This window comes from Dermacentor andersoni, chromosome 1 (assembly GCF_023375885.2).
Source record: "Dermacentor andersoni chromosome 1, qqDerAnde1_hic_scaffold, whole genome shotgun sequence".
In the NCBI taxonomy this organism is placed as follows: Eukaryota; Metazoa; Arthropoda; class Arachnida; order Ixodida; family Ixodidae; genus Dermacentor; species Dermacentor andersoni.
This window is the reverse complement of record NC_092814.1, coordinates 399,610,733-399,682,821: the sequence shown is the minus strand read 5'-3', so window position 1 is coordinate 399,682,821 and position 72,089 is coordinate 399,610,733. Positions and strand designations below refer to the sequence as shown.

The 72,089-nt window shown below is 45.8% G+C and overlaps 1 protein-coding gene and 1 long non-coding RNA gene across 2 annotated transcripts; both read right to left on the bottom strand.

Moving 5' to 3' along the window:
• Nucleotides 1-8,988: 8,988 nt before the first annotated feature.
• On the bottom strand, nucleotides 8,989-15,297 carry LOC126518657 (uncharacterized). The gene is made up of 2 exons (XM_072284194.1): nucleotides 14,928-15,297; nucleotides 8,989-9,836 (listed from the first exon to the last, which is right to left on the bottom strand). Exons 1-2 carry the CDS (start codon nucleotides 15,295-15,297, stop codon nucleotides 8,989-8,991), a joined length of 1,218 nt encoding a protein of 405 aa, XP_072140295.1.
• A 26,262-nt stretch (nucleotides 15,298-41,559) lies between these two features.
• On the bottom strand, nucleotides 41,560-45,524 carry LOC140215425 (uncharacterized). Its single transcript, XR_011892375.1, has 3 exons — nucleotides 45,329-45,524; nucleotides 43,174-43,250; nucleotides 41,560-41,843 (listed from the first exon to the last, which is right to left on the bottom strand). It is a non-coding gene; the product is annotated as an uncharacterized lncRNA (long non-coding RNA).
• Nucleotides 45,525-72,089: the final 26,565 nt, after the last annotated feature.

Sequence of the window (72,089 nt, the reverse complement as noted above, 5' to 3'; positions counted from 1 at the left end):
GTTATTAGCACTGGCGTGTTCATAAAGCTTGATACAGTCGTCGACATCCTGTCCCTCCAGGACAGAGAACACACCTGGGTCACGATGTGGGGCAACCGTGACGATTGGAGCAGTCGGACAAGCCGAAGCCGTTGCAGAGGCGGGCTCGTCACCGGGAGGCATGGTGACAAGCTCGGTGTGCCGACCACTTCGGAGTTCTGTGGTGAGGACGGGGATCGCTCACCTCCACCAGAGATGTTACGTGGGGAAGGACACAGACGAAAGATGCTGTTTACACGCTATTTACACTGGAGCCAGGCAGCCAGGCTGACACTCGCTCGTGCGAACGGCACCGACCAACTTCTTCGTTGTTCTCGCGGCGGCTCGTCTCTTGAGCATCGCTCGATGATATCGTAATAATATCTACACAAGGCTACTAACTAATGATAGGTTTGCAGCCCTCTCTTTTACATGGAGGGGATGGATTGCTATCATGTCATAGTTGTCGCTGGTCTCACTGCACCTGCTTCAGCAGGTGTATGACTATTCTGGAGGCCCAGCGATATCTTCCAGCCTTGCATAGACACCAACTCAGACTATGACAATGACAATGACAATGATGTTTATTTGCATCAGTACATGGCGCGACGGGCATGCAGAAAAAGCTGCCACATGGACAGCTTGACGAAGCCGCAGGCCCCTTCATTGGCGTTTGCGCGGCGTTAGCAAAGACAAAGGCAGTACATCATTGTTTACAAATGCCATTCACACTAAATTGAGCATCGCGAACCATGCGAAGCAAACTGAAGGAAAAAAGGATGTGCTCTAATAGGGCATAGTAAAAGACATCTCTAACCAATAAGGATAAAAAAGCAATAATAGGCACGACGGTATCGCAACTGTTCAAAAAACACGAGGGTGAAAAAGATATAATCAAAACACAAGCTGGAACAGTAACATTTGTCATACAAACTAAAGAAACTAAAAACGAAGAATATAAGCTATACAATGGGACTAGGTAGTTTCGATAAGGAAAAATCTGCGAAAGCCGGGGAAACAATCTAGTGGAGGCAGAAATAACTATACAGAGCTTTGAAAAAGGTCTTTTCTAATCCATTGGTTTCGTTGTGTAATTTATTCAGTAACCTTGGCAGGTTGTTACGAATAGTTTGTTGTCCGTATGTCGTTCTAACGGTTTCTACTTTCCAAAACTCTCTGGTCCTTGTCGTATATGTTGTAATGTTGCTTTTTAAATCCGCTAGTGTTCTTAGAAAGCTGGCTCCATTTTTTATTTCTTGTTTGTATGCTCTAAAGAGTCGATAATCGTACATACTGGCAATTGGCATTATATTTTACTTTATGAAAAATTCACGTGTATGAACATATTTTGGAACATTTTCTACGACTCGTAAGAATTTTTTTTTGCAGTACATAAAGTTTTTCCAAATTTCCCTGTGTGGTAGTAGCCCAAACTAAGTGACAGTAGTTTAGACTAGAAAAAAACAGTGTGTTGAAAATCACCATCATTATTTTTGTTGGCAGTATATGACGGTTACGGTAAACAAGCCCGATTGTTTGAGATAATTTTGTCGCCTTGGAATTTACATACATATCCCAAGATACGTTTTCTTGAAAGATAACACCTAAAGTTATAAAGTACGGAACTCTATCGATAGGCGTTAAATTGAGCAATATAGGCGGTTTAATTAATACGTTTTTATTTGTGCTTCGAAAAATTATTGGTTTTGTTTTGTTTGTGTTTATTTAAAGACTATTTTTAGTGTCGATTCATGCAATCTTTTAAGGATTAGGTTAACTTCCTGAATTCATCCGCCGACTTTCTTATCAGGAATATGCTAGTATCATCGGCGTAAATTATATAGTTTGCCTTGATACTGATACTAATGATACAATTTATGTATAAATTAAAGAGGAAACGGCCCAGAATACTGCCTTGTGGCGCGCCACAAAAAACGGGCAGTGGACTAGAGAGTGCATTAATACCGACCCTGTGCTTGCGGTGTTCTAGATAATGTGGTGACGGATGCAGCCTTCCGGCGGTAGCCATAACGTAGGAGTTTCCTAATAAGAAGTGAATGATTAACACAATCCAGTGCTTTTGTAAAATCTACAAACAAGCCCAGAACCAGCTTTCCCTCATCAATTGCCCTTGAAATTAACTCTTTCTGAGCAAGTAAGGCACACTCCGTGCTGAGGCCCTTGCGAAAGCCAAATTGGCATTCATTTAGAAGTCTGTTTTTGTTCAGAATCCATAAACCAATTTAAAATTATTTTTTCGAGTACCTTCGAGAACATAGGGAGGATTGATATTGGATGATAGTTGCTCATGTCAGTTTTGTCACCTTTTTTATATAGGACACTAATTCGTGCTTCTTGCATTTTACTGGGAAAAATAGCTTGACTGAGACAAAGGTTGACAATATATGCAATGCATGGAGCCAGAATATCAACAACGTATTTTAAAGGTTTTGTCTGTAGCCCGTCAATATCTTTCGCACTGCTGGTGTTTAGATTTTTAATTATGTGGCTTACTTCGCTTTCATCCACAGGTTTAAGGAAAATAGTGTTGCTATTAACAGGAATATTACTAAGATCATTTGGTAGCATAGGCGTATTACCTGCACTTGCGAAATATGTATTGAATGTATCTGCAAGCCGCTTCCTAGATAATTCTGTGCCATTATTATCTAATTTAAGAACTTTACTGATAGACGGATTATGCCTTAATACAGAGTTGAGCCTTTTCCACATAATCTCAGAGCATCCAACAGCAGTTGCAAGGAAATTAGCATAATATTCCCACGTAGCTTTTTTTATATCTTGATCTCGGCGATTACGGCACACTTTAATTTGGCGAAATAATTCGATATCTTTAGTTGAAATAAACTTGCCACAGCGAACATTTTTATGCGCGAGTCGTTTGAGAAGCTCAGAGTTAATCCGTGGTTTCCGAATTTTTTTGATTAGCTTAACGCGCACTGAGGGAAAGCTAGATTCATATATCGATTTGACAATGTGAAGAAATTTTTCATAGGCCCCATTTGCTTCGTTGGACTTACATACATCTTCCCAACAGGCATTTTCTATTTGTTCCCGAAATATAGACAAATTGCGCGGGGTTATTTTTTGCATCTGGTGCATTGGCTGCGTAACCTTTTCCCGTACGTGCCCTTTGGCGCAAATAAATATAGGCAAGTGGTCACTGAGGTCATTTCATTTTCATTTTATTACCTTAAAAGCCCCATAGGGGCATTACATAAGGGGTGGGCATACATATATTTATTATACATCATTTTAAGAATAACAGGGCATAAGTTAGAATAGCATAAGTTACAACACACGTGAAAATTAAGTACATAATTCCATCTAGTACACACATAGATAGCATATCCCGTTCATTTTTTTATTCTAATAAAATGGTCTGTCAGTCTTTGCATGAATGTAGGTGCACAGGTTATGGCGGCAATTTGGTGGGGCAGGTTGTTCCAATCTGTTGCTGCGCGAAAGAAGAATGAGCCTGAAAAAGTGGTAGTATGAGTGCGAGGGCGGCCAACTTGGTACACGTGCCGAGTGCGATGTGATACACGGGCAGCGGGAATAATGTATGGTGGTTGATTAAGTGAAGTATGATAAAACTTATGAAAAAGAGAGAGAGTTGAGATGCGACGGCGATCAGCGAGTGTAACCAGTCCGGATTCTTTTTTCAGTGATGACACGCTGACATCATATGAATACGTTGAATGGATGAACCTTATGGCACGGTTTTGCACCGATTCAAGTGCGTTAATTAAATTTGCTTGATGAGGGCTCCATACGGCACATGCATATTCGAGTTTGGGTCTGATTATGCTCTTGTAGGCTAGTAATTTCACATGCTTGAGTGCTTGCTTTAAGTTTCGTTTTAAGAAACCAAGAGATTTATTAGCAGATGAGATGACGTTAGTAATATGTGTGCTCCAAGTCAAGTCATTAGTAAGGGTAACACAAAGGTATTTGTAGGACTGCGCAGTTTCTACGTCTACGTTATTTATTGTGTATGGGTAAGCTAGTGGGTTACGTCGGCGGGAGAATGCCGCTACTTTACATTTATTTGGGTTAAGTGTCATTCACCAGCAATCGCACCATTGTTGCAAGCGGTTAATATCCTCCTGAAAGGAGATTTGGTCAGACATGTTAGTAATTGTTTGGTAAACGACGCAGTCATCTGCAAACATGCGAATATTGCAGGATACATGCAGAGGTAAGTCGTTAATATATATTAAAAAGAGGAGAGGCCCGAGGACAGATCCTTGTGGAACCCCAGAAGTTGCCGGTAGGGAAACAGATGGGCTGTTGTTAATAAGAACAAACTGTGAGCGGTCACTGAGGAAAGCTTCAATCCATCGCAATATATCGGGGTGCACGTTCACGAGAGATAGCTTTAGTAATAGTCGCTGATCGAATGCTTTCGCGAAGTCTAGGAATACTGCGTCTGTCTGCTGGTTAGTATCTTGATTAGTGTGAAGATCATGAAGGAAAAGTGCCGATTGCGTCTCGCAGGAAAATCCCTTGCGAAATCCGTGAAGTGAAGAATGAAAAAAGTTTCCTGCGTCTAAAAATTTTATAATTTCTGTATAAATTACATGTTCCATGATTTTGCAAGGTATGCTTGTCAGTGAGATGGGGCGATAGTTAAGTGCAGAGTTCTTGTCACCTGATTTGTAGATGGGAACAACCCTCCCCCCCCTTCCAGTCATGTGGTATGATGCCAGGTGAGAGTCAATGCGAGAACAACAAGCACAAATAAGCAGCACATATGTCTTTAGTATTTTTTAATACTTTTGAGTTTACGTTATTCACTCCGGCTGAGGATGTTAGTTTAAGATTGTCAATTAGAGACAAAATACCATCGGCAAAGAAGGTTACTGATGGCATGACACTAGTTGAGTTGTTAACTGTAGAGGGAAATGACAAGCTAGGTTCATGGGAGAAGACTGACACAAAAGCTGTATTAAAAAGATTAGCACATTCAACATCATCGACTGTTTCACCGTTCTCGTTGACTAACGCAATACTGCTTATTTCCCGAGGATTGATCACCTGCCAGAACTTTCTTGGATTAGTGACCAGCATGTTTGGTAGATCTTCGTGAAAGAAAGACTGTTTTGGCTCCCGAATAGCTGATAAGTATGCACGTTCCGCTGCGTAGTATTTATCCCATGCGCATGTGTTTGTCCTGCCGTTTGCTGCGCGGTACAAACGTTCTTTTTTATTATCAAGTCTCTTCAAAGAATTGGTGAACCAAGCTTCTGAAGTTGCGTTTGAAACGTTATCGTTGGAATGAACCTGTCAGCTAGATCATTTATTTTTTCTTTGAACCTTTGCCAGTTGGTATGGATATCGTGTTTGTTAAAGGATGCCTCGAATGAAATAAAGAAGTCGTACAGATTATCGCGTATAGCCTCGTAGTTGCCTTCGTTATAAAGATGTATTGTCTTTTGAAGTTTCTGGCGTGGAATTGGCGCAAAGTGAAAAGAAACGTGAATAACCTTATAGTCGCTAATTTCCTTCAGATATGTAATTGACGATAAACTGTCTGGTCGACTTGTTAGTATTAGGTCTAATACGTTAGCTGTGTCTGCTGTGACGCGAGTTGGTTCAGATACAAGTTGAGCGAGGTTAAAATTAAAACAAACATCAAGGAAATTTCTTGCTTCTGTCTGATTTACGAGAGACGGAGCTATATTGTGCCAATCGATATCTGGAAAGTTAAAGTCTCCGAAGAGCAGGAGGTCAGCTTTGGGGTACTGAAAAGTTAGTTTGCAGAGTACACTGCTAAGTTGGCAGGCAAAATCTGGGCTACTGCGAGGGGGTCTATATATAAAAATATAAATTATGGGGTTTTACGTGCCAAAACCACTTTCTGATTATGAGGCATGCCGTAGTGGAGGACTCCGGAAATTTCGACCACCTGGGGTTTTTTAGCGTGCACTTAAATCTAAGTACAGGGGTGTTTTCGCATTTCGCCCCCATCGAAATGCGGCCGCCGTGGCCGGGATTCGATCCCGCGACCTTGTGCTCAGCAGCCTAACACCATAGCCACTGAGCAACCACGGCGGGTGAGGGGGTCTATAGCAAACGCCCAAAATAACTGATTGTGGAGCGGTGTGACAATGAATGAAAAGGATTTCTAAGTTGGATGTGACGCTAACAACAGAACACGATAATTGTTGACTGACAGCTATAAGGACGCCTCCTCCTCGTGTTTTCGTGCGATCTTTCCGAAACACGTTAAAATTCGGCAAATCAGCCAGCACTTCCGAGTCTGGAATATGGTCACTAAGCCAGGTTTCCGTGAGTACCAGCACGTTGCTTTTAGACGTTAGTACAAGGTTAGACACGTGTTCGCGTTTTGCAATGAAGCTTCGTATGTTAGTAAAGATTACTGAAATAGAAGTGCGTGGTATATCTGCTATTCGGGGGCGTCGATTTATTTTTTGATTACGAAGTGGTTACTATACTTCTTTAATCGTCTGCGAAGCTTCATCATAGATGTAGCGCTTGGAACCTATGAATAGTGTTTTAAAATGTAGGGAAAACGGCACAGACTTAGCTTTTGCGAAGGCGACAAGGTGTTTACGAGCATTCCTAACAGCCGGCGAAAAATCTTCGGCAACGCTGAAGTCAGTGCCTTTAAGATTACGGCCATTAGAAAGGACAGCTTCCTTTGTGTTAAAGAATACAAATTTAGCTATAATTGGGCGCTTGCGATCAGGGGAATACCGACCAATTCGATGCGCTCGCTCTATTTCCTTAGGCTCAAGCGGCACTTTCAGATGATCCGAGCAGAGGCGCAAGATAATTTTTTTCTGATTCGTTTGATGGCTCTGATGCTAAATAAAAAATATTGTGGGGTTTTACGTGCGAAAACCACTTTCTGATTATGAGGCACGCCGTAGTGGGAGACTCCGGAAATTTCGACCACCTGGGGTTCTTTAACGTGCACCTAAATCTAAGTACACGGGTGTTTTCGCATTTCGCCCCCATCGAAATGCGGCCGCCGTGGCCGGGATTCGATCCCGCGACCTCGTGCTCAGCAGCCCAACACCATAGCCACTGAGCAACCACGGCGGGTAGGCTCTGATGCTGATGGATCGGGAAGGCCATAAAAAAAAAATCAAATTATTTCGCCTTGACCGGTTCTCAGCATCATCTACACGGGCATCCAGTTTATGAACCAGCTGCGTCGTTCGTTCACTGTCTGCCCGTATGGATTGCATATTGGCTTGCATGGATGAAACACTTCGGTAATTGCCCTCCAGGTGCGTCAGCCTCTCGCTTACAGCCTCTAGAGATGCAGTCGTAGCCATGTGTTTGTTTTGAGATCTTGCATCTCAGCGATAATCGTATCTTGGCCAGCGGATACCTTCTTCATTTCGGCAAGTAATGCGGCGTAATCCGGACCGGGATTACTTTCAATGTCCCCAGAGAGTAACACAAGGTATTTGATAACACATAAGCACTCAGAGACAACACACAAGCAGCACTGCGGGCTCCGTAGCTGCACAAGAGAATAATTATTGGTTTTCTTAGCGTAAAGAGAGTTTGGTTCACAGACCTGCATGAAGAACAGCAGCGGGTTAGTGGATCGCATCGTGGCAATGCCACCGAGCCCACAGTGCGGCAGGGGTAGTCGCTCCCCTTTTATAGGCAGCTGGATTGTTGTTGACGATGGTAGTAGGGTCAGCGGCTATTCGTCGAGCATCAATTCTTTCACTGGCGGCGTGTCCAGATGGGTTGAATCCACGTTGGTTCTGATGTCCCATGTTAATACGTCATCGGAGCACGGGTGCGATCGTCCCAAAGTGACGCTCGTTGATTTCACAAGAAGAAGCAGCAGCATTCGCATGATAACTGACGTCAAAACCTGCATGAAGAACAGCAGCGGGTTAGTGGATCGCATCGTGGCAATGCCACCGAGCCCACAGTGCGGCAGGGGTAGTCGCTCCCCTTTTATAGGCAGCTGGATTGTTGTTGACGATGGTAGTAGGGCCAGCGGCTTTTCGTCGAGCATCCATTATTTCACTGGCGGCGTGTCCAGATGGGTTGAATCCACGTTGGTTCTGATGTCCCATGTTAATACGTCATCGGAGCACGGGTGCGATCGTCCCAAAGTGACGCTCGTTGATTTCACAAGAAGCAGCAGCATTCGCATGGTAACTGACGTCAAAACCTGCATGAAGAACAGCAGCGGGTTAGTGGATCGCATCGTGGCAATGCCACCGAGCCCACCTAGGCAAATACACCCGCCTTAATACACATAGGCAAATACACCCGCCTTAACTTTTTCAGGGATGAGATTTGTGAAAAAAATATCAATTAAAGATAACGAATTTTCCGTAACTTTAGTCGGCAAGTTCATTACGTTCACTAAACCACTCATTTTCAGGACAAGATCTAACTGTAAAGTTTGGGAATTGCTTTTCATCATATTAATATTGATGTCTCCGCCGTAAATTAAATCAAACCGATTTTTATTAACAAACTCAAAGATTTCTTCTAATTTATCAAAAAATTGCTAACGCTGCCATTGGGAGGGCGATAACACACTATAATAATGGTGTTATGCATTTTTATTGCTAGAATTTCATAGCCAGTTGTTGCGGTAAGTTCGGGCAGTAAGTCACACTGGAATACTTCCTTTACCAGGATGCATACTCCACCTCCGCGAGAGTATGGCCGATTTAAGCAGAAGGTACTGCAATTTGGGACACGGAAAATATCCGCATCGTTCATTGACCATGTTTCTGTTAACAGTATCGTATCAAATGATTGGCCTATCTGTTCAAAAAACAAGCAGAGGTCGTTTTTCGTATTTGAAACTGACCGGATGTTTAGATGAAAGGGTTTAAAGGATTGCAGAAATTTTTTACCTATATGCTGACTGAATACTTGTGGAAGTATGTAAGTCTCCCCACTTGCACAAGTCGTCGTTATCAAGAACTGTTTTTAAGCGAGCTTATCAAGATCCCTGTCGGTAGAAACAGCTACTGCGCGTTCACCATCGGCTTTTCGGACAAGAACGTGGCCGTTGCTGGGCCACACATATCTGTAGTTTGCTCGCTTCGCCCATATCTTTGTCATAAAGAGCGAATCACGGGTCCTTTTTGTCACATTTTCAAGCAGGAATACGTCGTATTTCGATTCACGCAACTTCTTTCTGCTTTGCCACCAGCGGTCCCTATCGGCTTGTTTCGCGAAGCAACAGATTATACCCGGTATCTTTTCTTTCTTTGACGGCAGCCGGTGCACTGAAACAACGTCGTTTTCTGAGAGCCGTGGAACTACGAGCTGCACGGCTACTTCGTTTAGCTTTTCGAGCAGGCTTTCTTTTTCAGAGTGTTGAATCCCATGAAAGTCCAGGTTTAAGCGGTAGCTCCTCCATTCAAGTTGGTCGATTTCAGCGTGAAGCTGATTGACGTCACTCTCGTTTCTGTCAAGTCTTTCGGTTCTGCGTTTTACATCTTTGATCTCATTTCGCTCCGTTCGTTGTCGCAGTTCATCGTACTGTTCGCTCAGAAATTGTAAAGTGTCTTCAATGCCTTCAACTACCTCTCGGAGTGGCAACAGCTGGTCAAGCGTTCCTTTAATTGTCATTAACAACTGCCGCCCGTCTTGCGCGTCAAAATCATCACTAGATTTGTTAGGTTGCACACGTAATTTCTGCCGTCTACAAGACGTGCAGCGCCTAGCCAGGCGGTATGCATCTCCTTTTGACCTAATTGTCATGTCCGAGATTCCTGAGCATTTCCCGGTGTGAAATTTATAAGTAGAGTCACTACATTCAATGATAGAGTCTGAAACAGTAAGCGTTAGCTCACAAGTGGCGCATACCACATTGCAGAACATGGTCACAATTTGCCAGCAGCAGCAGCAGCATCAGCAATGATGGAAAAAGAAAGTATGGTATGATGAACTTTATTTAATGTCCTGAAGATCAACCCTTAGGTTGACGCAGGCGGCTCCCACGTCGGGACAGTAAGGTTTAACCTTACCGCCGTATCATGGGCCTTCTGGACGGCCTGTACTTGATCGAAAAGACCTCCACTGTGTAGGACTCGCTGCCACCAGTCTCTCTCCTTGTCACAGTCTGTGAAAGTCACAGGACACTGCCAAAGCATGTGATCCAGAGTAATGATGCCATTACACTTCTCGCAATTGATTGGTATCTCTCTTTCAGGATATATCTTGTTAATAAAGTTTGGACTTGGATAAGTTCTTGTTTGCAACAATCTCAGAGTCACCGCTTGAGCTCTATTGAGCTTAGCGTGTGGCATTGGGAATTCCCTTCTGTTCATGTAATAATGCCTCGTGATTTCATTATATGTTAGTAATTGGTCCCTGTTCTCCTGTATATTATTAAGGTCCTGGTCGCGTAGTGCACGGATAGTAAGTCCTCGTGCAGCTGCGTTAGCCATCTCGTTTAAATTCTTCCGAGATGGATCGACAGACCCCATGTGCGCAGGAAACCAGCGGATTTCGATCTCTTGGCTGTCCAACTCACCGATCAGCTGGGCAGCCCTTTTGGTTACAAAGCCATTGGTAAAGTGTCTAATAGCCATCTTAGAGTCACTGTAAATCTTCGTCCACTTATTATTCCTTAAAGCCAATGCTATCGCTACTTGCTCCGCGACTGTCGTGTCTTTAGTCATGATTGTAATAGCATCCCGAGTGATACCATCTGCATCTACTACTACTGCCGTAAAGGCTTTCTTTCCTCTGACCCATGCAGCATCTACAAATGCCGCATGTTCTCTGTCGTGTTCTATCTCTTGTAGGAGAGCTTTGGCCCTTGCCTTTCGTCTTTCCAGGTTGTGCACCGGGTGCATATTTCTGGGGAAAGGAGTCGTCTTGATTACCTTTCTTATGCTATCTTTTAGTTCTACTGTGCCTTCACCTGAAATTTTGGATTCGGTTGGGCACCATCCTACCTGTTCTAGTATTGCTCTACCTGGCCTTGTTCCAGAGAGCCTCTCTCTGTGGGCAATTTGCTGAGCTTCAATTATCTCGGCTATTGTGTTGTGGAGCCCGAGTTTCATTAATTTGTTATCCGGAGTGTTAATCGGTAACCCCACTGTTGTTTTGACTAGCCTTTTAATTAATCTGTTCAACTTGTTTATCTCTGTCTGTGTCCAAGTGAGCATCCCAGCTACATATGAGAAGTGACACAAGGCGAAAGCGTGGACCAGTCTCATGGCGCTCTCCTCTCCCAGCCCTCTGTGTCTGTTAGTGATTCTCCTTAGCAGTCTTATTACCTCCACAGTCTTGCTTGTGATGTGTCGTATTGTTCTTCCATTTGCCCCGTTTGCCTCCAGGAATAACCCTAAGACTCTAATGGATTCTACTTGCTTAATAGATTCGCCTGCCTTCGTGGTCAGTACTAACCTGGGTTCTTCCTCGGGAACGTATCCCCTCGGTTTTCTACCCCTTCTTCTGTTCTTAAGTACAAGGAGTTCAGACTTATTAGCAGAGCATTTGAGTCCCATGCCTTCTAAAATAGACTCTACCTCATAAATGCTCTTCTGAAGTCTGCTTTCCGCATGTCCCATACTTCCTTCAGCGGTCCATATAGTCACATCGTCTGCATAAATGGTAAAGTGAATGCCCTCTGTCCCTTTTAGTCCCTTTGCCACTTTTGACATGGCCAGGTTGAAAAGCATAGGTGACAAGACCGACCCTTGTGGCGTCCCTCTGTCACCGAGATCCATCTTCTTTGATTTAATATCCCCGAATCTAAGGTGAGCTGAACGATTGCCAAGAAAGGTTTTGACCACTTCATAGAGTTTTCTCCCCAATCCCAGTTCGGAAATCACTTCAAGTATTGCTCTATGCTTAATTCTGTCAAAAGCTTTTTCGACATCCAACCCCAAGAGAGCTCGAGTGTTTTTTGGTTTAGCTAATAGCAGTTGATGTTTGATTAACAACATGGCATCTTGTGTGGACAAGCCTGATCTGAAACCAATCAGATTGTACGGTAGGATGTCATTGTCCTCCACATATTTCGTTAACCTGTTCAATATGACATGCTCCATTGTCTTCCCTAGACATGATGTTAACGAAATTGGCCTCAGATTATCCAAGTTGAGTTGCTTGCCCGGCTTTGGTATTAAGATAGTACTGGCCGTCCTCCATTCTTCTGGATATACCCCATTTTTCCATAGGCCATTAATGTATGTGGTCAGATATTTTATTGAATCGTCGTCCAAATTCTTAAGCAATCTGTTAGAGATGCCATCCGGGCCAGCTGCTGACCTACTATTCAGATCATACAGTGCCGTGCGTACCTCACTTTCGGTGAATTCCTGATCCATATATTTGCATTCTACCCCTAAGTAATCGGGATAACTCACATCCTGATCTTCTTTCCTGAGAGGCAAGTATTTAGTAGCCAATCGCTCCATTATGCTCTCTGCGCTTGCAGTCTGACTCTCCTGGTGTACCAGTTTCGCCACTGCCGTACGTCTATTCGATTTAGTGCCTTTTTCGTTGAGCAGATGCCTGAGCAGACTCCAATTGCCTCCACGTTTTATCCTTCCGTCTAGACATTTACACACCTCATCCCATTTTTGTTTCTGCAAATATCGTGCGTGTTCCTCTATATTCTTATTGAGCTGAGCAATTCGTTTTCTAAGTCTCCTGTTTAGGCGTTGTGATTTCCATCTTTGTAAAATCGATTGCTTGGCTTCGATCAAATGCGCCAATCTACTATCAATTTGTTCAACCTCTTCCTCAGTCTCTATAGCCTTAGTTGCTGCATTCAAGTCGTCCCTAAGCTGAGCCACCCACTCTTGTAGTGGGATGCGCCCCTTTCTATCTGTGTCTGCTCTGTCTTTTCTGATTTTCCTAAAGTGCTCCCAGTCTATGTAAGTGAAATGCTTTACCTCCCCCCCTGTCGTTTCCACCATTATGTGTAGTATGTAATGGTCGCTTCCTAGGTCCGTACCAGAGTTGATCCAGTCTGCCCTGGGTAAGTTATAAGTGAAGGATAAGTCCGGGGTAGTGTCCCTACACGTGGAACTGCCACACCTGGTAGGAAAGGCTGGGTCCGTGATAAGAGAAAGGCCTAAATCTGTGGCGAGATGCCAGATTCCTTCCCCTTTTTTACTACTCCAGCGGTAACCCCAAGATTGGTGTGGGGCGTTGAAGTCCCCTCCTATTATGAGTGGCGCAGTTTTGGCTACCCTCATGGCCTTATTAAAAATTGCTCTGAAGCTCTGTCTCATCTCTCTGGGACTGCTATATATGTTGAGGCAGAACAAGCTTTGCGCTTTACCTCTGTGCCTTTTTAGGACCATTTCTATCAATATGTATTCAATTTTACTCGCCCCTAATTTTAGATCGTGCTCTATGTAGGGAATTTTCTTGTCAATTAGGGTGGCAATTCCTCTGCCTGGTTCTTTGCCTTTGCAGACCGAGTTGAAGCCGGACAGCCCGATCTCCTCCGCTAGAGTTTCCTGCAACATTATTAATTTCGGCCTATTTTCAACCGTTTTGATTATCTGTGCTAGTGACGCTCTTTTTTGCTGAAATCCTCTGCAGTTCCACTGCCACACACTAAGTCTATTTCTATTATCCATTATTATTGTCGCTGCCCCCTGACTTGCTACCCCCTGTCACTGTTCGCTTGACTGTACCACCTACCGCTCCTGGGGGTATTCTAGCGCTTTCTGCTTCCAAGGGCATATATTCTTCATCCTCTCCTTGGGCCTCTAGCCTTTTCAACCTTTTCTCGGCTATTAACTTCCACTTCCATGTTTTATCCACCTTAAGGTTAACGCTGTCTACCGTGTCCTTTAGGTCCCTAATCGCATTCCTAATCTCTTCCAGAACGGAGCACATCGATTCTGCCTCCGGAACTACAGCTCTCTTTTTGGGCGCCGGTGTGTCTTCTTCCTGGCTGTTACTTCTACACACCGGCTTAGCTATTGCCACACTGCCGCTTTCTGTCCTCAACCCTTTTTTCATTTCCTGAATCTGCTGCTTAAGTTCTTCATTTGCTTTCTTTAGTGATATAACCTCTCTGATCAGCTGTTCTACTCTGGCATCATTACTTTGTTCCTGCGAGGCTAGCGCATCTGTGACTTTCACAGTACCTTTGACTTTCTCGGCCCAAGTCGCTCCTGGCTCCTTTTTCTTGTTTGTCTTCAGCTCCTGCTCCTCGAAGCGCACCTGCGCCTCCCGAGACCTGGAACGGTTTCTTCCCCTCGATGTTGAGCGCTGTCTTGATCTTGATGTGCTTCTGGAGCGTGAGCGCCTTCCGGCGCCTGGAGGGGTTGCCTTTGTCGGTTGGGCCGATTCCATCTCGGTCTCCACTTTGGAGCGTTGTCTTCTTCTTATTCTTACTACATATGGTATTTGGTACCGCTGCTTGCAAGCCCTGTCACCTGTGGGGTGATCTTCACCGCAGAACTTGCATTTGGGAGAGCAGATATGAGCCTCACCTGGGTCTTGCATACCACATCCCCTGCACTGCACAACATCAGGTGTTGGACAAACGTCTGATCTGTGTCCGATTCTTCCACATGCGTAACATACGTCAAATTGCTTCCTGTACAGATAGCACCTCACGAGGGTTGACCCATATTTGATGAAGTTGGGCACCCTGAATCCGTCGAAAAGCACAATAACCGATCCCGTAGCTTTAATACGTTGTGCAGCCAACGCCGTTGGGTTGTATTCATGCACAATCTTTTTCGTGATCACACTCTGACTGTCATTGAGGTTCACTCTTCTAATAACCCCCTTGCACGTAGAGTGGGGGGCTGTTTCATAAGCACTCACTTCATATTCTGCCTCCATGATCGTAATGGACTTGATTCTCACATACCTTTCAGCACGAGAGGAGTCCGGTGTACTAACCACCACAATATTCTGTGTGAAGTTGGGGCAGACGATGTCTTCCTTCGCTTGGTCTGCTGTAAGCCCGGCTGCCTCGACGACCGCTTCTCCAATAGCTGTGCTGACCTTGTTCAGGTTGAGGCCTCCTCGAGGCCTAACGATGATTTTCCTGTGCTCCTCCGGCAGTTGCGGCATTCTTGACGCCTTCACAATCCGGCGTTTGAGCTTGTCGGCCCCGGCAGCACCTTTGTTGGCGATCTCCTTTCCTTGTGATTCTTGGATCAAATTGGCGGCTCCACCAGCTCCCCAGGTCTTTTTCGCAGATCGCGATCTTCGGTTGGTGACCACCTGCCAACCCATTCTTTCCTCGCCATCTTCCGTCTCCGAGGAGAGTTCGTCGTCCATGCGTATATCGGCCATGCCGGCTTGGCGGGCTCGCTAGACCTACGTGGCGTTAGGCCCAGCGTGGCGCCCACTTGCGATGCACAGAAAAGAGGCTATAGAAGTCCAAAAAATGCTGGCCCACCTTGTCCAAAGGTATCCACCGATTCGGGTTAACCTCACGAATCCGATGATGAGCTTCAATGCGTGGTCCTGCCAAAAGTGCCGGCAGAATCATTCAAAAAGACGGAGCCGATGCGGGGCACGTCCGCTTTCTTCAGCTTCTTCTTCTTCCTCCCCGGAAAAAGAAAGTACTAAGTATAGAAACACTAACCTGTGAAAAGGCAGGTTGTTACTTGGACGATGCTTCTTCGATGCTGCCGCTGCCGCCAATGTGAAAGCAGGCCTCGATTTCCACCACTTTATAGCTTGCTCTGTCGATGGTGGCGTATAACCATTCACAGGCACTGTTCTCATCTCGTTTATCTCCGAATATTGTCAACTCTTAAACATTTAACGTTTCAATGTGTACATGCCCATAATTTTATTGCATAGTTTTTAGACATATTGTGGTAATTTTAGGCCCATTTACCGCCATGCTACATAAACCACCTCACACAGCACCATCTCACAGCATTAATAGCACTGTTCTGGCGCTCTTTGGCCACAATTGGACCTTGCGTCATTAAACGCCACACATCATCATATTTCACATTTCACGTAAATTGCTTACGTCGAACGACAAGCCCCGTAGTCGTTTCCGGCAGAGTGGCTGCCGCTGTGACGGTGAAGCTGCCAGTGAGCAAAGGGCGTTGGCCCCGTTGGTATCACACCACCGCACTACGTAACGTTCCGATTGCGGCCTGATGCGAATCGAAGTGGGGCAAATTTATCCAGACAATAAACAACTTAAGAAAAAGTGTCCCTGGCCTCAAAGTTCATGAGGCCAGAAAGCACTTCGAGCGCTTCTTCACTACCTGAAGGGAACAGACTTGAGTGCCCGACTATAGACATCCTGCACCTAACTTAGTCCATGGGAAAGTGCGATAGACTCATGTTTTCTCTCTCTCTTTCACTCCCCATGTCCCTACACCACGTGTAGAGTAGCAAACTGGACTCAGTCTGGTTAACCTCCCTGCCTTTTCCTTCCTCCGTTCTCTCCCTCACTTTAAAGAAAAGTGAGGGAATCCGCACAACGTTTGGTATTCTAGCTTTAAATCCCGTCAAAATAAAATTTATTTATTTATTTATTTAGGATACTTTCAAGGCCAGAAGGCATTACAGAAAGGAGTGGGTGAACATAACAAAAAAATTGTGCAAGATACAAAGACATATTCAACGTGGCGTTTCATGAATGCTGATTTTGAAGGTGTCGGTATCTAGGATGGCTGCAACGGTGGCGGGAAGGTGGTTCCAATCTCTGCTTGTGCTAGGGATGAATGCATTACTACAAAGTTTAGTACGTGAAGAAGGCACACCAACTTTGAAACTGTGGTCAGGGCGAGATGATACGTATGACGGTTAGGTGAGAAGCTGTTCTTTCGACAAAGGGTTGTGGTGGAAAATTTTATGGAATAGCGAAAGGCAGAAGTATCTCCGACGAAAAGAAAGTTCTGGCAAGTTAAGTGTTGTTTTCATTGACGTAACGCTAGCATGTCGGGAGTAGTTTGATAAGATGAAACGCGCTGCACGATTTTGAATGGCTTCTATGCTGTTCATGAGTGTAATGTTAGGCGGGTCCCAAATGGCGCATGCGTATTCTAGTTTGGAGCGACCTAATGTTTTGTAGACAGTTTCAGTGACGATGGTGCGGATGAGAAGTTTCGGCGCAAATAGCCCAACATGCGATTGGTATTGCTACCTATAATGTCGACATGCATGTGCCAGGAAAGGTTTCTGGTGATGTTTAGTTCAAGGTATTTGTACGATGAGATAACTGAGAGACGGCTATTATTGAGGAAAAATGCATGCAGATTAGTAGTATTGGTACGCTGCGTTACGCGCATGCATTTACATTTACATATGAAGCTTAAGTTAAGCTTCATAGACCACTTGTTACGCCATAACAGAACGTTATTAATGTCGTCTTGACGTTTACGAGAATCATTGAGGTCAGTAATTTTATGATATATAACGCAGTCATCAGCAAAAAGTCTAATAGTTGAAAATTTCACACAGGAAGCAAGATCATTAATATAGATTAGAAAAAGTAGAGGACCGAGAACCGACCCTTGCGGCACGCCTGACGTTACCGCGAGGGGCGCAGACGACCAATTGTTTGCGATTACGTATTGTGTTCTATCAGCAAGAAAGTATTTAATCCAGTCCAGTACTAGCGGGTCAAAGTTAAGAAGACTAAGTTTATGGATTAGTAGGTTATGGGATACAGTATCGAAAGCATTAGCAAAATCGATAAAGATGCAATCGGTGCCAAATCCTAAGTCGGTGTTAGAAAAGAGGTCGTTAGTAAAGCAAACTAGTTGCGTTTCGCAGGAGAAGGATTTCCTAAAGCCATGCTGACTGTTGTTAAAAGAAGAGTTCATCTCAAGAAAAAAAATCTACTGTATGGGAATATATTACATGCTCCAGAATATTACAGGGAATGCTTGTTAGTAATATGGGACGGTAGTCTTCGGGACAATGTGTGTTACCTGATTTGTGAACAGGAACCACCTTCCAGTCGCTTGGTAGTGATAAGCAGCATAATGATTGAGGCAACTAGTTCGGGGGTAGTAGACAGTACTAGGTCAAGTGTGTTGGATGTTGGAGTGACTCGGGTTGGTTTGTGGAGAAGCTATGTTAAGTTGAAGTCAAAGCACAAATTTAAGAATTCAATGGACTCGGCTGAAGTACGCTTAAAATTAACAGTCAGTCTCCCATATTTTATCTGGAAAATTAAAGTCCCCCAAAATAAATGCCGGAGAGTTGGGAAACCTAATAATGAATTTGTTAAGGACATTATGGAAATCTGCACAAAATGTAGAGGACGAATTTGGTGGCCTATAACATGCACAGAATATAAAGGGGAAATAGAAAGGAGTAGACAATCCAAGAGGGAATGTCGTAAGAAAGCTAATTGTATAAAGTAACAAATGTCGAGGAGTAGCCGCAGTAACCTAGTAGAATTAAAGGTTAGCATAAAGAAATGATGACATGGGTGAAAAGTCTGCATTGAGAGGATATGTAGGTTCTCGACCAACCGTCCGGTTGGCTTATTGGTACAATGAAAGGTGAAAAGGAGATGTAAAAGAAAAATGAAAGAAAAGGAAATACCAAGAGAGAAAACAAAGAAGTCAGAGAAAGAAACGAATACAAAAAGGAAACGGTAAAAAGAAAAAAAAGAAAATAAAACGTTCCGAATTGCCACGTCAGTCCGCCATGAACAGACCACGGGTAGGTTCGGCATGGTGAGAAGTCGCGATCATGATGGGACAAATTTCCGGAGTCCTCAACTACGGCGTGCCTCATAATCAGAAAGTGGTTTTGGCCCGTAAAACCCCATAATTTTTTTTTTTAAGAATTGGACGACAGACCGTCTGGAGTTTGCCATGACGCCGAAGTAAGAAACATAAATCGCAACATTGCTGTACTTTTCTGGCGAATAGTTCAGTTCGCATAGTTGCGCCACGCATTACTTTTTTTTATAATCCAAACGACAACACCTGTGCGCGCGCACATGGCGAGGCGTTTGCGACGCTTGAATTTTGCGCCTTTTCCCGCGCACTCTATTAGCTCCCGCCGGTGCATTGCGTTACTGCGGTAAAGAAAGTAGGTGTTCAAAGAAGCGAAGCAGAAAACTTTCATACACTTAAAAATCGCAGCAATTGTTCACCAATAACATCTTATTACAAAATTTGTTATCAAATGTTACAATTTATGATAATATAAGCGTGTAGCTAGTGTAGTGTATAAGTAGCTAGTTATGAGTGTGCTTGTATGATTGCGCGTTTGCGCTGTTGATGCTGCGGCGCATTCCGGGAGTCGGTGCACGCCGTTTGCGTGAGAGCTTGTTGCGTTTTCTGCGTTCTTTGTGTGCTTCGCTGTGACTCCTTTAAAATTCTTGCGTGTTGTTCGCTTTTTATGGGCTTGTTGCCTCGAAGATAGCCATGATCGCCTCCGACTCAGCGACATCAAAGGTGAGTGAGTGTTTCGAATTCCTCTTGTTCGTCCATTGCGACGCGGTCAACGAAAACGCGGAAATACGTTCAGCGCCTGTGCGTGTGTTCCGCGCGCCTCTTTTCTACTTTTCATTCCTAGTACTATCCTTCCGTTGCGAGAATTGGTTGTACAGCACTATATTTGTGGTATATAACATGGAGTTTTGTCCTGGTTTAACTTCACACACCGCTTGTGGTGCCGTAAGGCAGCTATATGGTGCCAACTAAAACAGGGTATGTTGTACGCCACGATTTCTTATACGGTGTTCGAGCACCGATTCAGTTAGTATTATTAATGAGCGCAAAACAATGTGACGTGAAACCATCCGATCTGTACTGTAATCGAAGATAATTCGTTTGCGCCACGCCGTCTAGTAAGTACAGGGCGTGTGAGCGGGCTTGTAGCAACGGGGGGCGGTGGGATTGGCGAAGTTGTATTCTGTTGCGCTGTTCGCTTCAGGATCGAGTGACCCCGCGTGGCTCCAAGGCCGCTGACACGCCGTGCTGCCGATGTTCGTGCGATCAGAAAACACAGAGGAGGCTATCGCGCGAAAATAATAAAGAACTTCAAGGGTCTACATGCGATTCTATGCGATACGTGAGATAAAATAGGGGTCGGGCCACCGAGTGCTGCGAAATCATCGAATTATAAGCCTTGCCAACCGCGTGTGTTTTGTTTTCCACCAGTTCGCGCGCATTCAGCTTTCTTTTTTCATCTTCTCCATTTGACGCCATCGAGCGCTTCGAGCAAGCGGGTTCGCGTAGGCGCTCTTTGATTTAACGGAAAAGGCAGATTCCATGGCACTCCAGGTCCTACTTTACGGGGACAGAACATTCAAAATGATGTAACAGCGTGAAATTTCACCTTTTCGCACTTCAATAACTGATTGATTTAACAAAGTTTTAAAATCAGTAAATGAACAAGATGCCTGGGCATATCTGCCGTGTCGTCCCACTGTGTTTCCACGCGGCATGTATACGTTATCGGCAACATAAACCTCAATAATTCGCAAAATTTCTTGTGACCATAGAAGTAGCTAGTTATGTCAAAAAGCTATTTTTGCTTTGAATCGGAGCACTCTAGGGTGTGCTTCGTGTAAATTTGTTTTGCAGGATGATTAGAGCGTCCTTTCGTGCCACGTGTTCCGACACGTGCAGCCGGGTGGGACGTTGAGTGTTTGTAGTCTTTAACTAGTAGCTTGGAAGTGGCAAGACAAATAGCTATTAGCGGTTTTACTGTGCGTGTTTGGTAGAAAAGTGAGAGCGTGGCCGCGTGGTTGAGCGCGTGCGAGAGCGTGTCATACCTTCGGTCTCCGCGACATTGTTTATTTTTGAAACAGTGGTGACAGTTGCTTTGCGGCATTTTGAGGATTTGGATCCTGTGCGTATCGTTTCTTTTCTAAAAGGCACGTGCTCTGCATTGATATAGTATTATAGTATTTGCAAAAAGCCGTGCAATACATGGCGAGAAAGCCGGTAAAGCAGGCAGTACGGAGGGGGGGGGAGGCAGATGAGGAGACGGGCGAGAATGGAGAGGGCGTCGAAACAACCGGCACACAATGTGATGTCCATACTAGGCTGCAGAAAATGGAGGCTTTCCAGGAAGAGCTTCTCAAACAGGTGCAAGAGCTCAAAATTGAGCTAAACAGTGAGCGTGAGGCACGGAAGGTAGTTGAAAAGAGACTTGAAGCAGCCGAGGAAAAGCTGAACAGGGCCGCCATTGTGAACGACAATGTGCGTGACAATGGAACGCAGACCCCCGACGCGACACGCGAGGGAGGGCCAGAGAAATACGTCGAACGCAGGCAGGGTGATGAAGGGTTAGCTGGAAAGAGCAGCACCTACCTTGAGGCCGCTACGCGGAAAAAGCAGGAGCCCAGGGGACAATCCCCCTTGTCGAGTCCGAATCACGCGGAAAATGACAAAGGGAAGCAGGGAGAGGTAGGAGAAAGTGAAATGGTCATTATCGCTGGCGATTCAAACCTGGCTGGGTGCTCAAAAGCAATTGTGGAGAGGTTGAAAGGCGACAGAAGAGTGGCGGTAGGGACATTTCCAGGGCGCACACTTGGTTCTATCATGGAGCGAGCAAAAGAAAAGCTCGCGGAAAATGCCCACGTGCGCAACCTCGTCATAGTAGCAGGTGGGCTAAATGACGTCCTAAACACGAAAGGGCCAGGACTAGCCCAGCGCTTGGCGAAGGGGGTGGACGACTTGCGTGAGCTATCCCCTCAGGTGCACATCGTGGTGTGCACGGTACCGGAGGTGCCTGTGCGTGACAGTCACGTACAAAGAGCCGTAGTGGCTGCTAATGAGGCAATCTGGAAAATGAGCCGAGAGAAAGGCTTCGAAGTTGTCGAAGTAAACAGGGAAGTGAGAAGTTGTGGTGGTTTTATACGAGACGGGATCCACTTCAATTACAGGTTAGCACGAGAAGTGGGCTGGCGACTTGGTGGTCGCGCTGTTGCTTTTTTAAGGGGCCCGCAGGCGCTCAGGAGGTCAGAGTAGATAGTAATGAAGAAGGTCCCCTAGGGGAACATCAGAAGAGCATCGCCGTCGATAATAGAAAAAGGAGGAAAACAAGAAAAAGAGCTCGCCATGCAATAGGCTACATAAACATGCAGGGCGGCAGAAGAAAGGGAAAGTGGGCAGAGATTGAGGAGCAGTTACACAGAGAACAAATAGGGGTGTATGCGGTTACAGAAACGCACCTTAGAGACTCAGAAGAGCCGCCAGTCATTAAAAATTATGTTTGGGAAGGGTGCAACAGAACTAAGTCGGAAAGAAAGGGAGGGGGAGTCGGAACGCTCATCCATCAGGGAGCCAAATGGAAAAGAGTAAATTCACAATGTCAAGAGCATCTTTGGTTATCAGGTACAATGAGTGGGAAAGAAACTTGGCTGGGTGTTACGTATTTGTGGACCGGAAAAAGTTGCGCAGAGAAGAATAAAGAGTTAGTGGAATGCATAAGCGCTGATATTAAGGGTTTCGGGAGTGGTGCTGAAATTGTCCTATTAGGTGACATGAATGCCCACATACAGGATTTAGATGGCTATACCGACAATAACGGGAAGTCAATGCTGGATCTTTGTGAGCAACATATCCTCGTGATCGTGAATACAGGGCCTAAGTGTGAAGGACAGGTCACGTGGGCAGTGGGAAACCGGCAATCAACCATTGATTACTGTCTGATGACAGAAGGAATTCATGATAAGTTGAGAGAAATGGTCATCGATGAGGAAGGGTTTAACAGCATAGGGAGTGACCATAAACGCATTATTTTGAAAATGGGATATGTAGTTGGGAAAGAGAGCAAGGAGAGCAAAATGGCCAGTTCAAATTTGAACGCTGAACAAATAGCAAATACAATCACTAGAGTTGAGGAAGAACTTGGCAAATGGCCAAGTAAAGAGTGGGAATATGGTGAGCTTCTAAGTGTAATAACGACAGAAATACGGAAAGAGAAACAACATGTTCGTTGGAATAGAAAAAAAAACCAAAAAGCTGGTGGAACAAGGAGATACGAGAAGCGATCGCCGAACGACAGAAAGCATCTCGAGAACACAGGCAGGCAAAGAAGGCGCAGTTGTCACAGGATGAAGTAACTAGTAAATGGGAAATATACCGGGAGAAAAAGTCTATGGTTCAAATACTGGTGCAAGCAAAATTAAAAGGTGAAAGTGAACGTTGGCTGTCAGAAATACGTGAGAAAAAGAAGGCCGCACCTAGAATATTTTGGAACCACATAAAATTATTAGGCAGGAAGTCAACTACAATACAACAACATATCCTAGACGAAGATGAAAGCAGACTGGAAGGAGAAGCGGCAATAAATTACATCCGAAAAATAACAGCCGAATCTTTCCAAGGCAATGACGAGGTTGTATTTGAGGAAAAAAAGAGCATGAAGGAGACCCAGGAAAAGGAGCTTGTTCTGACAAATTTAAACTGGAAGAAAGCGGAAGAGAAAATTCCTAAGCGCCCAGCCACAGGGCTAGACGAGGTTCCCGTTAAGCTGATAAATGAACTAGGACCAAAAAGTAAGGAAGCTCTGGTGAAAGCAGTAGAAAAAACATTAAAAGATAGACGGATACCAGACAGTTGGCGACAAAGTAGAATGAATTTAATTTATAAAGGTAAGGGGGAGAAAGACAGAATTCACTCGTATAGACCGTTGACCATTACATCGGTAATATACAGGCTAGCAATGCAGGCAATCAAATTAAAGCTTCAAGCATGGACAGAGAATAATGGCATTTTGGGAGAGCTTCAGAATGGCTTCAGAATAGGTAGGCGTTTGGACGATAACTTGTTTGTTCTTACTCCGTGTATTGAAATATCAAAAGCAGAAAGCAGACCGTTGTATGTGGCCTTTTTAGACATTAAAGGAGCCTACGACAACGTAGACCGCAACATTTTGTGGGATATTCTGGAAGGGGAAGGCTTAGGTAACGATTGTATACAGCTTTTGAGAGAGATTTACCTAGAAAATACCGTTTGCGTTGAATGGGAAGGGATGAGGAGCGCGGAGAAAGTTCATATCAACAAGGGACTGAGGCAAGCGTGCCCTTTATCCCCGCTGCTGTTTATGATGTACATGGTGAGGATGGAGAGGGCGCTGGAAGGAAGTAATATCGGGTTTAATCTCTCATACAAACAGGCAGGTACAGTAATAGAGCAGCAACTCCCAGGTTTATTTTATGCGGACGACATTGTGTTGCTCGCTAACAAGCAAAGCGATTTGCAACGTCTGGCTAATATCTGTGGACAGGAAGGCAACAATTTAGGTTTGAAATTTAGTGTTAGAAAATCAGGTGTTATGGTATTCAATGAAAACAGTGAACAGACAGTGGAGATACAGGGCCAATAAATACCTCGGTTAACAGAATATAAATGCCTTGGTATATGGATAAACGAAGGCAATGGATATATAGAAACACAGAAAAAAACCATAACAGTCAAGGGGAAGAGAAATGCAGCCATAATGAAGCACAGAGCGCTATGGGGATACAATAGGTACGAGGTCCTCCGAGGTATGTGGAAAGGGGTAATGGTTCCAGGACTTTTTGGAAATGCGGTGGTTTGCTTTAAATCAGGGGTACAATCAGGACTCGACGGGAACCAAAGGTCAGTGGGTCGCCTCGCATTGGGCGCTCACGGGAAGACTACAAATGAAGCTGTGCAGGGGGATATGGGCTGGACTAGTTTTGAAGTGAGGGAAGCTCGCAGTAAAATTGAGTATGAAGAACGGCTGAGGAACATGGAAGAAAGTAAATGGGCTGGGAGAGTGTTCAGGTATCTGTACAGGCAAAACATTGATTCACAGTGGAGGAAAAGAACTAGGAAGCTTACCAGCAAGTATGCGGCCTGTGGGGTGGGCAACACAGCAACAAGGAAGGTCAAGCGGAAAGTCAGAGAGGCTGAATTAATCTCATGGGTGGCGGCAATGAAAAAGAAACCTGCCATGAGTAACTACTTAAGAGGAAAAAACGAAATCAGGAAAGAAACCATTTATGATAACTCAAAGGGAAGCTCATTACTTTTCGAAGCGAGATCGGGATGCCTTAGAACACGCACCTATAAAGCGAGATATAAGAAGGAAGAAGAAGCATGTGCTTGCTGCGGTAAAGCTAGGGAAACGACGGAGCATATTTTATTAGAATGTGAAGACGTCTACCCAGCGGTCGATTTAGGCACCACTGGCCTCCTTGAAGCCCTTGGGTTCAGCGGGAGCAGTGGTAAAGCAAACAGGTCCGCAATAGACATTAGTAAGAGGCGATTGGAGGACTGGTGGAAGAAAAGTAGGGAAACGACAAAAGACGTAGACGTACAAAAGCACAATTCGCAATAGGGGATCAGAAAGTTTGGACGCGGTAGTTCATAGTGTTTTTTTTTTCTTTTTTCATTGGTTAACCTAGGTAGGATATTAGGCAGCATAGTAGCAAGAGCTTGGTGGCGCAACCCACCGCCCCGTTCCAATGGGGACGCTCATAACATCCATCCATCCATCCAGCAGCACGGAGCGGCATTCTGATTAATAGGGTGGACGACACTGTACACTCCGGCTCTCGCCATCTAGTAGCAGCATACGAAACTACACTGCGTGCGAAAATTCGGTGATGCGCGCGCGCGACATCGGGGCACCCAACGCGATTGCTCCTGTGTTGGAAATTTTTCGTCAAATTTTCCTATGCCAAGTTGGGAGTGCCGCCCTTACGCGAGTTTGTACGGTGCTTGCTAACGCATTTTTATTTTATTTTACAGTTCGTATCGCACTACGCGGCCGTAGCTGTTGCTCTAAGAATTTCATTCGGAAATAAAATAGTACTCAATTTCCTTAACGACGAAGCTTCAGCTGTAGGGGTATAGTGCTGTTTCTTGGCTTAAAGGGCCCCTCACCAGGTCTGACCCTTTTGAGCTGACAAACGCAGTACATATAATGCCCGATAACGATCGTGTCTGCAAATTATTACATCGCTACGCGCCGCGGAAAGATCTGAAGTTTCAAAGCGAACGCCCTCTTCTCCTCGCGGCCACCGCGCTCCAAGCTGGAGGATGACGTGCACGTGCTACTGCGCCAACCTACACATGCGCGCGATGCCACCTCACTCGTGGGGACACGGGACTTCGAGAGTTATTCAAGCCAACATCTATTATTTGTGCAATATGTTGCTAGGATAGACTAATTAAAGCTTAGAGAAATACTAAAACACACAAACCGAATGTCTGCATGCTTTTGTTTTACTTCGCACCGCAGCAACAGAAATGTACTTTCGTTGGGTCTGCTTGTTTTCACGTCGTGCAGTCGCTCGCGCAGACACCAAAACTATGTTATTTTCTGCTGTGTTCCAGCGCGGGATCATGCTCTGTGAGCCGCTTGCGTCTGCCTCAATATTCGTGGACACATTTATACCGCTAGCAAGGCGGCCTCGTGCACAGCGCGCAAAATCATGTGCTGCGCGAAACGAGACAATAACGACCGCTCGCACGCTATGCCATCAGAGGAAGTGCGCCGCGTCGCAATAAAGCGAGGACAAAAAAAATGAAGGCGGGGGCTGTGACGTATGCGTCACGTGATCCCCGAGGTTCGGTATGGGATTATGCAGGGGAGAAATTTCGCTTGCGGAGGCTACATGGGGCAAATCGAGCGAGTGTCTATGTTTGTGGTGAAACTCGCCTCCTGAAATCATGGGCTGGCGACGCTGAAATATTGGTATCTCGGCTATTAATGAGCCGATTTGAAAAACACTTGCGGCAGAACGATCCCTAGTGGACAAGTAACAACTTTCAGCGTGTAAGAAACATTTGCTATGGGGCCTGAGTAGGGGCCCTTCTAAGTATATGTGAAGTATAATACGGCTTTCATATGCAACTACTGAATAATTCTGTATAAAATGTGCTCTATCTAAAGGAAAGAAAAATAAATCCTAGTGACTGGTTGGAACAGCTTGTTGCTTGGGCCCTTAAAGGTCTTGCGGTAATTGCTGAAGAAGAAGAAGTATTTTAATGACTGGAAAATGTAGAGAGGTCGGCCGGATAATGGAGCATCTGGCCTGCTACTCTACGTACTCTACTCTACGTAATGTGCAAATATTTGCACATTATTGGACGGACAGACTCCCGGGACTGTTCAGTGTGTGGCGCTGTAGAGACTATAGAACATGTGCTCGTGGTGTACCCTGAGTATGCGCGCGAAAGACTGACAATGGCAGATACCTTGAGACATTTACACAATGGACCACTGTCGGAGGACCTCTTGCTAGGCGCATGGCCACAGAGTTGCCAGACGACAGAGACAATGCGTGCTCTTTCACGTTTCCTAGGTGACACGGGCCTGGACTCACGCCTGTGATACCAGTTGTGTAATGTGTCCTTCACCTCGTTCCTTCCATTATCATCCCCCATTGTGTAATTGCTGAAAAGCGTTAATGAAATCACCATGACTATACACGTTAATGAAATCGCATTCGAATGATTAGCGCCCGCGATGACGTTGTGTCATAACTTGTTATGCCGCAACACTGTGCGAGTCTCTAATTTAACAGTTTCATCTTATGCAAGCTGGTAATACACAAATATTGCCGGAGGGCGCTAAGAAGAGGAAAAGGGTAGAGTTACTGTATATGCTCTCAAAGAACCACACACAGTAACTCTAGACGAAGGCAAACAATCAAGTTGACATGTTTGCTGGTCCAGTTGGTGGAGAGCTTTAGCAAGCTTAATTTATAACCTAAAAGACAGCCATGTAGAAAAAAAAAAGTTTTGTAAGGCTTTCTTGCGCAGAATCGGCGGCGCTCCGTAGATGCATCCGTGCCGCCCACGTGACAGCCAGCACTGGACGGTGCGACTAAATTGTAAAAAAATTTACGGGCCCACCCCGTAGCTCAAATATCTTACATATATGTCAGAAGGTAGAGGACATTACGAGGGCTGTGAGGCCTGTCAAAATAAAAAGATCGGAGAAGAGAATGGGGGTACAGAAAAATTCTACATTAGAAAGACGACCATATACTAATTCCTGCAAAAACACGACCGTCTTTTTTTCCCTACCTATTGTTAGATACTAACTCCTTTCTTGGCATCAGTCAAGTTCCCCGACCACATCCAATCGCCGTCGTATTCGAAGTGAGGTGCGCAGAAGTGCGTCTAACACGTTACCGGACCTGTCAGACAAGTTGGCGACCATCACCTGAGGTGCTGCCCGTCGAGCTACTGTCTCCACCCCTGTTTGACTCTTCCCGAAAGTGCAACGGGAGCCTGGAACGATTCCAGGTAGTTGATCTTGGTCCCGAGCAAAGCTGTTTTGCAGCTTTCAAAAGTCGTTCGAAAACAACCCGTCTCCGCTTTCAGGCGGCGAGACAACGCCAAGGCAACGCCGGTGACAAGTCACCCGTCCGGCAGTCACCCGTCCAACACTTGGAGCCACCCCATCTGCCGAATGTGACGGCAGTTGTATGGGCGCCTGCCATTGGAGGAAAATGACGACACCTGAGTGGGCTCGACGATTGGCCGAAAATAACGTGATCCGGAAAGACCGAAGAGGTTAAATGTGAGAGACAGGGAGAAGAGACAAGCATTCCTTCATTTATTCATTTTTTTCGTTCTTGTTGTCACGGGCCCCAGCATTGGATTTCCTGCCGGCCGTCAATGACGTTATGACTGCTAACTACTTTGTGTTATTACTGTAAATATTGTAAATAAACCTTCTGTTTCATCTCAAAATCCTCCTCACCATCGGCCAACTCCCGCACTCAACGGCAAGATCCAATAACTGGTGGCAGCGGTGGGATGAATCATCGTCCAAAGTCCTGAGGAACCTGGAACAGCAAAGAAGAAAGAGCCTTCTACCCAGGGTGTTTTGAGGAACCGTGAACAGCGATAAGGAGGAACCTTCGTCCAAATATGTCCTGAGGAACTTGGAACAGCCAAGAAGAAAGAGCCTTCGTCCAAAGAAGTCCGGAGGAACTGGGAACAGCGCAGACGAGAGCCTTCGACCCAGGGAGTCCTTAGGAATTGGGCCTTAGGAATTGGGAACAGCGAAGAAGAAAGAGCCTTCTACCCAGGGAGTCCTTAGGAACTGGGAGGAGCGGACCGACGAACCAGATGGCGTGGTGCTGCATCCATGAGTGAGCGCGTGGTTTATTTCCTATTGATCCACCAGACTTCAAATTTTGCGTGTTTATTTTGATAGTTCTAGGAATTGTGAATTTGTTGCAGATTGTTTTAAGAACTATTTTTATTTTTTTTTATTTTAGAACTATTTAGGGAAAACAGTTCTAAGCGCCAGTCGGGGCAGCTGCCATGGATCATAGAAGGTTGTGAGGTCATACTTGTTGTTATTGTGCGACGAATTGGGAGTTGAGGCGGACGAAAAGATGAAAAAGCGAGCTATCCAAAAGGCAATTCAAGATTATGGCAATGATGAGGAAAGCATCAAGAGTGGTTGGGAGGTGATACAAGAAACACGGGAGCGTGAGCGTCAAGAACGTGAGTGTTAGAGTGAGCGAAAACAGGAAAAGCGCGAGAAGGAGATTGCAGCATTGAAAAAACAGATACAAGGTTTGCGGCAGTTAAACGCACAAAGACAATGGCTGCCTGATAATTCTGTAGGTAGTACAGAACAAAAAAAAATGACGAAGTATCTAGCGCATTTTCGCCAGAACCCGACGAGAAGAGCAGTACCTGTGGGATTAGTAGCACATTCATAGGTGAAAGGAAAGGGCTAGCTGCTAACAATACCTTAGTGGCCACAGAGGCCGTTAAAGGCCGTAGTGAGAAGTGCGAGGTGATTTGCCAACTGAGCACTGTCGAGAGAGCTAGGCCAGCTGGGAATGGATTGGCAAAGTCACCACGCGTGTGTGCCGCATGTAATGTTAGCGAGGTCGTTGACGAAGTACCGAGTACTGCTGACCCGGCAGACACGGGCACCAATGTCGAGTCAGATCTGCGTGCCGAAGGGCAGTGCCAGCTGGACGATGCAGTTGAGGGCAGTTGGCAGGTTCTAGCTGCGTAGCTCAAGGGAAGACAACTGCATTGTTCAGGGATCCGTGGAGCTGTCCACCAGTCTAGTTAGCCAAGAGAGCGATGATTTAGTTATGAATCATTCGGACTGTGGGGGTGACACAGCGATCGGGACCGACGAGCTGTGTGCCGATGCACAGCGTGAGCTGGGCAATGCAGTAGAGGGCAGTTCGCAAGAGTGCGAGCTGCATAGCTCGAGTAAAGACGGCTACATTGTTCCAAAGTCGGTTGAGCTGTCCGCCAGTCGAGGCAAAGTGAAAGTTGATTTAAATGAAAATCACTCAGGCTGTGCTGTTAGGAGAGCGCTCCGGGCCGACGAGATGTGACCGGCCAGCTTGAGGTGCGAGAAGGCGGCATGAAAGGGAGTTCGAGGAAAAAGCGCCGTAGAAAGAAGCGCGGTAAAAATCGGAGTGCGGTGAATAAAGCAGCGCAGCACAAGATGGCGATAGACCCGAAAAGCCAGGGTACGAGGAAAAGACAGGTGCGATCGTCGTTGAAGACGTTGGCGCATCAAGCACGTTCTAGCCACCGGTCAAAAAGAGGCCGAGAAACGTGTTCTGCGCGGACGCGGACAAATGGCACGGGGCAGGTATGTTCCGTCGTTATTTTCGGAGTGCAGCATATAGTGCGAAGGAGCGCAAGGTGACGAGACGAGGTGGCAGGGAGTCGTGACGCGTTCAATCGAGTTCACAATGAAAGCCGGGCGCCACTACGCAAATTGGCAAGACACTGCAACGTCTTGAAGGAGTTAAAAGGGTGCCGGTCCTTTCGTTGTTCCTGGGTAGCCAGAATAGCTTTAGAACCGCGACCACCTCGAGTACGGCTCAAAAGTATGAGTCCGTCGTAAATGTTTGGAACGGAAGACCAAGAGAGCTTGCGTAGAAGTGAAACGTCTTGTTTTGTTTTATTTTTGAGCATATGAAAATTGTCGAATTTGAGAATACTTTTTTTAAATATGTAAGAGATGAGCTTTGTTTATGTTTTCGTTGGAGAATCTACGAGATTTGAAAGATCCGTTTGATGTAAACCTTCAGTTTCGCGAAGTGTTGTGCTGTGTAGATTGGCATTTTTTGTAAGTAACCTGAAGCGTCAAGGTTATCGGTGAGAGAGAGGCCTGGGGTAACGCGCGTGTGTATTAGTTAATCTTCTTTATTTTTAGAAGTGTTTTCGAAGTTTCTAAGGTTAAGCGCGCAGGTTTTCAGTAAGTGCATAATTTGCACTGAGAAGCGTTCTTAGTTCTATTAGTGCGTGTCCTGTGCGGACGGAAGGAAGCAGAATGTTTATGACTGGGTCGCTCGTGTGTGTTGAGGACGGCCGCGTTCGGACTTCTCTAGTAAGCGTGCGTGGAACTAGTTATTAGGAGACGAAATGTTTAAGGGTTCTGCGGAGTGCGTAAGTTACGCAAGTTAAGTTGTTCGTTAACGTACGTGTCCTGTAAGGACCAGAGGAAGAAACGTGAGTAAGCGTTCGACGCAAGTACACGTTCTGAATAGGGACAACAAAGCTAGCGCGATTGTGGTTACGTACCTGTGGAGTTGATCAGACTGTTCAGTGGCACCAGTACGTGCGATAAGTATGCCACTGCGATAGGTTAAGAACAGGCTGTTCATGAAGTTAGGCTGCTTAAGTGATGTTCGGTTATTGGTGATTGGAACTGCTTTATCACAACTGGGAAAAGGGAAAAGAACAGAGGGTTGATTTTCACATAGTAATAGCCTGTCGAGTCAGGAGTGAAGGGCCTGCGCTTGCACGTGGTGCAGTGCTATGATGTTTCGTTTGTTTTACGTACGTTCTCCAGGCCCGGGATTCCGAAATTCGTCACACCAGACTCGTCATCAGTGCACTACATCTTGCATCAGCGTTCCTCATGGCCAGCGAATTGAGTTCACCGGCCATTCCGAACTACCGGGGCGAGGAGGAGCTATTAAATACGGGACCTTTTCCTGGCATCACTCGAGTTCCCCGAAAACATCCAATCGCCGTCGCATTCCAATTAAGGGGCACAGAAGTGCGTCTAACACGTTCCCGGACCTGTCAGACAAGTTGGTGACCCCCACCTGAGGTGCTGCCCTTCGAGCTACTGTCTCCACCCCTGCTTGACTCTTCCCGAAAGTGCAACGGGAGCCTGGCACGGTTCGAAGTAGTTGATCTCGGTCCCGAGCAAAGCTGTTTTACAGCTTTGAAAGCTCGTTCGAAAACAAGCCGTCTCCTCCATCTGAGCGCTTTTAGGCGGCGAGGCAACACCAAGGCAACGCCGGTTACAAGCCACCCGTCCGACAGTGGAGGCCTTGGGGCGACCCCATCTGCCGAATGTGACGGCACTTGCACGGGCGCCTACCATTGGGGAAAATGACGACACCTGAGCGGGCTCGAAGATTGGCCGACAATGACGTGACCCCGAAAGACGGAAGAGGTTAAAAGCGAGAGACGGGGAGAAGAGACAATCATTCCTTCATTGATTCATTTTTTTCGGTCTTCTTGCCACGGGCCGCAGCGTCCGATTTGCTGCCGGCGGTCAATGACTTTATGATTGTTAATTACTTTGCGTTATTGCTGTAAATAATGTAAATCAACCTTCAGTCTCATCTCAAAATTCTCTTCAACATCGCCGAACTCCCGCACTCAACGGCAAGATCCAATAATGTCGAAATGTATATATGTACCTTCGTTCGCAGTAAAAACCTCAGTTGATGTTTAGCGCTCGTCCTGTCGTCTTCTCTGTCTTTGTCCCAGCTATTTTGCGCTATTCTTTTGAATAGTGGTCACCTATGCGCGTTCACCTGGGTCTATAAGGTGGAACCTCAAAGCAGCTGATGCTGCCGCATCTTATTCAGCACGACGCGTGGATCGCCCTCATTTGCATCTTCTACCGCTTGCTCGGGTTGTTCATGGCGTGTGCCATTTATGTTCTAGCCACGTTTAAACTTGGCCTTAGAAACTGCGATTCTGAACAAATCTCTGCTTCGGAGAGCCGCTATATCAAAAAAGAGGCGAATTTTCGACAGAGAGCTATCCCCTATTTAAATGCGTGCTATACTGGGTTCATCAAATTGTCAATTTTTTTGCTAATTCTGATTTCCATTGCTTCCAGTATCATAAGAATCCAAGGAACAATGACAGCAAAGAAAACACAGAGGAAATTACTTGTACTTACTAATTGAAATAAAATTATAAGTTACTGGAACTGAAAGTGGATGAAAAAGCAACTTGCCGCAGGTGGGGAATGATACCACGTCTTCGCATTACGCATGCGATGCTCTACCAATAGAGCTACCGCAGCGCCATCTTCCCATTCACTTTCTGACATACTTATGTCTTACTACTAGAACTAACCCTGGGAGTATTAGCCAGTGCAACCACTTACAAACCTTGGTGGCGGATGTGGAACATCCTTTCTGCCGCAGGTGTCACGAGTGCGTGATCTTTTAGCGTGAAGGCAACTGGTCAATAAACCCACACGTGGTACCTGAACGCATCAATGTTGCCGGATTCAACACCCTCGTTACGTAATGAACGAGAAGAAAGGGCGTTAACCGAAGAGACAGTTTTCATGAATATTAGTAAAGAATGCGAAGAGGCGAGGTAGCTGCCTTTGCAAATCTTTTCACTCATTGTTTTTATTTTAGCCAGCATATGACAGTGATCGCTGGCCCCTCAGGCGATGTCATTGTTCGAGGTGATGCCATTGGAAGCGTGGTTCCCGCTGCTGTGGCGCATCACCATGTCGGTGAAAAAGCGGGCCGTACCTTGTTCCTCGTGCTCATCGCCTGTCAGTTTCGTCTCCAGCGAGAGGTCCATCGTCGAGAACATGAAGGTGCCCCTTCCCGAAGGCGTAGTTCCCTGCGTCGCAGCAGAACGAGCGCTCGCACTCATGGCAGGAATGAGGCGCGTCGGGGCGCGCAGAGAAGAGACGCCAGGCTGGGCACTGCGACAACCTTCCCCGCCCTTCACACTGCCTTCTGTCATGTTGACCGATGCGCCTTCATGACACGCTGGTCGAGTACCGGTTGACATGTTGGCGGTAAAGGCACCCTGCACTGCTCCGTCAAACGCCAACTCCGAGGGATTCTCAACGCGGTCAGCTGGCTGGCGGTTGTGCGTCGGCGGTTGACGCAACAGGTCATAGTCGTCGTCAATAATGCGCCGGGCACGAGAAGAACTTATGACAGCTTCGATCTGGCTACACTTGACCTCTACAGACAGGCAGCCGACTACAGGCTTCAGTGCGCGCTTTTTCAAGGTTGTCAGCGATAACAGCTCGTGAAACTCACCAATATCTTCGTCCAACTTTATCATGGTTCGCCGCAGCAAGACTACCTCACGCGAGTCGTCACACCACAAGTCCTCCATAGCGAACCCGTTCTCGTCTAGCGAAGCTCTGTCCATCTGACGTGCGTATTCTCGTTACCAGCTTCGCGTCTTCGCACTGCGTCAGCCGTGACGCGCCTCCGATCGAACACGTCGCTCTGCATGGCCGGCCGCGAACTGCAGTGGACTCGCAGCTGTGGGAATCGCCGTTGGTGCTTCACTGCTGTCTCTGTGAGGCCCACCCATGGCGATCGTGGGATTCCGAGGGTGCGCTATCCACACCAAAGGGCACGGCGATCTGTCGTCCGACTCTGAGCTGGATGGCTTGTGATGATGTTCATGATGAACCTTTGTCGTGGCTCGCACCCACTAAGGGAGATAGGCCAAGGACCTGGCCGCAGGAGATAGCTAGAGCAAATTCTCATTTCTAAACAAGCTTACCATTTTGCCTCGAGCATGGCTGCGCGGCCACGAGACGTCCCGCATTGCTGCCGCCCTGAATCTCATCATTGGTTGGTAGAAACCAATCGAAAAGTTAATGGCAGTGAACGCAATAGGGGGTAACCGGGTATAAATACTTAAGTCACCGCATCCACCATGATGTTGCACAGGTAACACGGTGAAACGAAACGCGTTACCTAGATGCGGTCTTCTCCAGTGCCGATGTGGACAGCGCAAGACTACGTCGTCTCCGACGTGTTAGCATGGTGTTAATTTGATCGAGTTGCAATAGTGAATCCATGCAGGGCAAATGGCGCAAAAACGACAGAAACCACAAAAATAAGCAAGAAAACACGATACGCATAGGTTATATAGGTGTACTTCCTGAAAATCAAGTTGTTGAAGTTAGCGCATTGTGTTGTCGTCTCCCTTACGTCCTTGTTTGCTGGCGCTAAATATGCTTTCGATACGCATCAGTCTGTAAAGAGAATGTTGCACACACAGTCACCAATTTTGCCGTCGTGGCCGCCTTTGCGATTGCGACTTTGTGAGGTGTATAGTATGGCACAGAGACTCTGAGATTGGTAGAATATGTACGTCGGTTTCAAAGGCCGCCTCAGTCAAAGTTGTAGCGGACGAAAACGAAGTTGCGCGCAGCGAAAAGTAGTTGCTTTTGAGGAGAAAACGGTTAGAGACCAATGCTGCAGTGGTAATTGAATTGAGATCCAGATGAATAACTCAAATATGCCAATTCCCAACTCAATTCCAAAGCGTGTCTGCTACTGATATTTTCATGAGTCTAAGTTCTCCATTAGTGCACATGGCACAAAAAGTGTTTTCTTTCAGCAGCAAGCGCGTTAGAATTCACGCAGCATTTACAGAAAGGAGCAAAATGTCCTACCACATCGCTGAATGCAAAAAAAAATCCGCGATGGATAACAACATTTAGCATGCACTTCGTCTAACAGTCAAATTGTACATAATCGGAGTTAAACACAGCGTGTTAAAAAGTTGGAGGCCTTATGTCCTAACTAAAGCTTTTGTGTTATTTCTCAAGTTTGCGTGAACGAAATTCTGCCTCTACAGCATGCATAATTTTGAAACCGGGCATGTAGGTCTATGTGTAATCAAGAACGGAGCTTCTGTCATGTCTAGCACAAAATGGTAACTCGGATGACGCAAACGTAACCGCGACAGATCTGCATATCGAGCTACGCGCAGCAGCTAACTCCCGGAGAAGCTCTTATCGTTTTCAAAAAAAGAATTTCCTGGAGCTACCTTCTGCCACCAGATCCTAGACCTATACCCCTTAATGGGTGCGAGCCATGACAGAGAGTCATCATGATCATCGCAAGCCCTCCAGCTCAGAGCCGGGCGACGGATCGCCCTGTCCTTCGGTGTGGATGACATATCTTCGAGATGCCAGTATCGCCATGGGTGGGCTTTACGGAGACAGCTGTGACGCACTCTCGGCGATTCACGAGGCTGCGAGTACGTTGCAGTCGCCACCGGCTATGCAGGGTCACATGTTCGACCAGAAGCGCGTTACGGCTGACGCAATGCGAAGGCTCGAAGCTGGTGAGCGATGATACGTATGGCATATGGACAGTGCTTCGCTAGACGAGAACGGGTCCGCTATGGAGGCCTTCTGGTGCGATGACTCGCGGGAGGTAGTTTTGCTGCAGTGAACCATGAAGAAGTTGGACGAAGGTATTAGTGAATTTTACGAGCTGTTATCGCTGACATGCCTGAAAGAACACGCACTGAGGGCTGTAGTCAGATGCATGTCTGTTGAGGTCAAGTGTAGCCGGATTGAAGCTGCCATAAATAATTGAAGCTGCTATAAATACATAAATACGTGCCCGGCGCATTATTGACGGTGACTACGACCTGTTGCGTTAAACGCCGAGGCACAACCGCCAGCCAGCGTACTGCGCTAAGAATCCCAGGAAGTTCGCGTTTGACGGCGCAGTGCATGGTGCCTTGTCGACCAACACGGCAACCGGTACTCGGCCAGTGCGTCGGTCTCCGTTTTTTCATTAGAAAAGTACGGGCACGCACTGTGATACAAGTACGGGGCTCAAGTTACAGAATTTCCGTTTTATGGAACTGAGCGTTTTCTTTTTTTCAAAATATGGGCAATTCCGTGATCACAACTGCGGGGCTCACCGTTTTTCATTGTACGGAAACCATGTTTACACACTGTCCGCTTTACGCAAACCCCGTTTTTCATTTACGGAAAGTGTCCGGCAACGTTTTACCTCCAACTTTCACCGCTAACTGAATAAACTTTTTTTGCAGTGTACCTGAAGGCGAAATGTGTGAATATAGTGAACCTCTTATGCTTCTCTTGCGAGCAACATGGGGTAGTGATCGAAAGTGCGTCGTCAAATTGTACAGGAGCCTTGTACTCTCTCACCTTGAGTATGGTGCTATAGTATATATTCTGCAACTCCAAGCGCGCTAAAAATCGTTGACCCTCTTCATCACTTAGGTATCCGCCTCGCGACTGGTGCTTTCAGGACAAGCCCGGTAGAAAGCTCCTACGTAGAATGAAACGAGTGGTCGCTCCGTGTAGAGTGGTCATATTCCAGGTTCACATATTTTGCCAAAGCAAATTGGAATCTTGAACGTCCTTGTTACGCAAGTGTAATCCCTTACAAAATGGTTTATAGAAAGTCTTTAGACAGTCTATAGACGTCTGTAGACTGTCCATAGACGTTCTATAAAAATTTTTGTAAGGAATGTGTCCTGTGGCGTACTCTTCAGTAATCGGTGCAGAGTTAGGGAGCCCTTCTCACTCCATGTGAGAAATCTCAGTGAAGAAATGTGTCCTAGAACACCAGCTAAATCTTACAGCGAAGCTGTCACTGCCGTAGCAGTGGCAGCTCGTGTAATATGATATGTGTCTTATGCAGTGGTCTGTCATTTTCAGAGTCCAGCATTCTGCGTGCGGAAACAAGTATCTTTAAGGTAGAAGCCTATGCGCTGTTTTCGCCTTTGACACAAAACAAACGAAGTCTAAAAATGTCATTATATTTAGAGACTCCCTAAGCGTCGTCAAGGCTTTATAGTGTCACTACAAAAGCAAAAGTGTCCTGTAATTATTGACTTTTATACACTCCTGTACACTGTTTATGCATGTATTCAACGCATCACAATATCCTGGGATCTTGCGCACAGTGGCATCGAGAGTAATACGCTCACCGACGATATTGCCACATCGTCTGCAAAGAGCAATTTCAGCTCTTCCGTACCTGTTTCTGCGTGTAGGTTTTAAACCTTTCATTCGGAAGAAAGTAAGAGACTATTGACAATGCTTGAGATGCGCAAACCTCGAATAAGCCTTTTGTAATTAAGCCACAGTTAAGCACGTTCCCATCAATAAAAGAATCACTACAAAATTTATGTCCTCTTCTGTCGAGTATGCCTAGAGCACACATACGGTATGCACAAATTCTTGCTGACTGATGATGAACCTACTACATATCGTACATGTGCTTAAAATCTGACCGTGATCCACGCCCTTGTGGAGGGATGGGAAGCAGAAATCGAGAGGAAAAGCAACTTTCTTTTAGCATCGCGGCAGCGTACCTCATTACACCCAGCAGAGTTTCTTGACACATACCCATTAGTCGACACCCAATCCGTTTTAAACTATTTAAATCACATTTTTACACTGCACACTATCAGTCGAACAGTTAGGTCGCACAGCATCTTAGAACAAGCTTCCGATGCGTTAGTTACATCGAGTAAGTTACATCGAATAAGGGCCTAGAGCACGTGCCTCTAGGCCCTTGCATTCAATGGCCTGAAACAGTAGAGCCACTGTCATTTATTCTTACCATATCATCTTTTTGTAGTACATGTTTTACGTTCATATTACACCGCACTACTCATTGTGATTATTTTACTACGTATGTGGATTACGCAGAATACTGCGACTGTTGCTAGGCCCTGCCACAGCCACGTCACATCGACCTCTCGTGATTTATCGCTCCATTGACAATTTATTAACACTGACCGGGCGCTCTTCGGCCATATTTAACGCTTGCCCCAGAAAACATATAATCCATCATCATGTCTACAACTCGTAGATTGCGGCCGCATTCAGTCAAGAGTTTGTCATACTGTAGTCCCTATTAATTTCCTGCTTATGCACTCATGGCGTGAGAGCATACAACTATTACAGGCTGTACGCGCTGCGTCCAAGACAAAAAAGGTCGATGGCCGCTTTCTGGAATCATTAGAATTTGCTGGAAATTGTTGGTAGTACATGCTTTGTACATGACTAGTCCTTCGATGTTTGTATTATTGTTTTGTCTCCCCCTTATGTAATACCCCACATGGGGCCCTTAAGGGAATAATAAATTATGATGATGATGATGATGAGTTGAGGTAATAGAAGACAGCGGGGAGGTGGGGTAGTTCTCTTTGCAGATGTTTCTACGCTTTCGTTTGATTTGAGCCAGCATATGACAGAGATCACTGGCGGATCAGGCAATGTCGTTGTTCGAGCTGATACCATGGGAAGCGTAGTTACCGCTGCCATGGGGCATCACCATGTCGGTGAAAAAGCGGGCCCTTTCTTGTTCCTCGTACCCACTGCCTGTCAGCTTCGTCTCTGTCGAGAGGTCCATCATCGAGAGCATGAAGGTGCGCCTTCCTGAAGGCGTAGTTCCGTGCGTTCCAGTGGAGCGAGCGCCCGCAGTCATGGTAAGAACGAGGCGCCTCGGGACGCGCGGAGCTGAGCCATCATGCAGGCTTGGCACCGCTACAACCTTCCCTTCCCGTCACACTGCTTTCGGTGATGTTGACCGTTGAGCGTTCATGACGTACTAGCCGTGCACTGGTTGCCATGTTACCACGAGGAATAGTTATGGCAGTTTCTATCCGGCTACACTTGACCTCAACAGACATGCAGCGGACTGCAGCCCTCAGTGCACGCACTTCCAGGCTTGTCAATGATAACACCTCACCGAATTCGCCAATATCTTCATCCCACTTCATCATGGTTCGCCGCAGCATGACTGTCTCACGCGAGTCGTCACACCAGAAGTCCTCCACAGCAGACCCGTTTCGTTCGAGCGAAGCACTGTCCATCTGACGTACGTATCCTCGCTCACCTGCTTCGCGCGTTGGCATTGCGTCAGCCGTAACGCGCCTCCGGCCGAACGCGTCGCCGGGCATCGCCAGTGGCGACCGCAACAGACTCGCAGCCTCGTGAATCGCCGAGAGTGCTTCACTGCTGCCTCCGTGGGGTCTACCCATGACGATGCTGGCATCTCCAAGATATGCTATCCACACCGAAGGACATGGCGATCTGTCGCCCGCCTCTGAGCTGTATGGCTTGTGATGATTATGATGATTATGGACCTCTGTCATTGCTCGCACCCACTAAGGGGGATAGGCCAAGGATCTGGCGGCAGGAGGTAGCTACAGGAAATTTTTTGAAAACGCTAAAAGCTTCTCAGGGAGTTAGCTGCTGCGCGTAGCTCGATATGCAGACCTGTCGTCGCCGTTACGTATGCGTCACAAAACTCGCCATTTTGTGCTATACATGACAGAAGCTCCGTTCTTTATTGTACATCGAGGTACTTGCGCGGTTTCGTAGTTATGCACGCCCTTGAGGTAGAATCTCGTTCATGCAAACTTCAGAAAAGACACAACAGCTTTAGTTGGGATATAAGACATCCAGCTGTTAAACATGCTTTGTTTAACTCTGACCATGTAGAATCTGAAAGGGGAAGTGCATGCTGAATGTTGTCATCCATCGTGGAGCTTTCTTGCGTTCATCTTTATGGTAGGGCACTTGTGCACCCTTCTGTTTTAACGTGGTTACTTTATTCTAACGCGCTTGGTTGCGAAAGAAAACCCTTTGTGCGTTATGTGCCCTAATTGAGAACTGAGACTCCTAGAAATGCCAGTACCAGACTCGCTTTTCAGTTGAGTAGGAAATTTGCTTATTTCAGTTTTTAATCGGGCTCTCAACTCAATTACCATTGCAGCAACAGTCTCTAAGCGGCATCTCCTCAAATGCTACTACTTTGCATTGCGCGCAACTTCGTTTTCGTCCGCTACAACATTGACTGCGGCGGCCTCCAAAATAGACTTGCACTCTAAGAAGAAAAGTGGGAAATGGGGTATTGAGGTTACTCCTTTAGGGGAGGAACTGATCTGCCACAACCATTCCTCCCGAAGGGGGTAACTGCGACGGGATTAACTGTTACTCCCCATGGAGTTACTCTCTTGACGAGTAACAGTTCCTCTTTTGCGATGCTCCTCAAGGGAGCACCGGTTGCTCTTGGCCAATGCTCCTCAAAGGAGCAACGGTTACTCTTTCCCAATACTACTCAAGTGAGCAACAGTTGCTCTCGCCCAATGCTTTTCAAGGGAGCAGCGGTTGCGCTTTCCCGATACTCTTCAAGGGAGCAGCGGTTGCTCTTTTCCAATACTCTTTAAGGGAGCAACGGTTACTCTTTCCCGATACTCCTCACGGCAACAACGATACTCTTTGTCGATACTCTTCAATGAAGCAATAATTACTTTTACCCAATACTCCCCTAGAGAGCAATAGTTGCTCTTCCCCGATGCCTTTCAGTGGAGCAACAGCGACTATTTTACAATGCTTGCCAATGAAGCAGTGCTTGCTTGTTCAGAGTGCTCCTCAAGGGACCGCCAGTTCTCCCAGGTGGCAACCGAAAGAAAGTTTCAAGGAACGTGATGTCACCCATCCAAACTGCTTGATTGATTTTTCATCGGGTTGTTTAAAAAAGAAAGCAGTAATTGGAGCATCGTATCCAGTTGGGAAAAAGAAAAAAGTGCAATAAATACTTTATTATGACTCTTTGGTGTAAAGCAGGATGACAGGATCTGGATGACAGGTTTACTGGCTGAAAAGAGTTTGAGCTACATGGACAAGTGGCGTTGTCCGCAAACCACTGGGCACTTTCAGCAGTTCACACAAATGGTGAAATTTTCTTTGAGCTTTATTGTGAAAAGCATTATTTAACGCCCGATACAAGGCAATTTATGCTGCAATTTCTGCCAAAATGGTATTTTCTTTAATAAAAATGCCCTCCTGGCTCGCAGTGAATTCTTGTTTGTTCAACAATTCCCACTGAAGGTCACTGTAGGTTCATAATGTACCTTGGCAGGGTCCTGCAAGAAAGCACGCCTATTTAAATACAATGACTGTAATACGAGGCTTGCTGCTTCGTTGTTAGAGCAGCTGCTACCTGCAGCAACACACCACTCTGAAGGAAGACCTCTGCGGTGTTCAAACCAGTCACAAACCGAATGATTTGCAACGCACTGACAATTAGGGGAGACGCCCCTCGAGACAACTTTTTTTATTACTGGTGCTACTGGTTTGAAAATTCAGCCAATTCTAATTTTCTATGTAGATTTCAAACATATCATTACTTTTTGTGCAGGTGTTATTGTTTTTGAGCTATGTGATGCACAATGGCAAAGATAGTAATGTTTGTGGGTACTTCTTTATGCACTAAATTTTCACAAGAGGCATCGTGCTGTAGCGTCTTTAGCTCTTTGTAGTTCTCAAATTGCCAATACCTAGCCAAACAGCCTGTGCAATTACTGGAATTATCAACAAGATGATAGCATTGCAACTAACTTTTTTGCTCGATTCCCTGAAATATAAGCTTGTACTTTTGCAACTAATACAGGGAAATATTGCAATTTCAAGTAGGTACCAGCACTGTACATATCTTCAAGAGTATGTATGCCAAATTTTGTTAATATCAGAAAATTATAAAGGCACAATGTTATTTTCATGTGATTGTGGAAATAATTTGTTGAAGTGTCATAATATTTTTTAATTGTTGCAGTAATTGTAAATGCTGTTTGAATATATGTCGGCACTTAGCGGTCTACAAAGAGCTAAAAAAGCTACAGCACAAATATTTTTGCAAAAATTCATTGCACAATAGATTGCCCACAAGATCGACAATGACATATTGAATTGACACTAATGACATATTGAATTGCGCTTGTAATGTCCTATAAGTGGATGGGTTTTCTAATCTCTAGTAAAAATATTTGAAAAATGTTTTCGACGAGCGTCTCCCCTTAAATGCGCTCGCAACAAAATCTGAATAATGTATATTAGGCAGAGTCAACAGCTTAATTTGTGTTACATTGGAGGGAACTTGCTCAAGTTAAACACTGCTCGCAGTAAGACCACAAACTTATCCACAGGTTAGCGACTGTCTTGTTTACATGCAAGTCAATAAGATTGGCCCTGAAAAAAAGCTAGGATATCTGCTGTTTTCATTTCATGCTGGCATTCTTCAAACTAGGTAAACTGTGCACTGTACGTTTTTACATTCATCCTGGAGATAGATGCACTGTTGAATGCTTTTCGATAATCTGAAGAGATTGTAAAAGTTTCATGCAGCAGGCATCCTCACAATTCCATTTCATATGGTCAGTAGTCTACAAGCTATGAATAGTATGGCGATGGGCTTACAGAATGGCAGGTGAATGCTTCTATTCTCTGTTTCATCAGTTTTGGCAGCAGCCAAAGAGCAGCAGTGAGAGTCAGCTCTGAAAGAGACATGAATTGCACTGTTTCAAAAAGCAGATAAAGTTGAACTAAAAGCGAATGCTGCTTGCTTCAGTTTGAAAGCTTTGTTTTCGCCACTATTCCCTGCAGTCAGCATATAGAGGCCTTTAGAAGCACACCATTGATGAAGATTTGTTGGGTAGCCATGGTAACCACACTCAACAATTGGAGGTATGCTGGGTCACTCAGCGAAGCAATATTCATAGCCACAGCACACCACGGACCTCCTCTTGAAACATGGGAAGTGAGAAAGTATACATGCACTTATGACTATACTTGTGAACAACTTTCTGTATGCCACTGTGCAGTGAAAGTGGCAGGACCAAATCCACACCTGGGATAGCAATACAAGACATAGCCCAAATTTTACTGCATCTTGAAATGACGCAGTCAGGTCTCACTTTAATATTTTCAGTAGATGTGAAAAAATTATGCACGAATGTTGATCCCTGTCATGGACAAAACTGTAATGCACATAAATACCGCGGAATCTCAAGAACGAGTTCGGGAAACATCGTGGCACCCATTTTTCCTGCTTCAATGCTTTATTCTAAGGCTTGCACTAAAATCCTAGTACACGGTTGTCCTTGCCACTTATGGCGTATGAGAAATGGCGAAAGCGGACAGGCTTCTAGAATATTTTGCACAGGCAGACATGCTGTTATCGAGAACAATGGGTGATTTGTCACTGTACTCTGGATGGCAGCTATCAACCGCGCCCTCAACGGGCTTTAACTGTGCATTCACGTCTTGTAGTAGCAAGGGGTTGTCTGACTTCACATGAAGTGTTTCCACCTACTTGTCATATAATTCTTTCCATTAAAAGGAAATTGCATCAACTGTTTAGAGTGTCGTCAGACGACACTTAAAGCAAGTAGTTCACGTGCTGCTCAACATACTGTTTGATGTCTCATCAGACATAATATTATAACTGACATTGTAATAAACACAGCCAAGGTGGCTTACAAGAAAATTACTGCAACAGAGTACTGTTGCAAGAAGAGTACAATTGTCGTTTCATGGTTATGTGAACTGGCCACTGCCAGCTTCCCTTTTGCACCGATGGCTTTGCAGTTCACGGCGAGCACGGGACTGAAGTGATTGAGACCATTTTTCGCACGTATGCACATCTCAGATGCCAGAATTTAGGTGGTGTTTTTGTTGAGCCCCATGGCAACGTTGCTGCAACAGCTCGCTCTTCATGCAATCAATTTTTTTCACAACTTCTGCTCGACATCTTGTGGCATTGCTTAGCAACAGAGTCAATCAAAGCAGCAGTATAAAAAACAAGTCAAGACATAAATAATTAAAACAAAGAGAAAGAACACTTATCTCCTGCTGAGGCTCACATCTGGTGATTTTGTGTGGGAAACAAACATTCTACATCTACACTAAGGCAGCAAAGTGGCACAAGGCTCTTAACCGACTACTTAGTGTGGCCACGAAAAGCCTTACCATATTCTGACTTCACCTTTGGAAGCTTCTTTGGGCACTCTTATTACAAGTCGCTCTATCCGAACTATACAATTATCAGCCCTAACTTGAACGACTTCCATTCGAATTCAACTGTGCTCTTCTTTCTGCCTTTGTGGACATTAATTTATTGTTTTAAACACAGAATAAGCTATGTTTTCAACCTGGCTTTACCGATGAATTCAAACGATAGTAATGTGTTACACAAACAGAGAATGCCTCAAGCCGAAAGCAGTTGAGATAGCTCAGTGGTTTTTGTGGCAGCCTCATGTGAGTTCTTGAGACGAGCTCTGGGTAGAACATCCCTGTAGTTGTTTATCCTGTGGAAGCCAACCATAAATATGACACCTCGACCTTACCAATTCCTTGGTGTGTGTTTGCAGCCATTGCAAGCATATTCACTACGAGAATGCCAAAGGAAATGTATGTTCTTACGCTACAATAAAAGAATTGCAGAAACAAAACTTGCCCAAAAATTCAGTTATACAGCATCCAATTCTCCGGATGTAAAATCAGAGGAATGCGAACGCTAGAAACTAAACACAAAGCGAAGCTCTAATGTTGGCTTAGTCAAAATTGAAATTACCGTCTACAGCATCTTCAGAGGCAGCACTGATTGAAGCATCAAATTCTTCCAACATCATTTGCGTGTGTCGCTTTTTCCTCACTGCCTTGATTATTTTTTTAGCAACAGGTTGCACGACTTCCTCCAGCTTTTCCATTGTGGAAATGTTCATCAGAAGCCTGAATTTCAGCTGCACCTATAAAAGATTCATGAAGCATTTTAACGACATTGAGCTCTGTAGTCACTCTTCATTTACGATACAATATCGCACAGGGCAGCCCCTCTGCGAGATGTGTAGTCAGGTTGATGATTTCACTAAGGTGGGTAAGGGAGCAGCGGATGTGCTCACATATCATCATAATTGTCATCATCATTATCAGCCTGTTTTATGTCCACTGCAGGACGAAGGCCTCTCCCTGCGATCTCCAATTACCCCTGTCCTGCGCCAACGGATTCCAAATAGCGCACGCGATGTTCCTAGTTTCCCTTCTCTTGGTATCCATTCTGTAACCCTAATGGTCCAACGGTTATCTCACCGGTGCATTACATGACCTGCCCAGCTCCATTCTTTTCTCTTAATGTCAATTAGAATATTGGCTATACCCGTTTGCTCTATGATCCACACCGCTGTTTTCCTTTCTCTTAACGTTACGCCGAACATTCTTCGTTCTGCCGCTCTTTGCGAGGTCATTAACTTGTTCTCAAGCTTCTTTCTCACTCTCCAAGTCTCTGCCCTGTAGAAAAAGACGAATAAACGGAGCAGGCGGGCACTGTTGAAAGAAGTTGGAAGAACGAGTAGCTCTTTGTCTGGTTTGTCGTTAGTTTTTATACATTTTTTGGTGCCGAAACCCTCCGTGCGGACTTGTTTCCTCCGTCGCACGTCTCCAATGACCTTCTACACAACCACTTCGCGCTGCGAGCGGCGAGGAATGGCTGGATAACGCATCGTTCATGATCGGCGTGGAGACCAGACATCTATAAAGAGCAAATCGGATGGATCACGTCAAGACCAAGCGGTCGCGTCGACGAGCACAGAATACGAACTTCTGCAGGATGCACGGTTGCTATTTACAGATCCTACCGTGGACAAGCCCAAGCTTTCAGGTATTTTTGACCGTCTATCTGCTAGCAACAAAGAGCTCTCGAAACTTAACGATGCGCTCGAAGAGCACATTGCCGACAATGAGCTCGAAGCAGAATACATAACTGCTGCAGAATATAACGATCAAGCTTTCGGCATGCTTGCCGAGATTCGTTACAAGATCGACGCTTTGGGACGCGTGGACAGTACAGTGGAGTCTGCTCCTCAAAATGCAACCACCACAGTTCCTGACGCTATGCCCAGAATCAATCCAAGGCTACCGAATCTTGATACGCCGACATTTAAAGGCGACATTCACAAATGGGCACCTTTCTGGGAGCAGTTCGAGCAGACTGTTCATCTCAATAACGCTATATCGACAACGACAGTTTTTCTATTTACGGCATTATCTTGCCGGTGAAGTGGCAGCGGCCATTGCCGGTTTACCGACTTCTGAAGCTTGCTACTCAGATGCCGTAGAACTTCTCAAAGAACGTTTTGGCGATCGTCAAAGGATAGTGCAGCACCACCTGACAGCGCTTCACCATCTACCTCATGCAAAGTCCGGAAGCGATGTACGCGGCCTCAGGCAGCTGTATGATGCCGCGCAACAAAATATCCGCTGTCTTCCTGCACTAAACGTACACACTCTCAGTTTTCCTGCAATGCTGATAGATATTCTAGAGAAGGCATTGCCATACGAGATCGTTCTTGTATATACGCGAGGAAAGCGAAGTCAGACTTTACGTCAACGTGGGCCTGATACGACCCTCTCGCAGCCAGCACTGGCAGCTGCAACATCGGAAGCGGAGTTAAAAGAGCTGCTCATGTTCACACGTATTGAGTTTGAAAGCCGAGAACAGTGCAACACATCGTCACAACGATCTGTCGATGACCGTGCTGAAAGAACTCGAGGCAGCAGCACCGCTTCCATACTGCGCAGTGCATCATACAGCTGGAACGAGTGTTTCTTCTGTCGATTTCAGAAGCACGGTACACGCGCCTGCGGCGCCAACCTCTCTCTTGTTTCCAGAAAAGAGAAGCTGTAGCTAAGGATAACCGCTGTTATAGATGTACATCATGTGGTCACCAGGCACGGTCTTGCCATGTCAAACTCACGTGCTCAGTTTGTCACGGAGGACACGCCTCAAGTATGTGTGACCCGAACTACAGAAAGAAAGTTACTACAGCGGAAACTTCGAGACCAGCGGTGGCTTCAGGGCACGGCAGGGATAGTCTCGTCGCAATCAGTAATGCTTTGCGACAGAGATTCCACAAACGCTCGCGCAAAGACGGACAAAGAAGTGTACCTGCAGACTTTTCGCGCTTTTGTCGTTAAAAATAACAGGTCCAGATACATCAGAGCGATTATGGATGGAGGTAGTCAGAGATCATTTATCACAGAAGATGTGGCTGTAAAACTGCAACTGCAGGTACTGGGGGAAACCAGAATTTCATTCAACACATTTGGCAACGCATCTCCAAGTTCTGCTGAAATACGAAAGGTGGTTGAAGTACCATTGCGCAGTCAGCACTGTTCCTACATTCATATTGTTCAAATAATTATAGTTCCAGTTATCTGTCTCAATATTGCTGCGCCGACAGCTAATAACAACTTCATTCAGAAGCTGCGATATGAGGGCAAATGTCTTGCTGACGACAACAATTTTCTTGAAGCAGATACTGAGAACTGCCTCAACTTGTTGCTTAGAGCTGACCATCGTTGGGAAATCATGACGGGAGAAGTTGCAAGGAGCATAGAAATTCCAGCACTGGTCGCAATCAACACGGCATTCAAATGGACACTGCAAGGACGGAATCACCAAAAAGCCTTTCTGGACTGCGACGCTAACCTTATGGTCTGCGCTCTGCGAGTGGAAACGATTACTGACGATGACACAACCTCGCGGATTCTACAGTCGTTCTGGCAGCTCGAAGCAATGGGCATCAGAGATTATCGCGAACCACCCTCTCCTGATTCCATTCCATGGTTCCGAGGAACAATTCGCAAGAAAAATGGCAGATACACCGTGGCGCTGCCTTGGAAAGAATATCGGAAACAGCTACTCGGAAGCAACCGTGATACCGCGCTCGCACGTCTACAAAAACTGGCAAAGAGGCTATGAATGAATAAAGGATTAGTGGAGCGATACAACGCAGTCATCCGACAATACCTGGAGCTAGGACACGCTAAAGTGGTACCTAAGAGTGTTCCTATTGATCGGGTCATATATTATATGCCACATCAGGAAGTTATACGAGAAGAATCGCTGACCACCAAGCTCCGGGTCGTGTTCGACGCATCGTCACACGCTCAAGGCTTTCCATCACTCAAAGATTGCCTGGATAAAGGGGTGAACCTCAACCCAGAGTTACTACAAGTACTGCTTTGCTTTCGGTGCTTTCCAGTCGCCATCAACTCGCATATCGAGAAGGCATTCTTACAAATTGAGATACAGGAGACCGACTGAGATGCATTCTGGTTTCTCTGGTTTGATGCCTTTCCCGTCACCCAAAACAGTAAGATTGTCGAATGGCGACTGACCCGGGTACCGTTTGGATCAACATCAAGCCCTTTCTTGCTCATGGCGACTATTCATCACCACTTGGACAACGCTTGTGAGGACAAAGCACTTGCGTCTATCTTGAAGAAATCCTTTTATGTAGGCGATTTAATGGTGGGTGCAGACACACTCTAAGATGGTCTGAGCATCTATGAGCGATCGAAGGTTATTATGTGAGATACAGGCATGAGTCTAAAAAATGGAGACCGATAACCAGCAACTACAGAACATTTTCGACAAACAGGAGGAGTGGAAGGTACATCAAGGGAATCAACTGCAGTTTTGGGAATGCAATGGGATACCGAAACTGATTACTTCAAATTTTCTTCCAAATCGATAGCCCAATACTTAGCCTCAGCTCAGCCGGACACAAAACGTACACTTCTCATGGCTGCTTCGCAAATTTTCGACCCTCTTGGTATTCTCTCGCCTTTCACCGTCACTGGAAAGCTTTTGTTTCAACGACTGTCGGTTTTAGGCCAGTCTTGTGATGACCAGTTACCAGAGGGCATCAAGGCGACGTGGACAGCATGGTGCGCAGACGCAGTCCAGCTTGGCTCCATCAAGATTCCGCGCTGCGTGAGAGATGGGCTATATGGAGCGGTCGAGAAGGCAGAGCTGCATATATTCGTCGACGCCAGCCTGAAGGCTTATGCAGCATGTGCCTATTTGAGAACAGTTGATGACGGCGGAAATACAGCTACATCCCTAATAGTAGCGAAGTATCGAGTTGCACCTACCAAGAATTTAATACTGCCGAAGTTCGAGCTTATGGCTGCGGTAGTAGGAGCCATATTATTAAAATACATCCGCTCATCGTGGGATTCATCCGCTCATTGTGGGATTCAACGCATTCTCCCTGCGTCATGTGGACAGACTCAACGATCACACTGAGCTGGATCCGGCGTGACCGTAACAAGTGGGGTCAGTTTGTAAAGCACAGATTAACTGAAATCGCGGCAATTGCTGACCCACTGCTATGACGTTACTGTCCAGGAGAAGACAACCAATCAGATTTATTGACTAGGGGCGTATGTTTAAAGATTCTACGTACATGTCGCAGCTGGTGGAGGGGACCTGAATGGTTATCCCAGCCAAGATGAACCTGGTCTACAGACTGGGACACGAGCACACCGATCTACGAAGAGTCAGAATGGGACACGCAACATGTACTTCTTCAAGCGCCGAGAATAATGGACACCCTGATTGACTTAAGGAAGTTTGGCAACCTACAGAAGGTCCTACGCGTCACCGCCTGAGTATTTCGATTTGTGGATCGATGTCGTCGTATTCAACCGTCGCTCGGTGGAACTATTTCAACAGAGGAGCTAAACAAGGCTGAAATGTTCTGTATCTGTCGTATCCAGCTCGAAGTATTCACGAATGACATTCAACAACTTCGGCTTAGAGACACTGTCCAGAAACACTCCGTAATGCGCGATCTCAGCTCTTACCTTGATCACAGCGGGCAGCTTTGACTTGGTGGCCGACTTGAAAGAATGAACGCTACGTATGACGAAAAGCACCCGATTATTCTACCGCAAAGGCATCTATTCACGGTCTTAGTTGTTACTGAGGCTCACTGTGGAGTTTTACATGGTGGTGTGGCAAGCACTATGATGCAGATTCGACAGCGTTACTGGGTTATACGTGCTCGACAAGAAGTTAAACGGGTCATCAATGCTTGCTTTCTTTGCAAAAAATACAACGGCAAACCTGTAAAGATGCGATTGGCACCAATGACTGAAGACAGGCTTCTCACATCACGGCCATTTGAAGTAGTGGGATTAGACTTTGCAGGCCCACTATATGTAAAGCAACATGAGACTGATGGAGTTACATACAAAGCTTATATTCTGTTGTTCACTAGTACGACCACGACAGCTCTACACCTTGAATTGACGAGTAGAATCTCTACAAGCTTCTTCTTACTAGCGTTCCGTAGGTTTTTGGCTCGTAGAGGAGTGCCTGCAACACTGTACTCCGATAATGCTATCGCATTTAAGAGAGCATCGCGAGACCTATGGGACATTTGGAACACCACGAAGAGCTTTCCATTTGCATTTTTGCTCTTGACGCGTCGCATAGAATTGAAATTTATTATGCCAGGTGCGCCTTGGTGGGGCGGCTGGTGGGAGAGATCCGATCAGTCAAGTCATCTTTACGCAAAGTGCTGGGAAAGAGCAAGCTAAACAGCGAACAAACTGAGACTGTACTGCTGGAGGTAGAGGTGGTTATCAATTCAAGGCCCCTAACCTATACGTATACGGAGTCTAGAGAGCCCTCTCCACTATGTCCTGCTCATTTTCCGGTCGGAAGTACATTTCTTGCTTCTCCAGAGCGAACCAACAGTGACGACGAAGCTCGAAGTGCACAGGCTACGCGACGTGACCTCAGCAAGAAGTTGCGATACCGCCAGAAGCTCGTGGACCACCTGTGGATCCGATGGAAGAAAGAATACCTCCTCGAGCTGCGGGCACTTCACCTCTACCCATCGCATCCTAGTAGCAGTCTACAAGTAGATGATGTAGTACTCATCGAGGAACCTAACATCTCTAGAGGTATTTGGCCACTGGGACGAGTCGCGGACGTCTTCCCTGGTCAAGAAGGAATAATCCGAGCCTGCCGTGTGAAAGCTCAAGATCGCAAGCTTATAAGAAGGCCAGTGCAGAAAGTGTACAAGCTTGAATTGGACAACGCTACTGGGGGGCGGGAGTGTGTAGAAAAAGACGAATAAACGGACCAGGCGGGCACTGCAGAGAAGCAGAAGTCGGAACAACGAGTAGCTCTTTGTCTGGTTTCTTCGCGCCTCGTTAGTTTTTATAGCACCATATATCAGAACTGGTAAAATATACTGATTGTGCACCTTCCCTTTCAATCATATTGGTAAGCTTCCGGTTAGGAGTTTGCAATGTCTGCCGTATGCGATCCAACCCATTTTTACTCTTATATGAATGTCTTTCTCTTGATCAGGGTTCCCTGTGATTAATTGACCTAGCTAAACATACTCCTTCACAGACTCTAGAGGCTGACTTGCGATCTTGAACTCTTGTTCCCTTGCCCGGCTATTCATCATTATCTTTGTCTTCTGCATATTAATCTTCAACCCCACTCTCACACTCTCTCTGTTAAGTTACTCAATCATTTGTTGTAATTCGTCTGCATTGTTGCTCAATAGAACAATGTCATCGGCAAACCGAAGGTTGCTGAGATATTCGCCGTCGATCCTTACTCTAAGCATTCCCAGTTTAATAGCTTGAATACTTCTTCCAAGCACGCAGTGAATAGCATTGGAGAGAGTGTGTCTCCCTGTCTGATCCGTTTCTTTATAGGTGTCTTCCTATGTACGCAGTCAAATGTGCCATGCACCAAATACAAAAATTCAGATAATGAGGCTGTGTCTGAAGCTTTTTTTTAAAGTCTGAAGCGCCAGCCTCAGGCCTTGTAAGAGTGTACATTCAAGTTATTCATGGTAAGTAAACCTTTTTATCAATGTGGGTCATATCTGTGCCACATTTCAGGTTAGCACCAAAGTGCCGTAGATGCAAGATGAAACTGCTAACCAACATATTTTATCCGGCTCCAGCTATACTTCCTTGGAACATTCGTGTCATTTCCTGCTATAGAATGGAACTCTGTTATAGTGTCTAAATTTTCCTACTTTTCGTAAATCTTTTTTAACACCAGCCTTTGCTCAAGTTTACAAAGGGACCAACAAAGCCACATTTTGATACTCCTACTTTGCAAAAGAGTAATAAAAAATGAAATGCTAGGGTTACTATGTGCCACATTCACACACCAAAAATACAGCAGTACTTGTTCTTCCAATAGCCCTGCCGAGCGATCCTGTGCACGGCTGAAACAAGCGACGAAACGAGCTGTCACTCAAACAGGTTACTCATTCTTGCCGCTTGGTTCTGAAAATGTACCTGGAAATTTAGAATTTGTCGCTCGTCACCTATGAGTGCTATGAGAGACTAGCCAACAGCGTGAAGCTGGAACAAGGTATACGTCAGTGACATATAAGTTCTCGCGCGGAACAAGCAAACGACGAAATTTTTATACATGCAAAGACAAAAAGCTTCCTACAGCACCTTCCCAAACATTTTACGCTGCTCTGTACAGCAAAACAAATCAGCTTAAATTATTACACCATGCGTCATGCCAGTCTTTGTGCATATTTGCTGCCCTCATACCAGCAACACCAGGGAAACATCCCTCAATGTCGTTGTTCACGCGGGGTGGACCTTGTAGGTGATAAGTATACATGGCAGGCATCTCCATCGCGTTGCTTGTGGCCATCGCGCACAAGATCATTTACAAGGGGTTTATACTTTAGGAGCGAAACATCTAGATGCAAGAAGCCTAACCTGGATTTACGTTTTCATTTCTCCAGGGGAAATGTCTTGTGTTCCCCCAAAATCTGTCTTTTTACTTGATCTCTATATTCTCTTCTTTCAGTCTATCTGTACTGCAGCTGTTTCATGCATTGGTGCATCAAGGGGCTTTTTCTCTATTTTTCCTTTTTAAAAGCTTCACTGCTTTTCTTGGGTTCACGAGGAAGACATGATTTCAGTACAACAGCTTTCTGCCAGAAGCAGGCACACATGTGCAAACAAAGTGGACCATGGCAGACCATGGCAGCTTTATACCAGTGTCACACGGGCACCCACAAACTCTTTTCGGATAAGGGAGCGCGAAACTTCCTAAGAGAGTTCGACCTCAAGGAAGTTGTGGTCATGTCCCACAGGAAATAACGAGTTTTTAAAAGAAGCCCCCAGAAGTGCATTCAGTGGTGTTTCGTTTTTCTACAAGTAAAAGAATGTAACTTCTAATCACGCTCGTAGCTATTATAGTTAACGCTCCTTCTATGAAAACATTATTCAGTATATTGAGGCGAAAAACATAGACCTCGTTCAAAGTAAAAAGGCACTCGCTAAACATAGCAGTGCTAACAGCGATGCTAAGCACATTGTGCTTGTGTGTTTTCCTTGGGGCTTGACGCGTAGGCTCTGCGTTCGGCTACCCCAACTGCTGTGAACTACACTAAACCCAACATTTCGCACACGGTGACCTCTTGAGCTTTCGTTTTATTTTGTCTACTGTGCCGGTGTCAGTCATTAGTGACCAGACCAACCACTGCGCGACTAGTATGACAAAGGCTATGTTTACATGAACCCGACGCAAGCAGGTCGAGTCAGAAATCGGGCTGATCGAGTCCAGCCTGACTGCGTTTACATGAATTCTCTTCTGGCGAGTCTCGACAACTACCGCACACAGCGTCGAGCCGAGACATCAACGCCTCCGAACTGGGCTTCTGGTTCCCGCTGCCGTCTGCAACCGCTCTATTTCGTGGGTCTTATCCCTGCTATAAGGTTGTACTGCACAGTGTTTGTCTTGGTCTCGTCATATTGCTATTTCCACTGCCGGCACCTAAATCGCAATGTCAGTGTTCCCGTGCAACTCTCACTGCAGGCTGCGTGTAGTACATGCACGCTGCAAACGGGTCGGGCTGGGTCAAGCTACCCCATGCAGTCGGGCTGACTGAGCCCGACTCGATGCTCGTTCAGCCCAACCGGCTAGTGTTTGCATGAACTTGACAGGCATATTTTAGCCTGACAAGCCGACTCAGCCCAATGCTGTCGGATTCATGTAAACGCCCTGAAAGACGAGAAAAACAGGACGCCAAGCGGCCTAGGCCGGGAGTACTGTGCAGCAGCAAGCATAACTTTTGCTGAATTGTGCTTTCACTTTTATATAGTTCAATAGAAACGTTCGAAACACACGCAACATTAATTTTATTGCAAACAATCATTCAATTTTCAGTGTTACAACACGTATTGGCATGAGAGTACGCCTTCGAGCCGCCGAGGGAGATTGCGAATATCCCTAGACTAAAAGCTTCATTAAACTCCCCTATCGGAAGGGCGATGGTGGGACACCGAGTGCATCTGCCTCGAAATGAAGACAACGGAGTTAAAAGTAGTTTACGGGTGCCCGTGTGACAAGGGTATTACCTTGAGAAGGCTGCAGTGTTTAATCCTATAATACCAGTTTACATATCACACGTGATACATAACATTCCTAACATTAAAACAATTGAAAGGCTTTACTTAAACTCAGTGCACTAGAAGGCAGGAACAAGTATAGATTTTAAGCTTTAGTACAATCCCTTTCATTTACTTGCCGTATACATCAAATCCTACGTGTTTAGGATTGGTTATTCGGCACATCACACAAACCATGCTTGGCATTGCAGGGTTAAGTTTGCTGCATTGTGATTGAAGCCACTCTAGGCATCATGTGAGCAAAAGGTGTACATTTCAAACAGTCAGTAATATAACTATGCAATAGTTTGTGTCACCTTAAGTGGAGAACGAGGATTAAGAAAGCACGATGAAATAATAAACTTAGAATGAATGCACGAGTATTTGCATAATGAGGATCTCTGGAATGGATCGACGTGACCAAAACAGCGTAGTACCGAATTCCTCTAGGAGTTTTCTGCCATTATTGATTCAAAGATGTATTCATTGAAAAATTTACAATAGATCTAATGGAGAGCACGGGATAGCTCTGCAGCATCTCAACAGATGGCCTCTCTTTGGCCACCCATTCTTTCCTGCTGGCCAATGTCCTTGCCATGGAATCTTCAATGTAGGCCATGTCTGGCCTGGCCTTTGAAAATTCTTTTGCCATGGCTGAAATGTGGGAAGCAATTGTTTCCACGTTGTCAGCTTCGTCCATGGCAGTTGCCTGAAAGCAAATATCAGTTTTGTTGGCCAGGTGGCAAAAGCCGGCTTTCTGCCTGCAGGGCTACACAAAATTTGAAATACGTACTGTACATGGTCTCTCAAAACGTTCAGGGGCAGCAAATTCATTCACTGCAGCCCTCTTTCTGGGTTGCGAATTCTCGGCATCGTCTTGTGTGAGTGTTCTCACTTTTTTCCTTTCGTATTGCGCCTTGTAGCGCAAAGCTTCTCGCCATGAATCCTGTAAGGCACCAGAGAGAGTTGGTAGAAATGTGATTTAAATAGGCAACTGCAATTCTGTGGCTTTGCATCAAATCACACAAGAAACTATTGAACGGCAGCAAGTAGTATAAGGCTCGAGTGCCACCACTAAAAGCGCAGGCGCTGCCGTCATTTTTGGATCGAAAGTTACATCACTGAAAACATGGCTTAGGAGGCTTGTTGTTCTGTTTTTCAAAAACAACCACTGCCCTCATCACTAACTCAGAGACAAGGAAAAAAAAAAGACAAATTTACCCCCCTCCAACTTCTACTCTATTCTTTTATCTGATCCCACGCAAGTGCACTTAATGAGCTTACCTATGCAATTAGAACTTCGAGGGTGAAAAAAACTGCCATGAAGTCGGTTCCTAAGGAGTTAAATAGTGTTTGCAGATATTTTGGATTTGCCAGAATATGAAAATTGAGTGGCGACTGCTTAAATCAACCATGAAGGTCATGTTGGAACAATGAATGAAACTGTGCACATTATCTTATCGTCAACAGGTGGCTTGCCAGTGTGTGCCGGCATATGCCCAATAATGTAATAGATTAAATGAAAAAGTTTATATTACGTGGGACAGGAAAGAATGTGGAAATTATCAGAGTGCAATTATGTGATGACATATGTTTACTGCATCAACACACGCTTATGCAGTGGTAAAAGGTGTTACTTATAATTTCTATTTTGCAGGAACTTTCTATATAAGCTGAGGAGACCACAGCTACAAATTTCTGTAACAGAAGTGAATTACTTGGCAATCATAACATGTTAGGGAAGCTTACGTATATTGCAGAACATTGTGGTCTCCTCCACACTGCTGCAGCAGGGCAACACATGTGAGTCTTCCACCAAATATCCATGCTTTTTTTTGGCTGAGAGTTCCCACTTTGTTGCCAACAATCGGACTCTCAATGTAATTATCCACCATAAATAAGTTTTCATTTTCCTGACTGTTTCCGCTGTGTAGACATGACAACTGAATTGCACTGTTTAATGTGCCAATACATTTAGGTGCGGCGTAGTGGGGAGAGGCGGTGCGCTTTGTATTGATTTTGACCACGTGGAATTATTTATTGTGCAGCCAATGCCCAGTAAACCAGTGTTTTTACATCCCCCTTCCAACGAAGTGCAAGTGGTGCAACGGGTAGATATGGCTATAGCCCAGCTTGTCCCAAGACCAGTGGTGTAGCGTAATTTTTAAGATAACAGGATCATACATGGTTACAAATGTAACAACAGTAATGCAGCCAGCACATACGCTTCAGGTACTCTGAACCCGTTTAAGGAGCACACACAGCAGGCTAAAGAATAAAGAATAGCTCTTACACTTCAGCTTGAGAAGTTAGGCAGAGGACTCCAAAGAAAGTCAAAACACGGCTTAAAAAGACAACAGATTTTTTCGTACAAACAATTTCTCTTCAATGCAAATGAAGGCTTATTTTATCTAATGCCCATTCTCATAGTCCAATAAAAGGCACTATGGATAAACTTTGAAGCAAAAAATAGTTATACCTGTGGGCACTGTTGTTCTTATGAATACAATGGCGTCAAAATGATAAGCGAATACTATCAGTATCGCAAGCTGGCTTAAGTAAGAAATCAAATTCAAATAGTCGCACTAGTGCTTAGCAAGCCGTTAGAAATGAATTTGTTTATCAAGGCAATCGCCATTACAGCTCAAGCCCTCAAAACAAATTATTGCTGTGTTGATATACAAGGCTTATTAACTAAGATTTTAAAAGGAAACTGCAGGTAAACACCGAACCAATTCATAGTGTCAAACTGTTATTCTAGAAAGCTCGAAATGTTTGCTCATTCCAAGACGTCACTCAGTACGAGAAAAAAATTGGAATAAAAGGGGTCACATAACTTTCCCTGAATTCAAATTGCCTTTGACAAGCGAGGTGTCTCTTGCGTGCACTGCACCATGGACCCCAGAGGTCATCCTCTGACATGCACTAGTATTGCTAATTTGCTATGCAAGCAAGTCTTCACAACTGAAATTACAAAATTAGAGGCGACTACACACTTGTCCCATATGTTACCGATGATGAGGAAGCAAAAGGCTGTTGCAGCCTCACGCACATATTTTTTAGACATCCTGATGGCATTTTGTAGCCTAGGGGGACCCTCCGAAGCAAGAACATACAAAAGCACTATTCAGTGCTGCCGTGCAATGACCTGCATGGTAACTTTGTGGCATGAAGACAGTGCAACTTATCAAAAACCTTTGTTTACATCAAAAACACATTTAAAGGAAGAAAAACATACGGTTGTTAATAGACTACAACAAATGCATTTTTTAATCAAAGTACACTGAATATAATAACAGCAAAGTTAAGCCTGCAGCTTTACTATCACGCGAGGGGGGTGGTCGCAGTTTTTCACCATAGAATGTTGCATCGATCAATTTTGTGCGACTGCCTGTACTGATTTAGAACAGCTCATTGAGCAGGTAGTGTTGTGTTCAATTCTACGAATTCTACAGACCTATATTTTCAGTCACATTCTAATGTCATAACAGATTTTGCTTCACTGTTGGTTCTTTAAAGCAGGTATTCATTAGGCACGCTTTACAGTATAATTTAGTTTCCCAACAATATGTCACTCACACAGCCGGTCCCCGTGGCATCAGCCACGTTAGGGAATCTGGTGGTCAGAGCCCGTGCTGCCACTGTGTATAATCTCCCTGGGTACCTGGTAGAAATCACTTACTACAAATAAAAACTGCAAGGCACTTTCTAGAGGACCCAAGCTTTATCTATTGCGAGTTTGGTAGGAAAGAATAAAGGAGCAAAGGCAGCGCTAATTTGCAAACAAATGAAATTATGACAGACTTGGACCTTTCCCAGTAGGCCGAACAGTGGATTACAGATGTTACAGATGAAATGCTAAGTAGAAACACATACTACATTAGGCTCCTTTTAACATATTTACTGCAGCAGCACTTACTGAACTCTTGATTCTGTATATCATGACTAGAAAGCAATTTTTAGCACTAAAAAAGGCTCCTTTAGGCACCTAAAAGAGGCACTAAAGCTGTCATTTTAGGCAAATATATGCGCCAAGCGCCTCCCTTTCGGCATGTATAGGCACAAATATTAAGGGCTTTTGCTAGGCAACTGAAGACAAATTCATTTTATAAGGAACGCAGCTCACTAAATCCCTGTTCAGTGAAATTCACTTTATCCGCTCGACAAAACAAATTTAGGTAAGTTGTTGCGTAATATAAAAGATTTACCTGAATGTTAGTGTGCCTAAGACACCACGAGAAAAGTTGTGGAAGGAGTGACAAACAAGCATGATCTCAAGGTTTTGGGGTTTCTGTGCCTTTTTTCACTGAGTATTGGTTTGTGAACCGAAAAAATAATGCTCAGCATCCACCAAAGTTAGGGGCACATATTTGTTGACTGGAATATTCGACGATCCAATGCCCTATGGAATTCGGAAATTTTCATGGGCCAGAACCTTTGATAGTTCCTTCAGTACCAAAAAGCCAGGCTTTTTCTACGAGGCAGATTGAACATTCCAACTAAGTATATCAGCAACAGGTCCATTGGACATGGTGGCAAACCTTTCCTGGAAATCTTAAATTAACCCCACATTCCAGGTCAACGTTGCACCTAAGCATTCAAGTTTGTCAATGTCGGCTACAAGTGTAAAGTGAGCACTAAGTCACCTTTAAGCATATCATAGTGTGTAACGGAGTTTGAGCGCTTCTCACAGCTATGCTGTCGTCTGCTACAAAGCTATTGACAGCTTTTACACTGGCAAAGTATTTGTAATAAAATCAGTTCCCTTCAGTTAAGTTCTCTAGATTGAATGAATGTTTGATGTTTTATGGCGCAAGGGCCAAGTATGGCCAAAGAGCGCCATGTCCATGGTAATGACTTCGCAGTGTAATCATGGGTTCGATGAAGTTGGTGTGACGTGGCTGTAGAGGGGCCTTAAAAATGGTCGTGCTAAAGTGCGTAAAATCTGTATAATAAGATTGTGGCGATGACGTATGACGTGTACTATGAACATTAAGATCCATTTAAAAAAAGTGAATGATACGATGTGTAAAAATATATAAGGTTATAAGATATGCTAGAGCACTACTGCCTCCTTAGAGTCCTTGAGACACAAGGGCCTGGAGGCATGTGCTATATAAAACATCTATCACAGCGGCATCCTCTGTAGAGAGGATGCGCTACGAAACCTTCGGGCTATTAACATGCAAGACCACCTCTTATAAAAAACCTAGGACAGCTTTGGTGGCAAAAAGGGGTTCTTTACCAATAAACATAGCAGGATGGAGAGGGAGACAATAGCGGTATGCTAGAGGAAAGTGTTCCCTTCTTTCTCTTTCGGTTTCCCGACGCTCCACGAGGACGTGGAGGAAGGTGAGCCACTCACCACATCTACCACAGGTTGGAGGTTCATTGCCAGTCAATAGAAAATTGTGAGTACCATATGTGTGTCCTATTCTGAGTCGGCAAAATAGGACGTCAACTCTTCGTGATTTAGTAACGGAGGGCCAGAAACCTAACTTTGGCTTAATCAGATGGAGCTTATTATTTGTTTCTCTGTCCCACGAGCATTGCCAGTGTCTTCGCAGTTTGGTTCGCAAAAAAGGCTTCAGGTCTGTGGCAGCAATAGTTGTGGTGGTATTATGAGCTTGAGCTGTGATTGATGTGGCCATTTGGTCGGCCAGCACATTACCTTCGATGCATCTATGGCCAGGAACCCGGGATATTATTGCATGTCTACGAGCTGAATAAATATTGCACAAATACGAGTAAAGCTGAATAAGAACAGGATTTTTGTGTTTTCTTAACGATATGAGCGATTTTACGACACTTAACGAGTCCGTAAATATAATTGCTTTTTCTAGTCCTAATTTCATTATGTGTTTAACCGCAGACAGTACTGCATAGGCTTCTGCGGTAAATATACTGGTATGGGGGTTCAATACACCTGATTCAGAAAAAGAGGAGCCAACAGCCGCGTAAGACACGCCGACATGCGATTTTGATGCATCGGTGTAAAATTCAGGACAAGAATACTTCGATTGGAGTTCATGGAAATGCATCCGAAGTTCGAGTTCTGGTGCATGTTTTGTAAGCCTTACAAAATATATATCACATTCTATCACCTGCCACTCCCACGGAGGTAGATACTTCGCTGGAGGCATACAGCGGTGTTCGAAGAGTAGGACATCCATTTCAACGCTAAGCTCCCTTACGCGCAGCGAAAAAGGCCTTCTCACTGAGGGTCGATTGTGGTAAAGGGCAGTGTACGTCAAATCACTAATGGTTTTAGAACACGGATGATCAAGATTACCGTGCATTTTAAGAAAATATGTGAAGCTGATATATGATCTCTGCATATGGAGTGACCCCTCATTCGATTCTACGTATGAGCCTTCGATCGGGCTAGTTCTGAATTGGCCTGTCGCCAGACGAATACCGAGGTGGTGGACGGGATCCAGCTTCTTTAGTGGGCTCGGGGCGGCAGAGTTGTATACTATGGCACCATAGTCTAGCCGTGATTGAACGAGGCTCTTGTAAATATTCATTAGACATTTCCTGTCGCTACCCCATGTTGTGTGAGATAGCATTTTCAGCAAGTTCATTGTTTTTAGACATTTAGTTTTCAGGTATTTTATGTGCGAGATGAAAGTAAGCTTAAGGTCAAGTATTACAGTTAGAAATTTGTGCTCTTTCTTGACAGGCATTTGCTGTCCACATAGTTCCACGCTCGGGTCTGGAACCAGGCTGCTCTTTCTTGTAAAAAGGACACAAGAGCTTTTGTGGGGGTTGATTTTAAACCCATTTTCGTCTGCCCACTTAGATATCTTGTTCAATCCCTGCTGTACTTGTCTTTCGCATACTGCAAGGTTACAGGATTTAAAACATATTTGTATGTCATCTACGTAGACGGAATAAAATATAGCTGGTGGTAATGAAGCGCGGAGTGTGTTCACCTTAACTATAAAGAGGGTGGAGCTGAGCACACCTCCTTGGGGTATGCCAGTTTCCTGTATAAATGGGCGTGAAAGTACATTCCCGACTTTCACGCGGAATGTACGGTTGGACAAATAGCTTTCTATTAGGGTGAGCATATTGCCACGGATGCCCATTCCCGACAAGTCTCTCAAGATTCCATAGTGCCACGTTGTGTCGTACGCCTTCTCCATATCGAGGAATACGGATAGGAAATATTGTTTATGCAGAAAGGCGTCGCGAATGTTTCCCTCAATGCGCACAAGGTGATCGGTTGTGGACCGCCCTTCTCTGAAGCCACACTGAAGGGGATCAAGCATTTGGTTTAATTCCAGGAAATGTAAGAGTCGCCGATTATACATTTTCTCAAACAGCTTACAAATGCAAGTTGTGAGGGCTATCGGGTGGTAACTTGACGCCGCCGAAGGATCTTTACCTTGCTTCAGAATGGGAATCACAATCGCTTCTCTCCATGAAAGTGGAAGATATCCAGCAGCCCAAATAGTGTTGAAAAGTGCAAGTAAAGTCAGTTGTGTATCAGTGTGTACGTTCTTAATCATGTCGTACATAATTCTATCAGGTCCTGGTGCAGAGCTCTTGCATGTGATTAAGGCAGCTATCAGCTCGGCAATACTGAAAGGGCGGTTATATGTCTCGTTCTGTGAACATTTACGATCAAGTGCCTTACTTTCTGCTATTTGTTTGTGTTTTAGGAATAACTTCGAATAATGGGTGGCGCTGGACACTCGTTCAAAATGCTCTCCGAGAGCATCGGCCTGCTCTTCCAGGCTATATCCTTTGTCATTTACCAAGGGTAATGGATGAATTTGGTGTCCCGTTAGCCTTCTTACACCATCCCATACTTTTTTCTCTTGTGTGTAAGAAGTGATATCTGATAGAAATCTAACCCAGCTTTCTCTTTTTGCCTCTCGTCGTGTGCCCCTCCCTTGCGACTTTGTACGCTTGAATTCAATTAGATTCTCCGCATTTGGCGATCGACGAAGCCTGCCCCATGCCCTATTTTGCCGCTTTTTCGCTTCTTTGCAATCTTCGTTCCACCACGGGACACGTCTTTTGGATGAAAGACCATTTGTTTGTGGTATGCACTTTTGCGCTGCGTCGATAATAAAAGGAGTAAAATATGATACGCCAACATCTATATTATAATATTCTAAAAAGTCCCGCTGTAAATAAGTACATTCTTGAAACCTTTTCCAATCGGCTAAGGTTAATTTCCATCGAGGGACATGCGGTGGAGAATCATATTGTGTTGTTAAATTTAGAGTGACTGGGAAGTGATCACTTCCAAAAGGATTCTTGATGACAGTCCATTTCAGGTCATACAGAAGACAAGCAGTACCAATTGCTAAGTCTATAGATGAGTATGTGTTGTGATGCACACTGTAATAAGTCGGCTCCTTCTTATTAAATAGGCATGCACCGGATGTCAAAAGAAAATGTTCTATAGGCCGACCTCTCGCGTCACAACGGGAATTCCCCACAGGGTGTTGTGGGCATTAAAATCACCCACGAGTATGTAGGGTTCCGGAAGTTGATTTATGAGGTTGTAGAAATCTGTTTTGTGAAGGTGATAGTTTGGGGGTATGTAAATGGAGCAAACAGTAACCAACTTATTAAAAAGAACTCCTCGCACTGATACTGCTTCGACGGGTGTCTGTAGGGCTACATGATGACAAGCTATAGACTTGTCTACGACGATTGCTACGCCACCGCACGACGCGTTAGCCTCGTCACGGTCTTTTCTGAAGATGGCGTAGTTACGAAGAAAGTTTGTTTGTGTGCTTTTCAGATGAGTCTCTTGAACACACGGCACCTTTGGATTATGTTTATGTAGGAGTTCCTTGACATCATCTAGATTGTGAACAAGACCCCTGACATTCCAATATAATATTTGTGTATCCAAAGTGAAAGTGTATGGTGATGTGTGTTCAAGAGAGGAAAACTATGTTATCGCACAGGAACCTTGCCAGGCCCTGTGATGTGGGATTTGCCTTTTTTGGGCAGCTCCTGAGAGCTTCGCCGATCCTTCGGCGTCTGAGACGCCGATACACTTCATGTATCCATCGCCTCCATAGAGGCACTGGATGCCCGCTCGCGGTGTACGTTCGCGGGTGTTTCGGGCTTCTCTGTGCGAACAGAGGCCCTAGAAGTCGTGGAGCCTGCAGGTCCGGTGGACTGCTGGCTGTTGCTGGGTTGCGGAACAGCACTAGCTGATCCCGCAGTGGGGGCGAGTGGCGCTACCGTCGGTTCACTTTGCGTGGTCCTAACGGCCGCCGAGAACCGTTGTGGCACTGCCCGCTGCCGTGACACGTCGGAGAAAGAAGGCCCCACAAATGAGAGGCATTTTCTTGCTTCTTTAACGGAAATATTTTCTTTTACTTTGAGCGTGATAATTTCTTTTTCTTTCTTCCATAACGGACAAGAGCGAGAGTATGCCGGGTGTTCACCGTCACAATTTGCAGAGTGGGGTGGATCATTGCAGTTATCTGCAGGGTGCTCATGTGATGCGCACTTTGCACAGGTGGTACGGCCCCTGCAGCTCTGAGAGCCGCGACCGAATCTTTGGCACTTAAAACAGCGTCGGGGGTTTGGAATGTACGGCCTTACATTTATTTTCATGTAGCCGGTTTCGATGTGTTCAGGGAGTGTGCTCGTACAAAAGGTAAGTATGAGATGTTTTGTCGGAATTTCCTTGTCGTCACATCGGATCTTATTTCGCTGTACATTCGTAACATGTTGCTCTTTCCAGCCTTCTAGGAGCTTTGTCTCAGTCAGTTCCAGCAGGTCCTGATCTGATACTAGCCCTCGTGTACTATTCAATGAACGATGAGGACTTACAGAGATTTGGGTGTCGCCAAGCGAGATGAGTTTTTGCAGATTTTCATGCTGAGCTTTATCACGGACTTCAAGGAGAATGTCACCATTGGCCATTTTCGTGACTTTGTATCCTGCACCTAGGGTCTCAGTTAGGCATTTCGCGACAACGAAAGGCGATAAAGTTCTTACGGTCTTGTCGGGGGTTTCGCTGTGAATCACGTGGAAACGTGGAAAAATTTCAGTGGGCTTATTAAAGAAGTTGAAACATTCTTCGGTGCACCCTCCTTTTGTGAGAGGGCGATCAGGAAGCCTGTGGAAAGAAGAAGCCATAAAAATTGGAGTAATTTCGGCAGTGGTGTCAGCCACCCACCGTGGAGCCCAACAAGGGGACGTGACAGGCCTTGTAAATAAACGAGGCCTGCCATCGCCAGCTGTACACAACCACTATAACCAAATATGATATAACCAAGCTTGGTTATTTCACACAAGGTTAACCCTAGCTGCCAGAAGGATCAGAAATTCAGAAGTGAGAAGAAGACAGGAAAGCTGGAAAGTGAGAGAAAGACGAAGGTAGTAGGGAGAGAGAGACAGGAAAAGGCAACTACCGATTTCCCCTGGGTGGGTCAGTCCGGGGGTGCCGTCTACGTGAAGCAGAGGCCAAAGAGGTGTGTTGCCTCCGCGGGGGGCCTTAAAGGTCCGTACACCCGGCATCGGCTCAACCCCCAGGATCCCCTTTTCCCCGGACACGGCTAAGCCACGCACGGTTAAACGCGGGAGGGTCCAACCCTCATGTGCTCGGGTACGTGGTGTCGCAACACACCAAACGCCTGCTGACGCAGACGCCCCTGCGGGGAAGTTCTCTAGTGCGTGACAACATCCCAAAGTAAGGCTAGGACAAAACAAAGGAAAAAGCATTTGTAGGCTCTGAAAATCTAATGCGTCGATATAGGCATATAAAGGCACAACAAAAGTGCCCCTAATGTGTTTCTAGACCCGTAGTTGGTACTTATATGTTAGATGCGATAAGGACGTGAGGAAAAATTTTCCTAAAGTTCTGGTCTCTATGCATGACCGTCGGTGTGTCAACAGGGAGCTGCGCTCGCTTGAAACTTCCTCACAGTGCAGAGAGATGGAACTATGGCAAGTCAGATACTGTTGGAATGCCGTTTCTGTAGTATGTTGACACAGTAGACAGACTAAGTTTTTTTCATTTTTTTGTAGTTTCAGTGGCTAGGGCATTTCTGAATGCCTGCCCAATGAAAGGGCACTGCTACAATCTATCATCATCATCACGAGCAATAATTGACCGATTACAACAAATATTTGTGCGCATGCACCAAACCGGTGCAGCGCGAGTTCCTCTTGCGGTGGTTATCGTACCTAGACTTGATTGGAAAACAATGCGGTGCAACGCGGCTACTAGGGAAGGTATTGCTACGGAAAAACTGGTGGTTGCGCTTGTTTTCTTTTTTCGAGTATGCCGGTTTATTGTGTCGTCTTCGGGTGCAAGAACCAAAATGCGAGCTTCTTCCGATTTCCATCTGCAGAAATGTATGCGAAGAGGGCTCTGTGGATATCTGCAGCGAGGCTTGCAAACCCCGACGGCTCACTGTGGCAGCCCGCAGAGCATTCTCGAATCTGCGGGGCGCACTTTATCACCAGCAAGCTTTCATTAAAAGAACTTCGAGTGACCATCGTGTCGTAACCTCCTTCTGTCAAACGTACGCCAGCCGTCGAAGCTGATAAATCATCCAGACTATGTGCCGACAGTGATCACGTGCAGCAAGACACCGGGTGAGGCTGCTGTACAGCGACACAACCGCTGCCTAAAAAGGCAAAGGGACTGCGAACTTAAGAGATAACGTGCTGTGAAGAAAATTTGTATTGCTGCCCTGTGAGTCACAATGTTACGTCATCATGCATAGGGACTACGAAAGGAGTGTAGGATCCTGTCAGGGTGTTTATTCGAGTTGCTCAGCTCTGAATCGTTGTGGGCCCGTCATTAGTTTGGCTGCCTTGTTACCGTACGTGCATTCATAAGGTCTAAAACACGCCGTCGTGCCAACGTGAAGGTCGTTCTTTGTCACGTCGGCCAGCTTGTTATCTACCGCTCATATTCTGCGTGTTTTAACGCATGTACCGTCACTGGCCGTGTTTCATGCCTTTCCTTGGTATGCACACTAACGCGACAGCGGGCGCCCAACCCCCCTCTCTTTCCTTTTCCCCCCTCTTTTTTTGTGCACGCGATTTAGCACTGTGCGCTGCTTTGAGTTGCATGCAGCCACAATGCAATTATTTTCTAATGTAAATGCAGCACGCATGTTATCTTATGAAGCTGACGCCCTAAATTGTGCAGTTAAATGTATTTGCTTCTAACAGAAACATATTACTTTGCTGTGAAACAATGTGGTTCACTAGCATTTCCGCCTACGGAAAAGTTATCATGGCCTGAAACTTAGAGGAAGCAAAAATGTGTAATTATCATACACTAGTTAATTATCGGAGTATAAAGGCATTTCTGACGCTATATTAGCAATTCCTAAAAGTATCTAAACAGTGTTGCTTGGCTATATATCGCATATCGTGTTATGTGTAAATTGCACAGGAGCTGTCAACACAGGTTCCGGTCATATACCACGCCGACACCACGTATACGCTGCCCGTCTTCATGGATGGATAGCACGTCGCTTGTACCAGTCAGTCCACCTTCTGAATCAGCTATGGGGAAGCTTATAATTTTATTTGCCACGTAGCCTTGATCATGTAGTGCCCAGCCGCGATGCACCTGACGAAGACTCGAAGTGTTCGAGCACAAATACTGCCAAACGCCGTCGTTTGTTACGGAGCACTTCGAGAAATCCCGTGTGCCCAAACGCGAGTGGTATATTGTCTTCTTCAATCATTACTCACGCACTGATTAAAGCAATTCAATAAAGCACTGAAACGACGCAGAAAGCAGGTCATATCGATACACGGAGCACTGACTGCACACTAGGCTAGGCCTTATTTTCCAACCAAACGGCGTGGCATGAGGTTCTTCGTTTTCCCTGCAGGTGGCGCTCACGATTTTGTAACTGGTCAATTATTATTCCTCTCCGTTGATTGCTAGGGAAGATGTTGCTTGTACACTGCAGGAAAGCCTTACACAGCCACGCAGGGGGAATAAGTGCCGTGACTCACCAGTAACCTGAGCAGCAGTGAACATGTTACTATGAAGGGAACTTTCAAGACACTTCAAACATGCTTTTAAAGGATGTCTCTTTAAATGTGACTCACACATCATATAAGTAGAGATCATGGTGCAGCCACTGCAGGACCCTCTGGCGACCTGCAAAGTGCTGCCCAGCCCGGTGCCTTTGAGCAATAAAGATGTCTGGCGGTACAGCTGGCAGGCACTACACACTGCATCGTGTTGGCTGCGTTGACGGTGGTGGCTCTTGTGGGGCATCTGCTATACTATGATGGCAATACAGAAAATATATTTTGTCGTGCTGTCATGAGACGCCATCTCATCTGTTTCAACTACCAACTGAGAAAAGAGGCTTCTCAACTGGGAAGCCTCTTTTATAAGGCAACTTTCACCGCAGTATTTTTCAATGTAGTGTGTTACAAGACGCCTGTAAATGGACTGCTAAAGATTTAAAACCACTCACCTGGCCTGGCTGGTCTCTCTGATTTTTATTTTCGATTTATTTTCGATCGCACCCTCTTCCGCGACATCCACGTAACTTGGAAGTCCCCGTCAAAACGGTATAAAAATGAGAATGCCACAACTAAGAAAAGAACTACTTTAGACATGGATTAACAGTTTGCAAGTCTTGAAGCCAGCATGAATATTTGGTGCCTCCTGTTGCCAACGGCGTTTATTTCTATATCTCGAACTCGCGCAACAGCAAATAACAAGTGCGACGTCTTACTACATTTATAATTAAAACACACTAGCAACGAGATCTGACTACTCCTAGTAGTGCAGGCTTCTTCTACACGGGCAGCCGAGCTAGAGGCCCAAAACTACTGGAATGAACACTTTCCGTAGCCCCGAAGTAGGCTTCTCTGCACAAATCTGATTCCTTCTGCGGATGCTGTGACGAGAATTGAGGCTGAAATTTGGTGCAACAGTGATAGTCGATGACGTTTGAAAGGAGACTAGTTGAAACATTATGCAAAACTTAGCGCTGCCAGGTTTTAATGTGAAACGCACCAGAACGACACACTAGGACGAAGAAAGCTGAATGAAAAACGCAGCTGCAAACGCAACATGACGATTTAGGAGGGAAAAAACGATTCTGCACAATGTACGTATTATTCACATACGTCAACCAGTAAGCACTCACCATTAGGCCGAGGGAAGAGACGTCAAGTCCATGGCACATATCTCGTTCCTTTATGTGCTGAACTAACTGGCGACCTGTCCACAGCTCGTCGAAAGTGACGAGGGAATTTCTGTCACCGTACGTTACCAGACACATCGATCTCATGGTTTTACGTGGGACAAAGAACTGCGTACAAGCGTGGCACAAGCCTACCGCAGGCGCGTACCGCAGCACATGTAAGGCTATACACGTGGATTGCGAGGATTGTGTGCTCCTCATTGTCGATGTTGGTGGCCCAGCCCACGCACCGACAGCGACATCGCGCGGCCAAAAACACTAAAGAATCTCTTTTCATTAACTTCTAACTCTGTGGTACGTAAATAAAGAAGCATACTGTCATTGAAACGACTTTTCTGCCATGGTTTGCTTTTGAAGATTACCGTATTTTCGCGATTCTAAGCACCCCCCCTCTATTTTCGCGAAAAGGTTAGCAAAAAGTGTGCATGCGAATCTAAGCACCCCTCTATTTCTTAGGAAGAACACGTAGCCAAGGCCGCCAAACGTGCTTGCTCACTCTGGAATTATTGCTCGGCGGACCTGCAGGCACGCGGTCGATGCTTCTGTTGGACGCGTTTCGCGGCCATCTGACCCCGGAGGTAAACACAAAGCTTCGGAACATCAATAGCAACGTGGCTGTGATTTCGGGTGACATGAAGCCAGTGCTGCAACCCCTCGACATTTCAGTCAGCAAGCCCTTCAAAGCCAATCTCCGACAGGAGTACGAAGAGTGGGTGCGAAACCCTGACCGGAAGAAGACGCCGACGGGAAAGCTGAAGAAAACGTCCCCATCAACCATCGCAAAGTGGATTTCGTACGCGTGGAAGAGGGTCCGAGTGGACGTTGTGGTCAAAGATTCTGCGCTGATGCGTCCCAGGTACCGCTCAGACTGTTTCATGGAAGGCGGCAATGCGGCAGAGTAAACGAAGCTTTTACCTTTCCGGTCGTCGGCCTGAAGCAGCATGGATGGTTTGGAGCGGCCCAATGATTTGTTGCGGTGTGATAATTCTGCGCAGATGGGTCCCAGGTACCGCAAGCACTGTTTCAGGGAAAGCAGCGATGCGGCAGAGTAGACGAAGCTGAAAAAGCAGAGTCGCAGTTTAGCGTGATTCCTTCGAGCCGCCACAGCAGCCAAGTGTGGGATGGTCTCCGCTGTCCGCCTTTTATCTTGCCGGTCGTCGGCCTAAAGCGCCTCGGGTGGTTTCTAGCAGCTCAATGATATGGTGCCATGTGATGATTCTGCGCTGATGAGTCCCAGGTACCGCTCAGACTGTTTTAGTGAAGGCAGCCATGCGGCATAGTAGACGAAGCTTTTATCTTGCTGGTCGTCGGCCTGAAGCGCCACGGGTGGTTTGGAGCAGCTCAATGAATTGGTGGGGTGTGATGATTCTGCGCAGATGGGTCCCAGGTACCGCTCACACTGTTTTAGGTAAGGCAGCAATGCGCCAGAATAAACAAAGCTTTTATCTTGGCGGTCGTCGGCCTGAACCGCCACGGGTGGATTGAAGCAGCTCAGTAATTTGGTGCGGTGTGATGATTCTGCGCTGATGGGTCCCATGTACCGCTCAGACTGTTTCACTGAAGGTAGCGATGCGGCAGAGTAGATGAAGCTGCAAAAAGCAGAGTCGCAGTTTAGCGTGGTTCCTTCGAGCCGACGCTGCTCGCAAGTCTGGGATGGTCCGCGCTGTCCACCTTCCATCTTGCCGGCCGTCGGCCTGAAGCGCCACGGGTGGTGTGGAGCAGCTCAATGATTTGGTGCCGTGTGATGATTCTGCGCAAATGGGTCCCATATACCGCTCAGACTGTTTCAGTGAAGGCAGCAATGCGGTAGAGTAGAAAAAGCTGCAAAAAGCAGTCACACTTTAGCGTGGTTCCTTCCAGCCGCCGCTGCCGCCGAGCGTGGGATGGTCGGCGCTGTCTACCTCTTATGTTGCCGGGTGTCGGCGTGAAGCGCCACGGGTGGTTTGAAGCAGCTCACTGATTTGGTGGCGTGTGATGATTCTGCGGAGATGGGTCCCAGGTACTACTCAGACAGTTTCAGTGAAGGCAGCGATGCGGCAGAGTAGAAAAAGCTGCAAAAAGCAGTCACACTTTAGCGTGGTTCCTTCCAGCCGCCGCTGCCGCCAAGCGTGGGATGGTCCGCGCTGTCGACCTCTTATGTTGCCGGGTGTCCGCGTGAAGCGCCACGGGTGGTTTGAAGCAGCTCACTGATTTGGTGGCGTGTGATGATTCTGCGGAGATGGGTCCCAGGTACTACTCAGACAGTTTCAGTTAAGGCAGCGATGCGGCAGAGTAGAAAAAGCTGCAAAAAGCAGTCATAGTTTAGCGTGGTTCCTTCCTGCCGCCGCTGCCGCCAAGCGTGGGATGGTCCGCGCTGTCTACCTCTTATGTTGCCGGGTGTCGGCGTGAAGCGCCACGGGTGTTTTGAAGCAGCTCACTGATTTGGTGCCGTGTGATGATTCTGCGGAGATGGGTCCCAGGTACTACTCAGACAGTTTCAGTTAAGGCAGCGATGCGGCAGAGTAGAAAAAGCTGCAAAAAGCAGTCACACTTTAGCGTGGTTCCTTCCAGCCGCCGCTGCCGCCAAGCGTGGGATGGTCCGCGCTGTCTATCTCTTATGTTGCCGGGTGTCGGCGTGAAGCGCCACGGTTGTTTTGAAGCAGCTCACTGATTTGGTGCCGTGTGATGATTCTGCGGAGATGGGTCCCAGGTACTACTCAGACAGTTTCAGTTAAGGCAGCGATGCGGCAGAGTAGAAAAAGCTGCAAAAAGCAGTCACAGTTTAGCGTGGTTCCTTCCTGCCGCCGCTGCCGCCAAGTGTGGGATGGCCCGCAAAATTCACCTTTTCTCTTGCCGGTCCTCGGCCTGAAGCGCCACGGGTGGTTTGGAACAGCTCAGTGATTTGGTGAGGTGTGATGATTCTGCGCT

Excerpts from the sequence above, each read along its gene's own strand:
- LOC126518657 (XM_072284194.1), bottom strand. The coding sequence starts at position 15,297 with ATGGCCGATATACGCATGGACGACGAACTCTCCTCGGAGACGGAAGAT. Across the intron at positions 9,837-14,927 it reads AGCGAAGGAAGACATCGTCT|ACTCTATCATTGAATGTAGT; the intron begins GCCCCAACTTCA and ends TTACTGTTTCAG.